The 71,090-nt window shown below is 47.8% G+C and overlaps 2 protein-coding genes across 6 annotated transcripts in view; both read right to left on the bottom strand.

Moving 5' to 3' along the window:
- The window catches only part of EIF4H (eukaryotic translation initiation factor 4H), a 23,500-nt gene extending 19,695 nt beyond the window's left edge, over nt 1-3,805 (bottom strand). For all 3 annotated transcript variants that reach the window (XM_036308431.1, XM_036308432.1, XM_036308434.1), the window contains exon 1: nt 3,649-3,805. In XM_036308431.1, the coding sequence (XP_036164324.1) occupies nt 3,649-3,707 (59 nt within the window). In that variant the 5' untranslated portion in view covers nt 3,708-3,805. The remainder of the gene's footprint in view (nt 1-3,648) is intronic.
- A 38,727-nt stretch (nt 3,806-42,532) lies between these two features.
- Nucleotides 42,533-70,775, bottom strand: LIMK1 (LIM domain kinase 1). 3 transcript variants are annotated; one of them, XM_036310191.1, is made up of 16 exons: nt 70,513-70,774; nt 68,649-68,745; nt 62,082-62,220; nt 61,627-61,736; nt 60,017-60,223; nt 53,187-53,292; nt 52,922-53,088; nt 51,624-51,807; nt 50,703-50,789; nt 50,238-50,369; nt 49,054-49,113; nt 48,764-48,829; nt 46,205-46,361; nt 44,333-44,388; nt 43,966-44,123; nt 42,533-43,869 (listed from the first exon to the last, which is right to left on the bottom strand). In XM_036310191.1, exons 1-16 carry the CDS (start codon nt 70,565-70,567, stop codon nt 43,707-43,709), a joined length of 1,944 nt encoding a protein of 647 aa, XP_036166084.1. In that variant the 5' UTR covers nt 70,568-70,774; the 3' UTR covers nt 42,533-43,706. The 3 variants fall into 3 exon arrangements, with proteins under 3 accessions (XP_036166084.1, XP_036166086.1, XP_036166085.1); XM_036310193.1 differs by lacking the exon at nt 60,017-60,223 and having other exon boundaries at nt 70,513-70,775; XM_036310192.1 differs by lacking the exons at nt 68,649-68,745; nt 70,513-70,774 and adding an exon at nt 65,319-65,464.
- Between the last annotated feature and the right edge of the window lie 315 nt (nt 70,776-71,090).

The raw sequence follows: 71,090 nt of genomic DNA, 5'->3' as shown, positions 1-71,090 counted from the left end.
CCCTCATTGATTTTTTTTAGAGAGACTGGAAGGGAGAAAGAAGGAGAAGGAGAGACGAAGTGGGGGTGGGGGTGAGAACCCCTGACTGGGAATCGGACCGAGACCCTTTGGTGCATGGGCTGACACTCCAACCACTCAGTAACACTGGCCAGGGCAGTAAACAGAATTTTAAAGTCAGCTTTTCAATACCTTTACAAGTCCTGGCATCAGAGGAAATAGCTACTATTTTTATACACTGCTTTCTTTTCAATTTTAAGTTAAAATATGCTTAGAAATTTAGAGATGCCAAGCTAAGCCTTACAAGACTCGATTGGTGGTTTTAGGTTAAACACTCAAAAGGCTTTTATTACAGTCAGAAATGTAAAATCAGTATTGCTCTCCACTTTATTGGCAACGGCAAATGAAAAACTGGAGCCTCAATGATAATTTAGCAAACTGGAAAAAAAAAAAATCCACACACAAAAACAAACAAACCCCAAAATACATTCAAGATCTGGTACAACCAACTCTCTGATAATTTGGGAAAAAATTTTTTTTCATCCTCGCCTGAGGATATTTTAACACTGATGTGAGAGAGAGAGAGATCTATTGGGTCAGGACGGGAATTGAACCTGCGACCTTTTGGTCGCAGGGCTAATGCTCTAATAACTGAGCAAACTGGCCAGGGTGATAATTTGGAATGTTTTGACTTGCTTTTTGAGCAACAATGTAGCCTCTGGTTCTCTTCTTGGCTGCTGGGGACATGCCTTTACAGGCTGGGAAAACAAAGCACTTGTTCAATACTGCTTACAAGTGCACTGGTTATTACATATGACTATAAAATAAACTTATGGGGAAGGTGTAATGATAAAAGCCAAGTTTTTAGATTGTGACTGTACATTTCAAACTTGTATTTTTTTCACCTGTGACCCAAGTGGTTTAGAGTTAGGGCATCTCATCTAGCTGACGTGTTTTAGACTAGAGCAGCGGTCACCAACCTTTCAGACCTCACAGACCACTGGTTGGCGACCACTGCCCCAAAGGTTTCCTTAAACCAGTGGTTGCCAACCTTTCAGATCTCATGGACCATCAGTGGTCCACAGACTACCGGACTAGAGGGAAGGTGATTTACAAAAGTACTAAGCAAAGCAATATAAGATTGGCTTTCTTTCCATCGATGGTATAATTTTATATAGTGCTTAAGAATTGTATTTGAACATAAGCAACAACACCAAAACATTTATTGGTGTGAACATAATTCAAATAACAATTGAAATTATCGTTAAAGAATATCTGATCAGCTAATTATCCTACCATCTTGCTAAATTTCAGAAATCCCAGTAACATAAAATTAAATCAATATTGATGAAATTAAAATAACATTTACTGGAAAAGAAAAGCTTTGGTACAGACCACAATACTACAGTCTGGTCTTCTGTGAAATTTCTGGACTCACTCCAGACATTATCTAAATGAACACACAATTCACCAGTAGGTTTTTAAGAATCTGAGCAATATTTCCTATGTACTTTTACATGAATATGAAGTCAAATGGAAAACTTCAAGCTCTTATGTAGAAGGTGCTTAACAGTAAAGGGACTTTTTAAAAAAATATATTTTATTGATTTTTTACAGAGAGGAAGGGAGAGGGATAGAGAGTTAGAAACATCCATGAGAGAGAAACATCGATCAACTGCCTCCTGGTTAGAAACATCCATGAGAGAGAAACATCGATCAGCTGCCTCCTGCACACTCCCTACTGGCTATGTGCCCACAACCAAGGTACATGCCCTTGACCGGAATCGAACCCAGGACCCTTGAGTCCGCAGGCCGACGCGCCATCCACTGAGCCAAACCAATTAGGGCTACAGGGACTTTTTATTAGGAAGCTTAGGTGATGTAGAGTGCTAGCTACTGTTCTCTCATACCAGTTTTTGGAGAACATCTGGGCAAATGGCTAACATTTTCATTTGTCTTTTGATATTTGAAATAGCATATTAAGAGAATTTTATTCCTTTTTTTTTTAAAATCCTTACCAGAGGATATTTCCCCCACTGATTCTTTTAGAGATAGTGGGAGGGAGTTGGGGCGAGAGAGAAACATCAATATGAAACATATTGAACCTGCAACCCAGGTCCATGCCCTTGACAGGGAATCTAACCAGAGAACCTGTGGTGCACCAGCCAACACTGACCACCGAACAGTACCGGCCAGGGCAAGAGAATTTTTCTTTTGTTCACTTTGCATTATTCAAGTCACTCCAACTGTCAAAACTGACAGCCACTAAAAGTCTAACTCAAACACCTCAAGTCACCAGAAGAGATGGCAAGTTTGTGAAAAGGTAGAATTAAAAAAAAAAAAAGTCCCCGGGGGCTCAGTATAATGTGACTTACTTCCAATGAAAACTCCTTGGATCTGCCTCATATTGAACTACTTACTCTGCTTAAGAGCAGTTTCCCTGGGTACTTCTAAATGAAAGTAATAATAATAATAATAATCCTAGGTATTAAATTTCTAGTACAAATCTGATGTCTAGAAACCTACCCCAAAGGCAACAATTTCACACGTCATCCAACATCTATTTCTTTTTTTATTAGCAAATAAAATATCCTTTGAAATAACAGGTGGCTCCACTTCCACGTTAGGGTGTAATGAATGGTACCGGGTCCTCTCCCAAACGCAAACAAGCCTGTTCGGAGGCATTCCCAAACCAAGGCAATAAGAGATCATTCTTCACCAAAACAAAGATACTCTGGGGACTGAAACCCGGGAGGCGGGACACCTCGGTAGGTACAATTGTGGTGTTATCCTGGGAAAGCAATCTTCCTGTGAAAGCACACAAAAGGCTAAGTGTGTCCTTGACAAACAGCAAGACGTGTATAGCCCACCTTCTAAATTCCGCATGAGGTAATTTGTATTAAAGTGAACGATTTTTTTTTCCTTTTGAACAAGGCGCCCCCGTTATATATAGTCTCTAGTTGGCCAGAATCAGAATGGGGCTAAAAGCGATTCCTCCTCTAGGTCAGAAGGAGAAACTAGGGAGAAATAAAAATTTCTGCCAGCAAGCACGTAGCAACTGTCAATAATAGGAAATGCTCTGATGTATCTGTTTTGGTTGGTCCCCCCTCTCCCGACGTGGATCGGGCCATTCCCCGGCTCCAGCGGCCACGGAAGGGGAAGGGGGTCGCTCCTCTCTCGGCCTCCCGACGTGGCCCAGGCGGCTGGCCTCCGGGCGAAGGGGGCCCGGGCGCCGGGGGCACAGGTCAACAACACGAGGGCCGCGGCGGGGCTGGAACCGAGCGGGGCGGGCTGCGGCCCCGATCCCGCGCTGCAGCAGAGCCCCCGCGCTGGCCCTGCTGTCCTGGGGGAGGGGGTTGGAAGCGGGAGCTCGTCTTCCCGGGCGCTCAGTGCCCCTATGGTTCGGCCTGGCGGCCGAGGAAGGGGGAAGACCACACGTCGCCACCGGCAGAGCCAGGGATCCGCCCTGCGAGCAAGACCCCGGTAGCCTAACCGCCCCCTCCCCGAGCGCGCCATTTCCAGGCCCCAGTCCTCCAGGCGCCTCTCCCCGGCCTCCGCCGGCCCGGCCCGGCCCCGATCTCTCGCCGCCCAGGAGTCCCCGACTCCGCCCGCCCCCCACGCCCGGCTGGGGTGCGCGCACGGCCGCCTCACCCTCTGCCGCCGCCGAAGCTGCTGTAGGCCCGATCGTCGTAGGTATCGAAGTCCGCCATTTGCCGTCTCCGCTCCGAAAGGAACCAGGGTGAACGAGGAAGGACCCCGCAATATAACTCCCCCCGCCCTGCCGCCGGGGCTGTCCGCAGCGCCGCCTGATCGCAAATCGCATGCACGCACGCACATGCGCGCGCACGTACGCCGCGCCGCGCCCGGCCTGGCGCGCTCTGCGGCCCACGTGTTGCGGGGCGGTGTGCGCCCGGCGTCCGGCCTCGGGCCCCGGCCCATTGTGTGCTAGTCCAGCGGCTGCACCTGCAGCCGCCTCCTGCCACCGCCCCGCCCCACCCGTGGCGCGAGGCCGGCCCGACCTCGGGAGTCTCCAGGGGCTCTGTCCGCGCGCCTAGACGGCCGCCCTCCCGGCTGGCCTTGCACCCTGTGCCCGGCCTGCAGTACTTTCTGCTTTCGCCTAGCTGTTCGTCACCCAGAGCTGGCGGGAACCCGGAATCCTGCTCAGCTTGGCCGCACTCCGACACCTCTTCCCAGCCAAGGAGTCGCTGGCTTACACCAAAGGGTCACCTCCTCCAGGTCGGAGACCCCAGGGCTGTGCACTCGCTGAGAATGCACAGGGTCGAAGGGCTTTGAAGGGGTGAGCTTGGCGTCAGGATCCGAGCTTGTGGGGCGGTGGGAGTGCAGTTGTGGGTTTGAGGTAGGGGTGGGGAATGAGATTAGCGTGTAGGTTGCAGCTGAATTAGCAAGAGTCGGTGCATCTCACTTTTGCATAGTCACTACGCTGGAAAAGAATTCAATCCTGACGGGAATTCCATCTAGCAGTAACAGACTGGCTATTCAGTGACAATTACATTGGTAATTGCTGAGGTTTGTGATTGAGATTGTGGTCATGTGGGGCACTCCAAACCCTAGGCACAATTTAAAAGAACCTCAGAATTCTTGCATATACCCAGTAAGTATAGAAAGAGTATACTAAGGCCCTGGCCGGTGTAGCTCAGTTGGTTGTGCGGCATCCCATGCACCGAAAGGTTGCCAGTTACGGGAGGCAATCAATCCATGTTTCTCTCTCACATTGATGTTTTTCTCTCTGTCTCCCCCTTCTTTCCTCTCTACAAAAATCAATAAAATCTTTATTTTAAAAAAGGTAATACTAAGCAGGTATAAAAGTATAAAAATGTTATAAATTTAAACATTTTCTGCTATTTTATCCCAGTACCGGGGTGACAAAGCAGCTATTAACTCACTTTTTATATTTCTGTCTCTCCACTTTACTATTAGATAGATAGACCCAACATAACCGGAGTTCTGCCTCTTACCTAGGTGTGTGACCTCAAGCAAGTTGCTGAACCTCTTTACCGTCTCATGTTTACCACCTACATAAGGGGAGGATGTCACCTACATCCTCAGGATTATAAAGATGAAATGAGAAAATTTTGATAAAATTCCTGGTCCACAATCATCTGTATTGAGCACCTACCTCCTCTGTGTCTGGCAGCATTATGGGTGTTTTTTTACATATATAATTCCCACATCTCTTATATAAGTTACAGTTGTGAAACACCTAGAGAGAGGAAGTGACTTGCCCAAAGTCACAGGGCTTTGAACTTAGCACCTGGCTCAGAGAACAATGGTTTCTTCTCTCCTTGCACAGTTTAAATTTGGACCGCCCCTCCACATCGCTTTCCCATAACTCCTTTACTTTTCAAGTGCGCTTAAATGCATTTGACTAAATGAAAACCTTAATATTTATTACTGAATGTACTTTAATTTTTTATTTCAAAGTGTCCCAGGCCAAAGTCACCTCCAGGTGAGATCCTGAAAGATAGGAACCATGTTGAGAGGGATCCCTGTGTCATCTCCCACAGAGCTCTACATGAGAAAAAGGACGTAATTTATCATTAATGAAGTAAAAGGAGGGAAGGCTTCAAGGAAGACCTGTGGCCAAGGTTGTCTAAGCACCAGACCATCCATGGATCATCCCTTCCCTCCTGGTCCATTCCCCACTTCTACCCCACCAGCACCTGAAGCCAATCTTTTGGGCCAGACTTTTAGACCATAGGCCCTTTTCCCTTTCATTGGTCTTCCCCTTCCCCTCAGGATGCAGAGGATTGAGGCCAACACTGCAAAGTTCCATAAATATGGTGACTGACTCCGTGGAAAAGTTAGACATCTAATCTCTCCTGAGCTTGTCCTCATAAGCCTTGATTCCAATTTGTTCTCTAACTCCTTTCCCAGAGTGGATATCTCAGCCTTTACCAGTTCCCTTGAGCCCTGAGGGTGGGGTAAGAACCTTCCTTGAAGGCCCCACTCAGATGCTGCTTTTGCTGAGAAGCCTTTAGTGTAGTGGTTAACTTACGGGTTGCATTTCACATTGCCTGCATTTTAAATCCTGGCCAAGCAACTTACTAGCTGTGTGACCTCAAGCAAGTTGTTTAATGTGTCACTTCTTTGTCTATAAAATAGGAATAATAGTCATTGGATACCAGTATTCAGTATTCATGCTATTGTTAAGTAGTGAAATGTTGGTGTTTTGTTGGTATAATACTGTTAACTTATCTAAAATAATCTGAAATATGAGTCATTTTTATGTTGAGATTAAAATCAATGACTTAAATATTCAATTTACGCGCAAAGAAACATTGATACTCTACAAACTATACAGATCCACTCCTGTGTGAATCATAAGCATCTGCATTGAGCTACTGCAAAGCTTCTGTTACAAGCATGAGTGTTACTATAGGTTAAAGACCTTACAAACAGGCCCTGGCCTTGTAGCTCAGTTGGTTAGAGCGTTGTCCCAATACACCAAGGTTGCAGGTTCCATCCCCAATCAGGGCACATACAAGAAGCAACCGATAGTCCTAGCCGGTTTGGCTCAGTGGATAGAGCGTAGGCCTGGGGACTGAAGGGTCTTGGGTTCAATTCTGGTCAAAGGCACGTACCTACCTCCGTTGCAGCCTCCTCCCAGGCCCTGGTTGGGGTGTGTGCAGGAGGCAACCAATCGATGTGTTTCTCTCACATCGATGTTTCTGTCTCTCCCTCTCTTTTCCACTCTCTCTAAAAATCAATGGAAAAATATCCTCACCTGAGGATAAAACAAAACAAAATAAGCAACCACTGAATGCATAAATAAAAATTTTAAAAAAAGACTTTCCAAACACGTGAATACGAGTGTGAACAAAAAATTAAATTGACACATGTAATATCCATCTATACAAGTTGAAAAGAAAGGGGTAAAAAAAGTACTGAATATGCTTTTTTCCTAACCAAAACTGTAGCTCACTAGCATTAAAAACATGCACATTTGGCCGAAACCGGTTTGGCTCAGTGGATAGAGCGTCAGCCTTCGGACTGAAGGGTCAAGGGCATGTACCTGGGTTGCAGGCACATCCCCAGTAGGAGGTGTGCAGGAGTCAGCTGATCGGTGTTTCTCTCTCATCGATGTTTCTAACTCTATCTCTCTTCCTTCCTCTCTGTAAAAAAATCAATAAAATATAAAAAAAACAAACATGCAGATTTTGCAAAATAACAACAACAAAAAAACCCTGTTCAAAAATATATCAAATAAGAAGAAATATTCGAAGAAGGATGCTTCAACTCTGCCCCTTTGGTCTATTTTCCACATAGCAGCCATAGTGTTTCTTCTTTTTTCTTTTTATTGAATTGGGGTGACACTGCTTAACAAGATTAAACAGGTTTCAGGTGCACAAACACATCATCGTACACTGTATTGTGTGTTCACCCCAAGTCGTCATGTGTCTTCTACCCAAAATCAGGGCATGTCATTGCTCTGCTCAATCCTCTCGTTTTTCTGAGTAGGAAGGAGCCAAAGCCCTCACTATGGCCTATATGTCTACTCCTGCTCCTAGCCCCTCCTCCCATCTCTCCCTCCTCCCTTCTCTCCCATCACTCAACTCCCAGTCACCTTCCCACTTTAAGCCTTTGCTTTTACTTGTGTTCTGACACCTGCACAACACCCACCTTCCAGTGGTCGGCAAACTCATTAGTCAACAGAGCCAAATATCAACAGTACGATTGAAATTTCTTTTGAGAGCCAAATTTTTTAAACTTAAACTATATAGGTAGGTACATTGTTATTAACTTAATTAGGGTATTCCTAAGGCTTAGGAAGAGCCACACTCAAGGGGCTAAAGAGCCGCATGTGGCTCGTGAGCCGCAGTTTGCTGATCACGGCTAGGCTTCTGTTCAAAAAATCCTTCCCTAGCTGCTCTATGTGAAATAGCAACAGCCCCCAATTTTCTCTTTTCTGCTGGGTGGCTCTTTTTTCAGCACTTGTCTCACCTGAACCAGTGAAATATTTGGAGTCAGATGAAAACCCTTTCTTCATCATCCCATCTCCTCCCAGTTCTCAACTGGGTAGCATTGCAAAGAGCTTCTGTAGCCACTGGAGCTCTTTGGTTAAAAAGACATCGTGACTCAATAATTCATGTGCTTTATTGGTATATTTCAGTTTTAATGAGATATAATCCGCATACCACAGAATCCAGCCATTTAAAATGTACAATTCAGCCCTGGCCGGGTAATTCAGTTGGTTAGAGCATCATCTGATACACCAAGGTTTCAGGTTCGATCACCAATCCGGGCACATACAAGAATCCACCAATGAATACATAAACAATTAAAACAATAAATTGATGTTCTCTCTCTCTCCTCACGAATCAATAAAAACTTAAAAATGTACAATTCGGGTGTTTGTAGTATATCCACAGAGTTGTACAAACATCAACGCAATCAATTTTAGAATCATTTTTGTTACCCCAAAGAAATCCTATTCCCCTTAGCCTGGATTCCCTAATCCCCACATCCTCCCCCAGAACCAAGGACTAACTAATCTACTTTCTACCTTTGTAGATTTGCCTATTTTGGACATTCCGTATGAGTAGAATCATACAGTTGTGGACTTTTGTGACTGGCTTCTTTCACTTAGCATAATATTTTCAAGGTTCATCCATGCTGAAGCATGTATCCGTACTTCATTCCTTTTTTCCTCCCTTTTTAATCCTGATGTTTACTGGTTTTAGAGAGAGAGAGGACGAGGGTGAGGGAGAGAAAAAGGATGTGAGAGAGAAGCATCCAGTGGTTTCCTCCCATACTCGCCCCAGCGGGATTAAACCTGCGACCCAGATATATGCCCTGACTGGGAAATGAGCCCACAACCTTTGTTTTTTTAAATATATTTTTATTGATTTCAGAGAGGAAGGGAGAGGGAGAGAGAGATAGAAACATCAATGATGAGAGAGAATCATTGATCAGCTGCCTCCTGCACGCCCCACACTAAGGATTGAGCCCGGCATGTGCCCTTGACTGGAATTGAACCTGGGACCCTTCAGTCGGACGCTGACGCACCATTTACTGAGCCAAACCATTTTTAAATTAGGTTGTCTTATTGTTGAGTTGAGCTGTAAGAGTTCTTTATATATTCTAGTTAGAAGACTCTTATCAGATCTATGATTTGCAATTTTTTTCTCCTATTTTTTTTTTTCACTTTATGGTGCCATTTGAAGGAAAAAATTTTAATTTTAATGATGTTTCATTTTCTCCGCCCCCCCCTTAGTTGCTTATGCTTTAAATGTCATATCTAAGAAACCTTTGCCTAATCCAGGATCACAAAGATTTATGTCTGTTTTCTCCCAAGAGTTTTATAGTTTCAGTTCTTATATTTAGGTCTCTGATCCATTTTTAAAAATCATTTTTATTGATCTTAGAGAGGAAGGGAGATGGAGAGAGAGAGCAACATCAATGTGAGAGAGAGCTCGATAGGTTGCTTCCCTCACACACCCTGACCAGGGACTGAACCCACACCTTGGGCTTTGTGCGCTGACGGGGAATCAAACTGGCAACCTTTCAGTGCACAGGACAACACTCAACCAATGAGCCACACCAGCCAAGGCGATCTTTGATCCATTTTGAATTCAGTTTTGTATATATGTGACATAGGGCTCCAACTTCATTCACATGTGGATATCCAGTTGCAGCACCATTTGTTGAAAACTTTGATTTCCCCATATAATTGTGTTGGCACCCTTGCTGAAAACCAGTTGACTGGAAATGTGCGAGTCTATTTCTGAACTCAGTTCTATTCCATTGGTCTATAAGTCTAGCCTTATGCCAGCACTAACTCTCGATTACTGTGGCTTTGCAGTAAGTTTTGCATCAGAGAGTGTGAATTCTTCAATTTTGCCCTCCCCCCCAAGATTGTTTTGGCTATTTGGGGTCCCTTGATTTTCCATATGAATTTTAGGAACAGCTTGTCAATCTCTTGAGAAAAGTCAGCTAGGATTTTAATAAGTATTGCATGAATCTGTAGATTGATTTGAGAAGTATTGCCAACTTTGCAATTTTAAGTCTTCCTATTTTGGGGTATGAGATGTCTTTCCATTTACTTACATTATCATTAATTTCTTTCACCAATGTTTTATAGTTTTCAGAGTATAAGTTTTGCATTTCTTTTGTTAAATTTATTTCTAAGGAATTTTGGGGCTGTTATTGTAAAATGGAATTGTTTTCTTAACTTCTTTTTCAGTTTGCTCATTGCTAATGTATAAAATACAATTGACTTTCCTGTATTGATCTTGTATACTGCAATCTTGCTGAACTCGTTTATTCTAATAGCTTTTAAATGGATTCCTTATGGTTTTCTGTACACAAGATCATGTCATCTGCAAATAGAGATCGTTTTACTTCTTCCTTGCAATCTAGATTCATTTTTATTTCCTTTTCTTGCCTAATTGCTCTGGGGAAAATTACAGTGTTGAACAGAAGTGGTGAGAGCAAATATCTTTGCCTTGTTTCTGATCTTCAGAGGAAAATTTCCAGTCTTTCACCATTAAGTATGATGTTAGCTGGAGGTTGTTCATAGATAACTTTTATCAGTTTATTGACTAGTTTTTTGAGTGATTTATCATGAAGGAGTGTTGAGTTTTGTCAAATGCTTTTTTTTGTTTTTTGGGTTTTTTTTTTTTGAGGTTTGTCCTTAATTCTATTGATGTGGTACATTACATTAACTAATTTTTGGATGTTAAACCAACCTTGTATTCTTGGTATAAATACCATTTGGTCATGCTGGGTTTGATTTGCTAGTCTTTTGTTGAGGATTTTTGCATCTATAATCATAAGAGATATTGATTTGCAGTTTTCTTGTAATATCTGTCTGGTTTCATCTGCTTAATATTTTTGAGATGACCCTTTTTAAAAGGGAAAAACATTTGAATTTAAATTTTTCACCATTTAATGTTCTTCATTAAATGGTAGTGTTCAGGTTACTTTAAAAAAATACATTTTTTAAAAAAATACTTTTTATTGATTTCTTACAGAGAGGGAGAGGGATAGAGAGTTAGAAACATCGATGAGAGAGAAACATCAATCAGCTCCCTCCTGCACACCCCCCTACTGGGGATGTGCCCGCAAACAAGGTACATGCCCTTGACTGGAATCGAACCTGGGACCCTTCAGTCCTCAGGCCGACGCTCTATCCACTGAGCCAAACCGGTTAGGGCTAAAAAAATACATTTTTATTGATTTCAGAGAGGAAAGGACAGGGAGAGAGAGAAACTGTCAATGATGCGAGAGAATCAGTGATCGGCTGCTTTCTGCATGCCCCACACTGGGATGGAGCCCGCAACCCGGGCATGCGCTCTGACAGGGAATTGAACCCTGACCTCCTGATCATAGGTTGATGCTCAACTACTAAGCCATGCCAGCTGGGGCAGTTATTATCTTAAAAAATGCTTCTATTCATTTCTTTTTAGAGAGAGAGGAAGGGAAAGAGAGAGAGAAACATTAATTTGCTGCCTCCTGCACACCCTCCATTGGGAGTGGGGATCAAGTCTGCAACTGGTCATGTGCCCTGACTGGGAATCGAACCAGTGACCTTTTGGTGCATGGGAAGATGCTCAATCAACTGAGCCATACCAGTCAGGGCCAGACTATGACTTTTGAATAATGCTTTATTTTTATCCTTTTACTCTACTAACCATTAATATTTTTTATAAATATGTTTTTATTTGACATTTTGTTAAAATATATTTGAAATATGATGCATATTTAGTTTATACATTCTAAACACTTTTCAGAAATAAATTTTGTGAAATAAATACAGAAATATCAATATTGCCCACATTGTCATGTTCTACCTCATGAAGTTATCAGGATTAAATGAGATCAAATCATAGAATGGTCTTAGCATAATGCCAGACATGACAATAAAGTTATAAATATTTTCACATAGCCCAGCTGGTGTGGCTCAGTGGAGAGCATGCAGAAGGCAGCCGATCTATAATTTTCTCTCATCATTGATGTTTCTATCTCTCTCACCCTCTCCTTTCCTCTTTGAAATCAATAAAAATATATTTGTTTTTAAAAGGAAAACTTAGTTGAAATGTATTTTCACATGTATTATTATTACATACTCGAGGCCCGGTGCATGAATTTGTGCACCAGTGCACAAATTGGCCTGGCCTGGGGGATCAGGCCGAAACCAGCTCTCCGACACTCCCTGAGGGGTCCTGGATTGCAAGAGGGTGCAGGCCAGGCCAAGGGACCCCACCAGTGCATGATTGGGGCCAGGGAGGGATACGGAGGGTTGGCCAGCTGGGGAGGGATCGTGGAGGGCTCCAGGGCATGTCCAGCCAGTCTCGCTCAGTCCTAATCAGCCGGACCCCAAGCTAACCTACTGGTCAGAGCATCTGCCCACCGGTGGTCAGTACACGTCATAGCAACTGGTTGACCAGTTGACTGACTGCCTCCTGCTGGTCAGTACACATCATATTGAGCGTTTGAGCAGGCTTACATGCAAATCGACCAAACGGCAGAACAGCCCGTTGCTATGACGTGCACTGACCACCAAGAGGCAGACGCTCAACGCAGGAGCGTTGCCAGAAGTGCCGCTCAGCCAGAAGTTGGGCTCATGGCTGGTGAGCACAGTGGCAGTAGTGGGAGCCTTTCCTGCCTCCGTGGCAGCACTAAGGATGCCCAACCGATGGCTTAGGCCCGCTTCCCGGGCTCCCGGACTGCAAGAGGATGCAGGCCGGGCTGAGGGACGCTCCCAAGAGCACGAATTTCATGTACTGGTCCTCTAGTATAGGATATGAAAATTTCTTTGTCTCCCCCAAGTGTGAACCCTCACCCTCTCTGCTGTAATGCCCACATTGTTATCTCACAGCCAGGCAGTATTGTGGCAGGGAGTCATTTTACATTATCTGCCTTCCCCACTGGACAGTTGTCTCCTTCAGAACAGGGAGATTTCAGCCTTTTGGGGGGTTCCCTCTGAGATCTGGCATCTCAAGGGGAACAGGATTGGGAAAAGAAGGAAGGGATGCTCAGGGCCAAAGCCAGGAGCTGCTTGGCTCAGAGGACCCTGACTGTGGAACCTGTGTGGTGGAACAGTCTGGCATTGTGAGGCCTGGAGGCAGAAGAGTGGAGTTGATCATTGGGCAGAATGTAGGCTGCTTTCAGGGTGACTGGTCCAGCCTGTCTTCCCTAGAGCTCCTGTTCAAATCTACACCTTCCTGTGGCCTGGGCAGAAGTCACAGACCGGGGTTGGGGGGCAGAGGGAGGACACAAACCGAATTTGACCCTCCTACAGAAGAGCACACCCTTTTAGTCTTTCAAAGAATTGGAAAATAATTCATATAAATGTCTTGATTTCTTGTTCATCTTCCAAAATTGGGAAGATCTGGTCACCCTAGGCCAGTGATGGCGAACCTATGACACACGTGTCAGAGGTGACACGCGAACTCATTTTTTTGGTTGATTTTTCTTTGTTAAATGGCATTTAAATATATAAAATAAATATCAAAAATATAAGTCTTTGTTTTACTGTGGTTGCAAATATCAAAAAATTTCTATGTGTGACACGGCACCAGAGTTAAGTTAGGATTTTTTAAAATGCTGACACGCCTAGCTCAAAAGGTTCACCATCACTGCCCTAGGCCTTCATTTCTTCATAGAGTCAAGCCATGCTGGCCTCGAGGGCCCTTACCACCCTCTATTGACTTACATTCAACCCCTTTCATCTCTAAAGAATAGATATTTGTTGCTCGGCTGGTGTGACTCAGTGGTTGAGCATTGACCTATGAACCAGGAGGTCACAGTTTGATTTCCCATCAGGGCACATGCCCGGCTGTGGGTTCACCACAGTGAAGGGTGTTCAGGAGGCAGCTGATCGATGTGCAGCTCTCACATCAATGATTCTCTCTCTCCCTCTCCCTTTCTCTCTCTCTAAAAATCAATAAAAATATTTTAAAAAGTCTGTGCTTATTATATTTATCCACATACATATGTACTAATGTCTTTACTGTCGACACATCTTACAACCTACCATTTCATTCTGAATTCCAGTTCTTTCTTCCCAGAGTACATACTTTACAAGTCTTTTATTTATTTTTTTTTAATTATTATTTTTTTAAAATATATTTTATTGATTTTTTACAGAGAGGAAGGGAGAGAGATAGAGAGTTAGAAACATCGATGAGAGAGAAACATCGATCAGCTGCCTCCTGCACATCTCCCACTGGGGATATGCCCGCAACCCAGGTACATGCCCTTGACCGGAATCGAACCCGGGACCTTTCAGTCCGCAGGCCGATGCTCTATCCACTGAGCCAAACCAGTTTCGGCTTTACAAGTCTTTTAGAAAGGTTTTATGAGAGATAAATTCTCTGTCTTGTATGAAAAAAAAATTTACTTTTCATTATTGAAGGATGATTAAGGTGGGTATAGATTTCACAGTTGAGAATTATTTTCCCATAGAATATGATTATGTTATTCCATTGTCTTTTTTGTCTTCTGTTATTGCTATGGTTCCTTCTATTGCCAATTTTATTGTCAAATAATCAGCATTTTACCCCCTGATAGCTTTAAACATTTTTGCCTTTTGCCTTTGTTCTGCGTTTTCCCTATGATGGTTCTAAATGTAAACTGTTTCTAAGCATGGGAGGGTTTGTGCTGCTTATGCATTTTGTCATTTCTGGAAATTTACTAATTATTACCTCTTTAAATATTGTCTTTCCCCATTCTTTCCTTCTCCTTATAGAATCCTTTTAGACATGTCAGATTTTGTTATTCTCTCTTCTATGTCTTCTAACTTCTGTATTTTTCATCATTTTAGCTTTTTGTGCTTTCTGGGCACAGATAATGTGTTCCTCAGATATGTCTTGGTTCATTAATTTTCATTTCAGGTACATTTTACCTGATATGTAACTCATTTCCTTTTTTAAAAAATATTTTTTTATTGATTTCAGAGAGGAAGGGAGAGGGAAAGGAGATAGAAACATCCATGATGAGAGAGAATAATTGATCAGCTGCCTCTGCACACCCCCTACTGAGGATTGAGCCCAAAACCCGGGCATGTGCCCTTGACTGGAATCAAACCCAAGACCCTTCAGTCCACAGGCCGATGCTCTATCCACTGAGCCAAACTGGCTAGGGCAGGAGTGGGCAAACTTTTTGACTCGAGGGCCACAGTGGGTTCTTAAACTGGACCGGAGGGCCGGAACAAAAGCATGGATGGAGTGTTTGTGTGAACTAATATAAATTCAAAGTAAACATCATTACATAAAAGGGTACGGTCTTTTTTTTTTTTAGTTTTATTCATTTCAAACGGGCCGGATCCAGCCCGTGGGCCGTAGTTTGCCCACGGCTGGGCTAGGGCCATCTTTAATTTTTAAAAGTTCTCTTTGTTTCTTCTACAAACCTGCCCCTTGTAAAGTCTTATTCTATAGAGTTCTGATCCAAATATTTTTTTCCTTCAATCATTTCTTAAATCATTCTACTGAATTACAACATACATCCTGAAAAGTGTACAAATTATTGGTGTACACCTCACCCAGCTTTCAAAAACTGAACAAACTTTTGTAACCAGCACCTGGGTCAGGACACAGAACATTCCAGTGTCCCCAGAAGCCTCCCTAATGCTCACTTCTAGTCTCTCCTTCTCTCCAAAGGCAAACAGTCTTTTAAATCATTTTAAAGACATTTTTGAGTTCTCTTTCAGATTGTTATGTATTCTGGAGCTCTTCTGTTTGTTGTGTCTTACCAGTTTCAATCCTAGTACCCCCAGGGATTTTGACATTTCTTGTGAGTTTCATCCTTAGGGTCGCTGATTCTTAATTACTACTATTATTATTTTTTAAGAATTTTAAAAGTTGATTTTTAGAGAGAGAGGAAGGGAGAGGGAAAGAAACATTAATGTGTGAGCGAAACATTGATTGGCTGCCTCCTGCATGCCCCCTACCAAGAGTCAAGCCCGCAACCCCGGCATGTGCCCTGACCAGGAATCGAACCAGCAACCTTTCAGAACACCGCACGATGCCCAGCCAGCTGAGTCACACCAGCCAGGGCTTAATAATTTTTTTTACCTCCTGTAGCATCTGTTGCAGCCTTGGGTCCTGGGAGCATGGCTTCAGGGCTTTTCCCCTCCCCTTCTGTTCATGCTCTCAGAGCATCGCTGGACTGGGTCCAGTGTATTGGCTGGGGAGTTTTCCCATAGTCTCTGTCCAGTAAATTGACATCCCAAACCATGCCATGCTGGGTTGGGAGTTTTGGATTCTCAGGCTGAAACAGACACGCTTGCTTATCACCTTATCGATGGGCATGTTTTCTCAAGTTTGCCCTTTTGCCGAGAGTGTAGCTTTTCAAGAGTCCAGCTTTATGCAGAGATCTCAAGTCCCCTCTGACCTTAGGTGCACCCCAAGGCTGTCTCCTGTCCCTCCATGAACTTTAAGAACAGCCCTTGCTGCTCACCCCATCTTTACCCCAGGGCAGATGCAGGGTGAGTTCATTAGCTGTCATCTGCAGGGGTCAGTCCCCTCTTGTTTCTGGTACCTTGCTTTTCTTTCATGGGAACTCAGCCGGGCGTTTTAAACAAGTTCTGTTCTGTTTCATTGTCCATTTTAAAGAGTATGTGATGAGAAAAATTTTAGGTTTTTAAATTTGCAAAGTCAGAATACCTGAACTATTTAATACTTGGAAGGTAGCTAAGTGGAACTGATTTTCACATTTTATTTCATTTTAATTAATTGACATTGAAATTTCAATAACTATCTGTAGCTAGTGGTTCCCATATTGGACATTGCAGCCTTAGAGAGGAAGGAGGAGCTGACTGTGGCCCCACAGCCTTGGCAGGCTCAGGTCAGACTGATTCCAGGGCATGGACAACCTGCATTCCAGCCTTGGTCCAGGCCTCTGATGACCTTGGTGGAGGTCAAGTGGGAAGCATGTGGGTTGGCCTAGATTCCATTCTATGGATTTGGACCCACGGTCCTTGATGAGGGGGCCAGTGAACCTGGAGGACAGGCCATAGGGGTGTGTGTCAGGATTGTCTATTAGGCCCCACCTGTTCATCTGCTTGGGGCGTGGCACAGAGTTGTGAAGGATCAGGGACACTAACTGAGAGTCAGGGCCGAGCCATAGCCTCTTCGCCTTTTAAACCTTGGCTTTTCACCATTTCCTTGTCCCCCACTTTGTCCTCAGCCCTTTCCTGATCCTGAGACTCTTCCTGGAGCATCCCTCCAGCAGGGGTGCTCCTAACCAAGGGGCTGAGGCTCCATGGTTTGCCTCAGTTACCTCAGTTACAGCCTCATGCATCTCATGATTCTCCACGCATCCTGCTTTCCCAAGCCTGCAGTCCTTTGCCTGTGCTGTACCCCCTTCCTAGCAAACCCTCTCTCTTGCCCCTACCCCTACCCACTTTCCTAATTGGTACATTTTAATTCTCTTTCAAAATCAATCTCAAATGTTGTCTCCCCTAGAAAGCTCAACGTCTATATTCTTAAAATACTCTAACATACATATTCTAATCCATATTTATACATATATGTATACATATACACACATATATAACTTGTTTTTAAAAGGAAGCTTTATGTGCACAATGCACAAGATTCAGAATTCATCCATGAGTATATGGTGAAAAGTTTGTCTCCCTCAGGCCACCCAGTTCTTCCCAAGGGCAACTGCTATGGAACACCCTTCCTCAGGGTCCATGTGGGTTCCTTTGACCTGCCAGACAGTGCCTGGGGGTCAGGGATAATCTTGTTCATTCTCTGCAGGCTGCAGGGCCAGCTAAGGAAGGATTTGATGCCGGGGCAAACCAAAACCGCAGCCATCTGAGGACACGGCTCTGGGATAGTAAGGGAATATCATGGTGCTGTAAGCAGGGGTCTGGCCCTAAACTCAAACTTATGAACCCCCGCCCTAGCTGGTTTGGCTCAGTGGATAGAGCGTCAGCCTGCGGACTATAGGGTCCCAGGTTCGATTCCAGTCAAGGGCACATGCCTGGGTTGCTCTCTCGGTCCCCAGTAGGGGAGGTCCAGGAGGCAGCCGATCAATGATTCTTTGTTATCATTTATGTTTTTATCTGTCTCTCCCTCTCCCTTCCTCTCTGAAATAAATAAAAATAATATTAAAAAACCCCACAAAACCCCCAAAACGTGTGAACCCACGACAGAAGGATGGATGACAGTGCAATAAGAAACTCACCTGCCACTTTCCAGAGGGCACCGAGGGTGGGAGCTGGAATTTGTTCCTGGGCAGGATCTTATGCATAAACATCAGCCACTGCTCCTGATACAGTCCCGGACAATAGGACACAGTGCTGTGGACGAAGAAGGGGTGCTGTAACAAATCTAACTGAAAGCAACCTCACAGGGCGATGTGATCATAAATTCCTACCTGGGCAGGTCATGGTAGTAGTCACTGCCTCAGGTTTGTCACTTCTTTAGTAAAAGGTTTTTAAGCCCCCGGGTTTATTGTTCTTGTGTATCTAAGTTAACACACCCTTGAAATACCAGAGTAATCCTTTTTTTTGAGACCACCCTTAAGGAGCATTTGGGGTCTCCCATGTGCTCAGACTGAGGCTTATATCTCAGTTTGACTGAAACTCATAACAATTCTCTGCAGGTTTGGGCATTTCTTATATCGTTGACAGTGCAATGTTCAGGCTGGGATGTTCCCACCTTCTCAGGCATACCAGTGGCAAGGCGCTTCCTTTGATAGGTCGTGGAGACCTACCTTCATGGGAGGGGGAGGCAAGAGACTGTGGAACAGGTGCCAGAATGATGGCTGTTCTGTAAAAGCTAGGGAGCTTGGCGGCTGTAGGGCTGCAGGTATTACCACGCTTGGTCCTGCCTATCCTACTAGCCTCACCCCCAGCCCCTCTGCCACATGCATCCTCCTCTGGTGCTGGACTCCCAGTGGTTCAAGACACTCCGGGTCCTTGCCCACATCTGTGCACTTGCACACATTTTTCCTCGAATGTTCTTTCCTTCTCTGTCCTCACTGCTCCCTCATGTCCAACAGGCAAACACCTACTCCTTCCTCTGCTTATTGCAAGTGCCACCTCCTCCAGAGCGTTGCTCACAGCATTGATTTTGCAACACTGTCTGTTGGCATGTCTGCCTCCCCACTGTGCTATGGGTCCTCTAGTCCAAGGGCAACGTGGTGTTTATTTCTGTCCCACCCATCTACTGAAGCCTGGCAAACGGGGGTGCAACATGTTTGCTGAATAAATGGAGTTTGAAAAAGCTAGTAGCACTATTTCAGGATAAGTGAGACCTGGCTTTAACTTGTGCTGTAGTGGAATTTGTAGTCGCCTGTAAAGTCATCTCACTCTGAGATGCAGTGAACTCTGGTTTCCAAAAAGCAAATGCCATTCTTCTTTCAGGTAACGTGATAGACACCCACTGATTTTCATCTTGCCAGCATTGCTGTTTCTCATGCATTCACCCATCTCTCACGCCAGGACATAGGATCCAGGCTTGGGCAATCATAGTACCTTCCTGGGGACGGTGATTGGTCCAAGGAGTGCGCACATAACCCAGCAGGCCAATCAGTAGCCTTCCCTGGACGGATGCACATTTGCAGGGAGGCAAACCCTGGCTTGCTGGGGTTGCTGAGCTGGACTGCTTTGGGAGCCACTGGATTTGATTTTGGTTTTGCTTTGTTTTTCTTACGCCAGTTTGAATTGGTTTCTATCACAAGTGGCCACAAGAGTTCAAATCATAAAGACTAAATAAAGTAAAAGGAATGCTCCTGGACTGGCGAGGTGGCATTATCAGCTCTGAGCACGACAGCTGTAGAATTAGGTAAATAAAATGATGCTCCTTCCCAGTATGTTGAAAGGTCTGGAAACCATGTCCTATATGTAAAATGAGGAAAACCTGGGGATTTTTAGCCAGAAGAGAAAGCTGAAGCTGAAGAGGGGTTAGGTTTACAATCCACATGTTGAGAGAATTGAACTTGTATAATAGCTGAAAGATGTAGGAGGAGAACCGACTGGACAGTGATCAAAGCTGCCTGAAATTGGCGGGGCTGCCTCCTGAGGCAGTGAGATCTCTCCCTCATTGGAGATATTTCAAGAGAGGTGTCATATGACTCAAGAATTCTGATGAGGCAATTCTTGAGTTGGTTATAACAGTAGCCCCCAATAGGGGAAGTAATACTCTTCCCAATGGGAAATGTGTGGGGACTTTTATTTCTTTTTTAATTCTCTCAACCACTAGGGAGTGAAATTGACATGTAATGAATCTGATTCTTTGGGCCAATTCACAGAGTAAAGATTGCCTAAAATGCTGAGTGCCTGTACTGAGAAACACTGGGAGAAAGGTTAGTTTGAAGAATAGTTTTAGATTTTATTTTAGTAATGGAACAAATCTTATACAGAACCCTAAAACACAGCAATTCCACTTTCAACATATTCATACTCATGAGAAATGATATATGTACAAGATTATTTCAGCAAAAAAGGTGGAAGTGATTTAAATATCTATAAATTATGGTTCATCCATACAGCAGTTTACTGTGTACCCCCAAAAATGAATGAGGCATCTACTCACAAGTACCTATTTATCAGAAATACCTAACAGAATTCTGTTCATCAAAAGACATGTACTAGAATGTTCACAGAAGTACTATTGGTTACAACTAAACCTCAGAACCCGTCCAGATGCTCATCAGCAGTAGAATGGATAAATAAATTGTCATGTATTCCTTCGCTGGAGTAGCTCACAGAAGTGAGAATGAATCAGGGCGACTATACATAGTGTGGATGAATTTCACAGACACAATGTTGAGTAAAAGAAGCCAAACGCAAAAGAGAACATACTCTGAGTCTATTTATAAAATAAATATACAAAAGCAGGCAAAACTAAACTCAAATGTTAGAAGTCAGGATAGTGGTTTCTTTGAGGTAGCATGATGCTGGAGTTGGAGGGCTGGATTCTCCTGTATCTTAATCTGGGTGCTGGCCACATGAATGCGTTCACTTTGTGTGAATTCCTTGTTTTCCTTATACATTAATTTTAATGCATCTGTAGTACACGTTAAAAAAGGATTGCAAAGCCTGGCCAGCATTGCTCAGTGACTGAGCGTTGACCTATGAACCAGGAGCTCATGGTTTAATTCCCGGTCAGGGCACATGCCTGGGGTTGCCGTCCTGATCCCCAGTGTGGGGTGTGCATATCAATGAGTATCTCTCATCATTGATGTTTCTCTCTCTCCCTCTCCCTTCCTCTCTGAAATCAATAAACATATTTTAAAAAACTACAAAAAAAAAAAAAAAGGAATGAGGGGGCTGGGTGGAGGTGGGCAAAGGAGGGAAATGGGGACATTTGTAATGGTGTCAGCAATAAGGAATGAGAAACTTTTCATGTACCGGAATGAAGTGATCTCTGTGGTTATGAGGTGGAAAGAACAAGGAACAGGAGTATGTACCCATTAAAAAGAAGTGCGCCCTAACCGGTTTGGCTCAGTGGACAGAGCGTCGGCCGGCGGACTCAAGGGTCCCAGGTTCGATTCCGGCCAAGGGCATGCACCTTGGTTGCGGGCACATCCCCAGTAGGGGGTGTGCAGGAGGCAGCTGATCGATGTTTCTCTCTCATTGATGTTTCTAACTCTCTCTCTATCCCTCTCCCTTCCTCTCTTTAAAAAAATCAATAAAATATATATTTTTTAAAAAGTGTGTGCCCTAGCCGGTTTGGCTCAGTGGATAGAGCACCAGCCTGCCGACCAAAGGGTCCTGGGTTTGTTCGATTCCGGTCAAGGGCAGGGCACGTACCTTCATTGCAGGCTCCTCGGGCCCTGGCCCTGGTCAGGGCTCGTGCAGGAGGCAACCAATCAATGTTCTCTCTGTCTTTCCCTCTCTCTTCCACTCTCCCTAAAAATCAATGGAAAAATATCCTTGGGTGAAGATTAACAAAAACACACACAATAAAACAAGTGTGCACAGGACCTGGGAAAGAATATACCTCCAACTGCTGGGGGCAGCTGCAAAAATCATTTGCACCTTTTGAATTTTCTACCATGTGGATGTATTTCTAATTTAAGAGAATAAATGAAATTTGGATTTGGCTTTAACGAACATGGAGCCCCTGCCATAAGCCAGGCACTGGCTGGGCCATGCTTCCTGCAGTTCTTGTAAGAGCAGGTCGGCACTGCTGTCCCTGAGCCTGAGCCTGAGAAGTCAGCGTTTGCCTGCGGGAACCCAGAGCCTGAGTGATGGTGGCTGTGGGGACTGGCATGGCTGTCCCACTCCTGTGACAGAGACAGAGAATTTTAGAAGCATCTGGATCCCAGGCCACCGAACTCGGTGGTTTTCACAGGTGTTCTTTGGTGCCTTGGGGTTCTGGAGAGGGGCCATGGTGGGAGCCACCTGTCTTTAAACACTGATTCTAGTCTGTATTCTGGGTCTGTGAAGCTGTTGTTTGAAAAATATTTTCATTGATGAAAGCCATTTTCTAACCAAGCCTCTCACCCAGAAGTTCTCCGTTCTTCTCATGGGACTGTCCCACATGCTGCAGGGCCGTGTCCACCGTCTATTAACGTTTGCAGTCATTGTGACAACCAAAAACACTCAAAGTATCCAGCTGGGTGAGGGGAGTGTGACGCTCTAACCGACGCAAAGGACTCCTCGTGAGTTTACTTGATGGTCCCCCAGCCACTGTTGGGACATCCCCAGCGACGAGGAGCTCACCGTCTCACAAGGAAGCCCAGGCCGCATTCCGCAGCTCTGATCTCTGTACACAGCTTTTGCTTTTCCCCCGTATTGTCCACCAGTCAGTTCCAGATAATCCGTCTAAACATGGAGACTAATTCAAACTCCTTCCCCCTATGTACAATGCACCGCCCTTGAGCTATTGTCAAAATGTTTAACCTGAGTCAAGCCTTTAACTTCTCTTCTTGTTGAAGGCCATGGGAACACTACCAGGTGTTAGGCCAGTGGGGTCACACTGGACCTGGGTTCAGCAACCTTGGTACTTGGGTTCTGGCTAAGAAAGAATTCAGAGCCAGGACCCAAATTTATAAGAGAGCATCTACACCAGTGATGGCGAACCTATGACACGCGTGTCAGAGGTGACACGCGAACTCATTTTTTGGTTGATTTTTCTTTGTTAAATGGCATTTAAATATATAAAATAAATATCAAAAATATAAGTCTTTGTTTTACTATGGTTGCAAATATCAAAAAATTTCTATATGTGACACGGCACCAGAGTTAAGTTAGGGTTTTTCAAAATGCTGACACGCCGAGATCAAAAGGTTCGCCATCACTGATCTACACTAATAAAAGGGTAATATGCTAATTAGACTGGGAGACCTTCCGGACATCCTTCTGGACAAAGCCGTGGTGGTGGGGCTGAGGCAGAGGTGGTTAGGGGCAATCAGGCCAGGAGGGGAGGGCAGTTGGGGGTGATCAGGCCAGCAGGGGGGCGCAATTGGGGGCAAGCAGGCCCTTGGGGGGGGCAGTTGGGGGTGAGCAGACCAGCAGGGTGGGGGCAGTTGGGGGCGATCAGGCCAGCGGGGGGGCGGGGAGGATCAGTTGGGGGCGAGTAGGCCAGTAGGCAGAGTGGTTATGGGCGATCAGGCAGGCAGGCAGGTGAGTGATTAGGAGCCAGTGGTCCCGGATTGCAAGAGGGATGTCCGACTGCCTGTGGGATTGGGCCTAAATGGGCAGTTGGACATCCCCTGAAGGGTCCCAGATTGGAGAGGGTGCAGGCCGGGCTGAGGGAGCCCCCCAAACCCCCGTGCACGAATTTCATGGACTGGGCCACTAGTTTATTTATAAAATCACAGAGGCAGCCTGGCAGTGTGGCTCAGTGGTTGAGCATCGACCCATGAACCAAGAGGTTGTTGTTTTGATTCATGGTCAGGGCACATGTCCATGTATCCCTCTCCCTTCCTCTCTCCCCCCTCCCACGCCCCCCAAAATCAATAAAATCACAGAGGTAGAAAATGTAATTACTAGAAAAAATGGGTTTAGGAAACAAGTTATAGAAGTAAAGGAAGGGCCCTTGGAGCTTGGGAGTAGGAAGGTAATAACATGCCTGCGGGCTGGGGGAGGGAGAGGCTCTGGGTCCTCCGTACCAAGGGTTTTATAGGTGGAGGTTTTAGGGGAGGTCCCAGGGGATGATCTTATTAGAATATTCAGCAGCTTTCCAGGTGTGTCCTTTCAGGTCTAGGTCTCCACTGATTGATTGGTGGTGCCAGGGAAGGGAGTCATTAGTCAAGGCAGTTGTTCTTGAGGTCAGCCATGGGGTTGCTTGTCTGGTTTTGCTGCTTTTCTGGCCCTGGAGCTGAAATATAACTGAGGCCTAGATGTTATCTCTTGGGAAGGAAAGGTCAGGGGTCCAAACCACATGACCAGTGATATGCTAGGGGAGGAAAGGTCACCCTGGGAGGTGAGGTCCTACCCTACAGTTGTCCTTTGCTAGGCACCCAGGACTTTCTGCTCTGGTCACCTTCTGTATCTGGCCCATTGTCCTTGTTCTGCTCATGTCTCTCTAACTGCCTACCACATTCCCAGTTATAGGAAATATAGGGGATAGAGCAAGCACGTCAAACTCAAAGGCTAATGGGCCAAATAAACAAGGTTTAAGTTTATGTGGGCCGCAAAAAAACAAAAGCTTCAATTTTCATAGAAATGTAGGTTTATTTCGATAGAGACATGCTCAACACAAAGGACTGAAATAAGTGAGTAATCGTTAACATAAAATAATAGAACATTTTAATAAAGATTAATATTTTTTCTTGAACATGTACTTACCAGACACTGAATAACTGCACAAATTAATAAGCGTAATGCAAATAAACCTATTTTTCTTGTTCTCCGAAAGCAAAATATTTCCTGTTGCGCACACCAAACACGTCAGTACAAGACTAATGATGTGGCAATAGGCTGCTAAAATATTCGCTGCTAGTATTAGTTGAGAGAAATAGTGTGCCTGCGCGTAAGGCACATAAGGGAAATGAATGCAACATGATTATAGCAATGTCATTAGCGAACGTTGTAGTTCATTATTAATAACTAGAGGCTAGGTTCACGAATTCATGCACAGGTGGGGTTCCTTGGCCTCGCCAGTGATCAGGGCCAATCGGAGCTGTGTCGCCCAGTCCCGATTGGGGCTATCGGGGCCAGCTGGCTGGGGGAGGGACTGTGGGAAGTTGGCTGTGGGAGTGCACTGACCACCAGGGGGCAGCTCCTGCATTGAGCATCTGCCCCCTGGTGGTCAGTGTGCATCATAGCGACCAGTTGACCGGTCGTTCGATCGTTCAGTCACTTAGGCGTGCATGGGTAGGGTCCCTAGTGGTTGCCGGTTGCTGGCCAGAGCCTCCCTTCCCTGGCTGCTGGCCTGGGCCTTTCTACGGTCTGCGCTGCCCCCTAGTGGTCAGTGCATGTCATAGTGAGTGATCGAACTCTCCGTCAGTCGAACTTCCGAGGGGACACTTTGCATATTAGCCTTTTATATATATAGATATTATGTATAACAGGATAGTGTAAAAATTAAGTTATGAAATTTTTATTAAAATGTTTCTTACATACCGTTATATTGACTGGGCCACAAAAATATTCATTGTGGCTGCATGTGGCGAGTTTGACATGCTTGGGATAGAGGAACAAGTTAAACAACTCAAAGAAATGTGATAAATCCAGAAGGTGGGACTTTATATAAGACAATTGGCCTGGTTGCATAAAAAAGTAAGGGGCAAAGGATTGGTGGGGGCAGTGACACAGCAGGCAAGGTTGCTCTCAAGCCTTGATTGGATCCTGATGTGACCAATAAAACAACAAAACAGCTATAAAATACTTTTCTGAGACAATTGGGGAAACTATGGATTAGATATTGGGTAATACTGGGAATTACTGTTGTTAATTTTCTTTTTTTAAAGCTCTATGGCCTTTTAAGACCCAAATTCAAGTCATTTTAAAAATATATATTTTTATTAATTTCAGAGAGGAAGGGAGAAGGGGAGAAACATCAATGATGAGAGAGAATCATTGATTGGCTGCCTCCTGCATGCCCCCTATTGGGATCAAGCCTGGAACCCGGGCTGTGCCCTTGACTGGAGTCGAACCCAGGACCCTTCACTCCCCAGGCCAACACTCTAACCACTGAGCCAAACTGGCTAGGGCTGTTACTAATTTTCTTTAATCTGATCAGTTTTGAAGAGAATGTACTTTTAGGATATGCATGTTGAAATCTTCACTGTATTCAGGAAGTGAAATATTATGATATTTATGAATTAATTTAAAATGGTTCAGCAAGACCAACCACCCAACCAACTAACAAACCCTATACACATATAGGCAAATGATAATAATTGTTGAATGTAGGTGGTGGGCATAGGGATTTGTTAACCTATTATTTCAACTTTTTTTAATGTTTGAAATTTATCATAATAAAATTTGTGGAAAATCTCTCCTCAAAGACAGCCCATTGGATAGTGTTCTATACTTCATGTGGCTGAAAAATAGTTGTTCTGTGGAAAGTGGCCTCACAGGGTGATCTGATCATAAATTCCTAACTGGTCCTAACTGGTTTGGCTCAGTAAATAAAGCATCAGGCCCCAGGTTCAATTCTGGTCAAGGGCATGTACCTTGATTGCAGGCTCAATCCCTGGCCCCGGTCAGGGTGTATGCAGGAGGCAACCAATCCATGTGTCTCTCTCACATCGATGTTTCTCTCTGTCTCTCCCTCTCACATCCACTCTCTCTAAAAATCATTGGAAAAATATCCTTGGGTAAGGATTCACAACAACAAGTTCCTAACTGGGCAGGTCATAGTCGGTAGTCATGCTCCAGGCGCGTAACTTCTTTGGGAAAGGCTCTTTGCCTTGAGCAAGGCCTGGCCATTGTTCCTGTGTGTTTGGGTTAACACACCTTTGAAACACCCCTCCTTCCAAAGAGTGACCCCTCAAAAGAGCACAGAATCTCATTACTTTCCTATAATCCATTCTCAACCGTGCTTTCTCCCACCTTCATGTTATCTTCCTTACTTCCCTCCTTAATTTCAAATGCATAAAAGAAACTGCAACACCGTCATTCTCGCCCTGTTTGTTGCTCAGTTGGCTGGAGCTCCATCCTGTTCACCAACAGGTGACAGGTTTGACTCCTGGTCAGGTTGTGGGTTCCATTCCCCTTACGGGCACATACAGAAAACAAACAATCCATATTTCTCTCTCACACTGATCTTTCTCTCTCTTTCTCTCTTTTCTCTCTTCCTTCCTCTCTTTAAAATCAATTAAAAGAGACAAAACACCCCAAAACAAAAAAAAATGTCATTCTATGGAGCATTTGAAATCTTGCCTGGCATATGTTGTTTGGCTCAAATAAACTCCTTTAAAAATTCTCTACAGGCTGCCAGGGCAGTATGGCTCAGTGGTTGGTTGTGTCGATCAATGAACCAGGAGGTCATGGTATGTTTCCCAGTCAGGGCATATGCCCAGATTTTGGGCTCGATCCCCAGGAGGGGGCGTTCAGGGGGCAGCTGAGCAATGATTCTCTCATCAATGTTTCTCCCTCCTCTCCCTCTCTCTGAAATCAATTAAAAAAAACATTTAAAAAAATTCTCTACAGGTTTGGATGATGCTTACATGGACATCAGTGTACACACTTTTGTGCATATAACTGCAACTATTCTTATGTAAACGAAGGAGGATCAAAAGCCCAATTTATATGTAAGAAAGGTTTGGGAAAACAGAATGCATGTGGGAAATGTGAGGCCTGTGAGGCAGTAAGCTGTGGTGCTCCAGGGGAGCAAAAGGACGGGGTGAGGCTAGGGAGGGCCTTGAATGCCAGGCTGAAGAGCCTGATTTCTTCTGTGGGACTTAGACAAGCTGCTAAATGGCAGGATCAACTTTGGTATTTTAAAAAATATACATTTTTATTATTTCTGAAATGAAAAGAGAGAGAGAGAGAGAGAGAGAGAGAGAGAGAGAAAGAAAAGAAAGTCATAGATTGGCTGCCTCCTGCATGCCCACACTGGGTATTGAGCCTGCAACGCGGGCATGTGCCCTGACCTGGAATTGAACTGTGACTTCTTAGTTCATGGGTCAACGCACAACCACTGAGCCACGCCAGCCAGGCAACTGTGGTATTTCAGTTGGGAGTGGTGAGGATGATGAACTGGAGCCTTGATCTCAAGAGCCTTTAGAGGCAAGGCAGGCTGGGAGTCCCCTCTAAAGGGACCAGCTGTCACTTGGGGACAGCTCATATCCCCTCCAAAGGGGTGAACTGTATGTGAGCCCAGCAAATTTCTCAAACACAGCCACAGTTCTTTTTTTAAAATGTGAAATTTTCTAGTTTATAGTGTTGGCCCATTTAAAAACAAAAGCAAAGCAAACCGCTGTGGGAGGCAGACAAAGCAGATCTGAGGCCCTGATCAGGCCTGGGGACCACCATTCCCAGGCTGGAGGCTGGAGGCAAGTTAGGGGCTGTGATAATCCAGATGGCAGTGCTGGTGGCTGACCTGAGGTGACGGTGAAGAGATTGATTGGTAGAGGCCTGATTGCAGAGATACCCAGAGGTGGACTCCATCCAGGAGACTTGGTGACTAAGCTGAAGAGGGGAGGGCGGAGTCCAGGGTGACATTCTGGCGATGGAGTCACAGAGGGCAGAGTGTGGGGGAAAGGAGTGTGTCTGTCTGGGGACGTGGCCTTTGAAGGGCCTTTGGGCCCTCCTGCGACAGGCTGGAGGCCTGGAGAAAGGATGAGCTGGAGTCCCTGGGTAGGCATCTGTGCTGGAGGAGGAGCTCTCTGGAGAGAGTCAGAGGCAGGAAAGGGCTCAGGACAGAATGGAAGAGTGGGGAGGGGATGGAGAAGGAAAGGTAAGACTTTATGGGGCAAAAGAGGCCATCCTTGGTGCTGACTCAGTGTACTCCTGATCCTTTACAGCTCTGTGCCATGCCCTAAACCAGCGGTTCTCAACCTGTGGGTCACGACCCCTTTGGGGGTCAAATGACCCTTTCACAGGGGTCGCCTAAATACATCCTGCATATCAGATATTTACATTATGATTCATAACAGTAGCAAAATTACAGTTAAGAAGTAGCAACGAAAATAATTTTATGGTCGGGGGTCACCACAACATGAGGAACTGTATTAAAGGGTAGCAGCATTAGGAAGGTTGAGAACCACTGCCCTAAACAGATGAATAAGTGGGGCCATACAAAATCCTGACACACCCTCTAGGGCCTGTCCTCCAAGTTGACTGGCCCCCTCATCAAGGACCGTGGGTCCAAATCCACAGAATGGAATCTAGGCCAACCCACAGGCTTCCCACTTGATCTCCATCAAGGTCATCAGAGGCCTGGACCAAGGCTGGAATGCAGGTTGTCCATGCCCTGGAATCAGTCTGACCTGAGCCTGCCAAGGCTGTGGAGTGGTGGTGAGCGCCTCTTCCTCACCACCTTTGTTTGTTTGTTTGTTCTTTAATATTTATTGTTGAAAGTATTACAGATGCCCGCCTTGACCCCCTTCTAGCCTGCCCCTGCCCCTGCCCCTGCCCCTGCCCATTCTTCCTCATTTCAGGGTAAGGAAAAAGGGACCTTTGTTGGGCAGTTACTATGTGTTGGATTGTGTCAGGTACTGTCTAGTTTGATCATATATCAGACCTGCACAATAGATATTCTTGTTATTTTACATTGATCACAATAATCATTCATTCATTCATTCATTCATTCAGTATACATTTACCCAGTATCTTTTATGGGCCATGGAATTGCATTAGGCACTGGAGATACAAAAGTCGAAAACACTAGAAATGGAATCAGAACACTAGGGAAGTGGGTTCCTATGTTGTTTTTCATATTACATAGGAATGATCCCCACCTCCATCCCATGTCTGGCCCAGCTCCATCCAGATTTTGCGTACTCCTTAGGGGACTGTATCAGAATGTTGGCAGGGGAAGAGGGGCTTTGAAACATACTCTGAAAAATCTTCCCATATGTTTCTGATTTGGCAGGCTACAATAACCAGAACATTCTCCTATTAAAACTCTTTGAAATGTGTGATAAAATTTAAAAATTTTATTTTAAATGCATAGCCGAGCTCCCATGAAACAAAGGGAAATCACAGGAGTCCAGAAAGAAATAGGGGAGAAAACATTGTAGATGACAGCCAGTGAGCTGATAATGTGTCTTCCCTTAGGTGTCAATGAGAGTCAGTAACCAGGAGTGACAGGAGATGAGGCTCTGCACTAGGTTTGCCAGGAAAAAAAATAGGATAATACAGGGTGTGTGTGTGTGTGTGTGTGTGTGTGTGTGTGTGTGTGTGAGTGAAGTACACAGACAGCCCTGCCAGATAGCTCAGTTGGAGCATCATCCAGATATCCAAGTTTGCAGGTTCAATCCCCTGGTCAGGCACATACAAGAAGTAACCAATGAATGCATAAATAAGTGGAACAACAAATCGATGTCTCCCCCCGCCCATCAATTTCTTTTCCATTTTTTTTAAGCCACACTCTCAGTGAAAGGATAAACTAGAGATAATGTGTGTACCCAGGAAAGTCCTAAGCTTGCCTGCCTCAGCCTGGAAGGGTAGGGAGGTTAATTTTATACTTTGCTAAGTCAAATATGCGGTTAAAGGTTGAATGGTCACTACCAAAAGGTAAGAAATAGAGTGTATAATAATTATGGGAGTAAGCAGTTTTAGCCCCCACAGTTTGAACTCTGGGGGAGATAGGAACTGGAGATTGAGTTAATCACCAGTGGCCCCCAATTTTTTTAAAAATATGTTTTTATTGATTTCAGAGAGGAAGGGAGGGAGAAACATCAATGATGAGAGAGATTCATTGGCCAGTTGCCTCCTGCACGCCCCCTACTGGGGATCAAACCTGCAACCCGGGCATGTGCCCTGACCAGGAATCATAGGTCGATGCGCAACCACTGAGCTACACTGGCTGGGCTGAAAGCACCCCTTTAAAAATAGGGAAAAAGGCACAGAAACAATGGACAGGGATTGCTTAAGGCAAAGATAAACCTTTCACTACAGGAAAATTTTATGCCTGGGTGTGACCACCCACCATGACCTGCCCAGTTAGGAATTTAGGATCAGATCACACTCAGAGGTGACTTTCCACAGAACCCTTCTTTCATCCAAAAATCTACACAAAATGATCCTGATAATGCAGAATAAGATGAAACTCTCTCAAATGTTTGTGTACAGCTTTTAGTGAATGGGGAAAATGCTACATAAAAATGCTGTTGTACAAGGCAATATACAAATATACTGGTGGTCATTTCTGGGTAGTGGGTGGGGGTGATATTTATCTTCTTATGAATGTATGCATATGTTCTGATTTCTCAACATTTATATACTCAGCATCTTGAGATTCATTTAATGAATAGAACAAGAAAGTAAATGTAAACCCTTCAGGAGATTTGGCACAATGGCCAATAAAATAAAAATATATAAATAATAAAATGAGGAAAAAAGAAAAGCTTACCCCATATCACCACTTCTGTTCAACATTGTATGGGTGGTACTAGCCAGTACAGCAAAACAGGAAAAATAAACTGATGGTGTATTTGAATTGGAATAGGCCATTTTGGTTCACCAAAAAGAACTATATATCTGTTTATCTATATATCTGTTAATAGAGGGTTTCTCTATTTATGGAAGACTCACCAATATTTGAAAAAAATTAATTTGTTATTGGCATGTTTGAGCTTCTCAAACTAGAATTTTACAGCTTTCCATGAGTGGTTTGGGGCCACCACAGAAGGAAGCAGCATATTTTCTATATACACAATTGCCCTGCTGTGTCAACGCCTCGGTTTGGAAGAAGGATGCACTTTAAAAGAAGGACATTATATAATTTTAAAGCGCCTATTAATTTGTAAAAACAACTGGCTCTGCTATAAACTCCGGCAAAAAGGCAGTAATTTGATTTGCACTTAAATGGTATTTTTGCTGTGAAATTATCATTAAAGTGATATATGATTCCAACAAATTCAACATAGTTTTATTGTGTTACAAGGTACTGTATTAATTTTCCAAAATTTTGTCATTTGGCAAAGGAATTAACTTCTTTAGATTTGTATTTCCAAGTCTTTATGACTTAGAATGCTGTGTTATAGTCTGATAATTTTAACTGAAAACTATTACCTGCATTTTGCTGCACTCTAAACTTAAACAGAGGAACAATTGTTCACATCTTTTAGTTTTCTCCCCCCCACCCCCCACATCTTTTAGCATTTTACATTTGTGTAACATAAAATTGCCATGTAACTTATAAAAAAGCTGGGGGCAGGGGCGGGCTGCAGGGGGCCATGTGTCAAAAATCACACTTGTATAATTGCTAAATCATGACATGTCAGTTTATTGGAATGTAATTATATCTTGAAGTAATTGTGACCATAAAGCATTTTTTCTAAAAGGAAACTTGTGCCAGGCTGGTGTGGCTTCATGGCTGAGCGTTGACCTATGAATCAGGAGATCGAGGTTTGATTCCCAGTGGGGGCACATGCCTGGGTGGCAGGCTCGATCCCCAATGGGGAGTGTGTAGGAGGCAGCCGATCAACGATTCTCTCTCAGCATTGACATTTCTATCTTTCTCTCCCTCTTCCTTCCTGTTTCTGAAATCAATTAAAAAATATTTAAAAGAAAACTTGTGATTTGACTTATAAATCAACTTCAGCATAAATTCCATGTACTTAATGCTTCTAATAATATGGTGCCACAAGGGGAAAAACAGTTGACTTACATTAACCACTAAATGCAGTGCAGTGGTTTTCATTCCTGGAAAACCCTTATTTCCAATTAATGGAGGCCAGGTGTCATCTAAAAAACAATACACAAAGTTTCTATTTCAGGGCATGTAATTACAAACACTACATAGTTTTGCTAATACTGGCAGTTGTTGTATACAGAGTATTTTGCCTTTATTTTATAACTAGAGGCCTGGTGCACAGATTCATGCACTTTGAAAGGAAATTGATTAGAAGGTGGCTGGTGAGGTGGGACCGGGCGAGACAGGCAGGACACGCCCTGGAGCCAACTTCCTGTGGTCCCTCCCCGGCCAGCAGCACCTGGGGCGGGGCCAGGGCTCGAAGGGCATCTGTGGAGTGAGCAGGGTCCTTCCAGCAGGTGGGGTCCCTCGGCCTGGCCTTCGGGGATTGGGCTGAAACCAACAGTCCAACATCCCCTGAGGGGTCCCGGAGTGCGCGAGAGGGCACTCTGCAAAGTTGCTGTCGCTCCGCAGCTCCTGTATTGAGCCTCTGCCCCCTGGTGGTCAGTGTGAGTCAGTGTGCCAATCAGCCGGTCAGCCAGCTGTTTAGCCTTTTATATATAGAGATGCTTAATGTGAGTGACTGACTTGTCAAGTTTCTTATAAAAGAGAAAGTTAATATATGCATGTAAATCACAGAAATAGTATATGAAATGATTTGAAAATTATTGTTTTTTCCTAATTAAAATATTACGTATAAAACTCACATGGTTATCTCAATAGATGTAGTAAAAGCATTTGAATATGGAGCTACCATTTGACTCAATGATCCCACTCCTAGTAATATATCCTGAGAAACCCGAAACACCAGTCAGAAAGAATGTATGCACCCCTATGTTCATAGCAGCACAATTTACGATAGCTAAGATCTGGAAACAGCCCAAGTGCCCATCAGCAGATGAATGGATAAAAAAGCTGTAGATAAGAGATGAACCGAAGGACTTGTATGCATGCATATAAGCATAACCAGTGGACATAAGTCACTGGGGGGTAGGGGAGTCCAGGGGACTGTCAAGGGCGGGAAAAAAAAGGAGACATATGTAATACTCTTTGTAATACTTTAAGCAATAAAACAATTTAAAAAAAAAAGAAAAAAAGCTGTAGAACATTTATACCATGGAATACTATACAGCAGTAAGAAAGAAGAATCTCTTACCCTTTGAGACAGCATGGAGGGACCTGGAGAGTATCATGCTAAGTGAAATAAGTGAGTCAGAGAAAGACAAGTACCACATGATCCCACTCATATGGGAAATCTAATTAACAAAATAAACTGATGACTAGAGAGGATCCAGAGACATGGATGCATGGAACAGAGTGCGGAATCTCAGAGGGAAGGTGGGGGAGGGTGGGTGGGTGGGAGGTAATCAATCACAGACCTTGTATGCCTATATGCATAACCCATGGACAGGGACTATTAGGTAGTGAATGCCTGGGGCGGGGTGGGAGCGGGTGGGAACGGGTTAATGGGAGAAAAAAGTATATGTAATACTTTCAACAATAAAGGTTTTTTAAAAAAAGCATTTGACAAAATTCTACATCCTTTCATGATAAAAACACTCAACAAACTAGGAATAGAAGGAAACTCCCTCCAAAATATCCATATTGCCCTGGTGAGGTAGCTCAGTGGGTTGATGCATCCTCCCCATACACCAGGGTTGTGAGTTTGATCCTTGGTCAGGGCACATACAGGAACCAACCAATGAATGTATAAATAAGTGGAACAATAAATGGATGGGTTCTCTCTCTCTCTCTCTCTAAAATCAATCAATAAATTTTAAAAAGTTTAAAAGAAAAACCCATAGCAAACATCATACTAAAATTAAAGACGACCTAAATAGATGGAAAGACATGATCATGGATTGGGAAGACTTACAGTACTTCAGTACTCCTCAATTGACTTACAGTCCCTTTCCTTTTAAAATATGTTTTAATTAACTTTTTAGAGAGAGGAAGGGAAAGGGAGAGAAGAACATAGATGTGAAAAACATCAATTGACTGCCTCCTGCACGTCTCCTACTGGAGGTAGAGCCCTGACTGGGAATTGAACTTGTGACCTTTTGGTGCATGGGATGAAGCTCAATCAACTGAGCCACACCGGCCAGGGCGACCTGTAGTCCCTATTAAAAGCCCCAGCTTGGGGCAGGTACCGTGTGGAGGGGGTCAAAGAGGGGGAAAGGGGGACATATGTAATACTTTGAACAATACAGATAAATTTAAATAATAATAGCCAGCTGACTCCCCACCCAGAAATGGACAGGCTGTTCCTAAAATTCACGGAAATTCATAATGAAAGTTAAAACCAGTAATAAAACAAGATGTCTACTCTCCCCGCCTCTATTCAACATTGAGGGTTCAATTAGGGAAGAAAAGCAAATAAGGTATCCAGACTGGAACAGAAAAAGTAAAACTCATTTGCAGATGTCATAATCTTGTATATAGAAAATTCTAAGAAATCCAGAAAATTACTAGAGCTAATAAGAGTTCAGCCAGGGACCAAGATTAATATACAGAAATCAGTGATATTTGTATTCACTTAACAAACAATCCAAAAGGAAATTAAGAATTTCATTAAAAGAACAAAATTCTTAGGAATAAATTTAACAAAAGAAGTACAAGATTTAATTTCTTTCAGTGACATTTTGTAGTTCTCCCTCTAAAAAAAAAATCAATCAAAATATATATTTTTAAAAGGACGCACTTCACTGTATATAAATTTATCTAAAAATTATCTTGGTGATTCATTTATCCATATTTTATGTTTTAGGCTCATTAGATCTCTCCTTTTTTCTTTTAAAAATATGTTTTTTACTGATTTTAGAGAGAGGAAGGGAGAGGGAGACAGAAATAGAAACATCAATGATGACAGAGAATCATTGATCTGCTGCCTCCTGCATGCCCCCTGTTGGGGATCGAGCCCACAACCCAGGCATGTGCCCTGTCTGGCAATAGAACTGTGACATCCCGGTTCATAGGTCAACACTCAACCACTGAGCAACACCGGCTGGGCAGGTCTCTCCTTTTTTCAGTGCTAACGGAATTCTACTGAGTAGGCTTGAAAATGCTAATAAGAGGCTTAGAAAGAGAAGTATAAAATGCATGCTCTTGTCCTACAGCTGCAGAAATGCAGACATTATTGAGTACCAGAAAGCTATTTCTGACAAAGTAGTAAATTGAGAGGATTCACAAAATGTCGCTGAAAGAAATTAAATCTTGTACTTCTTTTGTTAAATTTATTCCTAAGTATTTTGTTCTTTTAATGAAATTCGTAATTTCCTTTTGGATTGTTTGGATGTGAGAGTGTGCAAATGTATACTCCTCTTCTAGAAGCAGTGTTTGTTCAAATGAGTCTTCTAAGACACCCAGACTTCAGGGTTTTTCACTATATTCTGTGAACTGTAACCAATAATCCCTAAAAGTCTGCATTCCAGTTATCTTAAACAATTTGTTGCCCTTGTAATGATGTTTAATCTGATGTATATGCTCTCTGAAAGATACAGATAATTAAAGTTCATTTTGTTAAGCCAGGAAAAGGATCATTGGCACTTTTTCCCTTTTCCTACCTGCAAAAATTTAATAAAGCTCAAAATCTTTTGGATTTATTGTTCAGAGGGCTGTAGAGACTGAATTTAAATTTATAGGGCTCAAAATAAATTTATAGGGCTAAGAAGTGAAAGCAGAACATTAAGAGTAAATGTTGAATCATTTAATTAGTGACTGAATAATTTAGCTGTTTATTCGGAGATTAAGATGGCAGCTGGGCCTCCTAGACCTTATAAGTCAGTTCAATTATAAATTCATTATTCATTTTATTCATTAATTTACCCAGCAAATTCTTCAGCCCCACTCCTGGTACCAAGTACTAGTATCAATCAGGGAGCAGTCAGGAGAGTAGAAACTAAAATTGATAATTTACCAGAACCGAGGAGCTCTAAGTTGTATCTCCATGCAGCTGGTGCTCAGAACCGGAAGGAACCCTGAGGCCAGGGTACCCTTGGGTGGTGCCAGACGGCTGAGGAAGCAGGAGGAGGGGTGTTGTGACTGGTACTCACTTCTGAAGAGAGAGCTATGGGCCATGTGTGCTGCAAGTAGTCGGGGGCAGAAGCCAAATGCTTGCTGCTGCTGAAGACAATCCCCGGGAAGGTGGAAGGAAGTCTTTTTCCCCCTTTGTCCATCTTCCGATGTCCCTTTTAGTGCTTCCTATTGTCAGAAGAAACATAGCTGGCAAGATAAATCGACCTTCATAGATGGGAGAGATTGTGAAATTTATTTGGTCATGTCTTTGACCTTGAACTCAGCGCTGAGCACCTTGCCAGTGTAGATGGGTTTCTGGTATCCCCTGGCATAAAGAGACATCTCAGGTAATCTAATTGCCACTGGAGGTTTGAGATGCAGTGCCTATTGAATCCAATGCCAGGGGGAAACAAGCGGCTAAGGAAAACTGTAGGAGTGGTGGGTTGGGCTGGCTATTTCTGAGGGCACTAGAGAGTTACAGAGAGAAGAGGATTAGACTGGGCCTTGAAATTCTCAGCGCAGGTCATGGTCAAAGAACCAGAGAGGTTCTGTGGTGGCCGTATCAGCTAACTATTGCTGCGCAACAACGTCTACTAGAATTTAGTGGCTTGTCTGTCCGTTTCTGAGGGTCTGGAATTCAGGAGTGGCTTATCTGGATAGTTCTGGCTCAGGGTCTCTAGTATTGGCTTGGGCTGCTGTCAGCTGAAAGCTGAAGGATCCACTTCGAAGGTACGACTTCACGTGGCTGTAAAGTTGGTGTCTACTTCTCTTTTCAGTTCTAGCAGTTTTTACTTCATGTGTTTCAAAACAATGTTTTTATAGATGCATACATATTTCAGAGAGTTATGTCTTTTTGGTGAGTGGACTCTTTTTTCATTATGTGATTCCATCTTTATTCCTAATAATTTCCCCAGCTCTGAAGTTTACTTGATATTAAGCTAATCTAATCCAAATGTTGCCAGTCCAGTTAAAAAAAAATAGTGTTTGTGTGCTTTATCATTTTCCACCCTTTTAATTTAAAAAGAACATGTTTTTATTGATTTTTTTTAAGAGAGGAGGGGAGAGGGGTAGATAGAATTGATGAGAGAGAAACATCACTGATCTGCTGCCTCCTGCATGCCCCCTACTGGGGATGGAGGCTGAAACCCGGGCATGTGCCCTGACTGGGAATGGAACCGTGACCAGAACCGTGACCTCCGGGTTCACTGAGCCACACTGGCCGGGCCATCCTTTTACTTTTAACCTATCTATATCATTATGTTCCAAGTTGGTTTCTTGTAAACAGAATAGATGCCTTTTAAGTCCAATCTGATTATCTCTTTTCCTTTTTGGTAGAAGTACTTTATATATTACAAATTATTTGACTTGTCTGCTTTGGCTAGGTTTTTTTTTTCATTGAAAAGAAGAGTTTGGTGTATAATATCATTTGGTCACTTGATGTATAATACACATTAAAATATAGTTTTGTGCTAGCTTTATCCATTCGTGTCTTTTAAAAAAATTAATTTTATTTTGCCCTAGCCGGTTTCTCAGTGGTTAGAGCCTTGGCCGGCAGGCTGAAGGGTCCCAGATTTGATTCCGGACAAAGGTACGCATCTCTGTTGCAGGCTTGATCCCTGATCCCAGTCAGGGTGTGTGGGAGAGGCAACCAATCCATGTGTCTCTCATATCGATGCTTCTCTCTGTCTCTGCCCCTCCCTTTCACTTTCTCTAAAAATCAATGGAAAAAATATCTTCAGGTGAGGATTAACAAAAAAATAATTTTATTTTTCCACCACCACTTAATCCATCTATGGCCTCTGTCACCTCCATAATCGCCAAACTGTTGTCCATGTCCATGAGTTCTTTTTTCCTTTAAAAAAAAAATGTTTTTTCCTCATCACCTTTTATCCCCTCTATGCCCTCTACCACCTTCACCCATCCCCCTCCACCCCTGCAATCACACTCTGTTGTCTGTGTCCATTAATTCTTTTTTTTTTTTGCTCAGTCTCTCCACTCCCCTAACCCTCCCCTCCTTCCCCCTTCCCCCCTTCCCCCCCAACCCCTAGAGCTGTCTGCCTGCTCTCTATCTAAGAGTTTGTCTCTATTTTGCTTGGTAGTTCAGTTTGTTCATTAGATTCCACATATGAGTAAAACCATGTGGTACTGGTCTTTCTCTGACTGGCTTATTTCACTTAGCATAAAATTCTCCAGATCCATCCATGCTGTCGCAAAGGGTAAAAATTTCTTCCTTTTTATGGTAGAGTAGTATTTCATTGTGTAAATGTGCCAGAGCCTTTTTATCCACTCATCTACTGATGGACACTTGGGCTGCTTCCAAATCTTGGCTATTGTAAATAACTCTGCAATGAACATAGAGGTGCATATATTCTTTCAAATTACTAGTAGTGTATGGGGTTTCTTTAGATAAATTCCCAGAAGTGGAATTGCTGGGTCATAAGGCAGTTCCATTTTTAACTTTTTGAGGTAACTTCCTACTGTTTTCCACAGTGGCTGCACCAATCTGCATTCCCACCAGCAGTGCATGAGGGTTCCCTTTTCTCCACATCCTCACCAACATTTGTTGTTTGTTGATTTATTGATGATAGCCATTCTGACAGGTGTGAGGTACTTTGGTTAGATTTTTAAAATATATTTAAAAATTTACAAAGAGTAAAATAGATTTCTTTTTCTGCTTACAATTCTATGTGTTTTAGCACATTTATAGACTCATTTAATAACTACCATAATTAGGATACAGAACAGTTCTATCACCCTAAAAAACTCCCTCATGTTGCCCCATTGTAGTCAAATCCTTCCCCAACCCCTAATTCCTGGCCATATTGATCTGTTCTCCAGCTCTATAGTCTTGCCTTTTCTAGAATGTCATATAAAGGAAATCACCGTATGTAACATGTTTTTCTGCTTTTCTTTCTTTTCTTTGTATGTAACATTTTGATATTGACTTTTTTCACTCAGCAGAGCGCTTTTGAGATTTATCCACATTATTGCATGTATCAATGGTTCACTCCTTTTTATTATTATTTAATCAAATTTTTTGTTAATCCTCACCTGAGGATATTTTTTCCATTTATTTTTTGAGACAGTGGCAGGGAGGGAGAGAGACAGAGAGAAACATCCATACATCGATGTGAGAGAGAGACATCGATTGATTGATTGCTTCCCACATGTGCCCTTGACCAGAATTGAACCCAAGACCCTTCAGTCCTCGGGCCGACACTCTCATGACTGAGCCAAACAGGCTAGGACCCTTTTTATTATTTAATAGTTTCCGTATGGATTTACTGCAGTTTATTTTTTTCACTTGTTGAAGGACATTTGGGTTGTTTCCAGATTTTGGCAATTATACCCTTTAGGAACATCCATCTACTTACAGGGTTTAAGAGAATTTTTTTTGTGTGTGTATGTAAACATAAGTTTTAATTTCCCCAGGGAAAATACCTAGGAGTGGGATAGCAAGGTTACATGGTAAATTATAGGGTAAATGTATGGTAAGTGTGTTTGACTTTGTAGGAATTACTGATTACTCAGTGACTGTATCACCTGGCATTCCTCGATACCGTACCGAGAGCTCCAGTTGCTTCATTACTCACGGACACTTGGTATTACAGTTTAAAATGTTAGCTATTCTAATAGGTGTGAGTTGAATGTCAATGGTTTTAATTTGCATGTCCCTAACGACTAGTGATGTGAAGCATCTTTTCACGTGCTTATTCGGCATCTGTTTATCTTTCTAGGTGGCGTGTAGGAGGCAGCTGACCAATGTTTCTACTTCTCTATCCCTCTCCCTTCCTCTCTCTAAAAATCAGTAAGAACATATTTTTAAAAAATTGTGATGTTTATGCAACTCTGAATACATTAGAAACTATTGAATTTTACATTTTAAGTAGGTGACTTGTATATGTGAATTATATCTTTTACATGTTACAAAATCAGTTATGACATCATAATCAGTTGCAGCAGTGAAGACTATAGCAGCTCTGTATATTTCCTTCTTTGCTTGTTATGTGTCTATCAACTAATTTTTCCTTCCCTCTACTGTTTTATGTAAAAGTACTGATGATGAGCCTTACTATTTAAGTCTTTCAGTTACGGAATATTCAAGTGGAATGTTGACTGGAATGAACAGTGATGACTATAGAACTTTGTTGTCCCTCAGGAAGAGAATGATGCATCTGTGTACGAAGGACACTTCAGTGTTAGGGGGCAGCATGAACTTGTTAGAGGTGGATGGAAATTGAATACGGTAGAAAGGTGGGTATCGGTGATGAGTAGCACACGGGGTGGGCCGTGCTGGTTACTTACTGTGTCTCAGCCCCAAACCCACTCCATTTTGTGTTCTGTGATGCTGGACTCCTGAAAACTACATTTCCCAGACTCCCTTGCCAGCTGGCTTCCTGTGAAGGTCAGCCTGCTAGTAGGGGCCAGCTGAGGGAGACTAGAGTGAAAGGGAAGGGACCTGCTTCTGCTCTCCACACTAGTCATCAGCAACAGGCATTAAGCTCCAGCACTGACCATTTGGGCACCTACCTTCTTGTAAGTCCCAGCACCAGCTCCTTAGAATCCAACCCTTCCCCAGCGCACATCAACATCTGAGCACTGGCCTCCTGGGGCCCCTCCCTGCAGGTTTCTGGCCAGCTTCCGAGATGACCCCCAGTGATCCCTTCTGGTCTTGGTATTAGTGACCCTGTGTGGGCCCCTCCCACGTTGAATTGGGGTTGGCCAGTGTGACCAATGGAATATGGTGACAATGATGCTGTGTGAGTTCTGAGCCCAGGTCATAAAAGGCAGTGGAACTTCCACCTTGCTCTCTTGGGATGTTCACCCTAGAGCAGTGATGGCGAATCTTTTGAGCTCGGCGTGTCAGCATTTTGAAAAACCCTAACTTAACTCTGGTGCCGTGTCACCTATAGAAATTTTTTGATATTTGCAACCATAGTAAAACAAAGATTTATATTTTTGATATTTTATATATTTAAATGCCATTTAACAAAGAAAAATCAACCAAAAAATGAGTTCGCGTGTCACCTCTGACACGCGTGTCATAGGTTCGCCATCACTGCCCTAGAGGGTGCCATGAGGACACCCAGGGAGCCCTGGGGACAAGAGCCCAAGGCCTCCACAGCCAGAGCCAACTCTCAGCCATGTGAGTGAACCACATAAAAGGGTCCTTGGGAGTGGATCCTCCAGTTCCAGCCACTTCCTCAAAAGATTGAAGCCCCAGGCAGTATCTCACGGCAACCTCAGGGCAGACCCCAGACCAGAACCACCCACCCAACCTCAGGAGAAACCCCGAACTAGAACCACTCACCCACACCACTCCCAAATCCTTTACTTAAATCATTGTTGTTAAAAATATTACAGATGCCCCCCGCGCCCCCAATTGCTGCTGCCAAATTCTTGACAAAAATTGTGAGCCATGAATGATCAGTTATTTTAAGCCACCACGTTTAAGGGGTGATTTTGTTGTACAACACTGGATAACTAAAGTCACTTCCTCTTTCCTTAAAATGCCACTGTTTCAACAGCTGTGTGAACAATTCTCTAGATTAAAGGCCCTATATTTGAAATAACTGGTGTGGTTTCTGTTTTCCTGATTGAACCCTTTAAATTTTAGGAAGAAATGAGAGCAGTACCTTCCCTAGTATCTGCTCTTCCCCCTCCCAAACCCAGCTTTGGGAAGTCTTCACTTGTCCGGCTGGCCACCACCTCTGCTTCAGCCCTCTGCACCCTCCACCCCGCTTCCATCCTTGTCTTCCCACCAGACTTCTAATCACAAAGCCCCATTCTCGTCCTATTTCCTCAGGCCCAGACAAACACTGCGACGCAGGACCTGGGGGTGGGGGGAGCACAGAATTGAGTTTATTGTTCTGAGCCTGGGTTTTGTTCCTTGGACATGGTTTTCCTGGATGGAGGCGACTGTCCCACCTCCCCGAGTCGCAGTCCCGTGGGCCGGTTTAGATCGTTTCCCAGGTTCAAAGTGCACTGAGAAGGCTTCACAGTTTTAATACTTCCGAGATGCTCAACTGAGGCAAAGTGATCAAATGGCCCCCCCCACCAGCCCATAAAATAAAACCCCAAGCCCCCAGCAGCTGCTGCTGCAGCCGTATGAAAAAATAATACAAACTCTTCTTAAAAAATAGATTACACAGAAAGAACCCAGAGGACAGAGGGGCACAGGGAGAGGCGGGGGCTGCTCCAGCTACTGTAGGGAGCCTCAGGGAGAGGTCCAGGAGGGCGCTGAGATGAACTCCAGGGGGCTGGGATGCTGGTGGACACCTGCCTCGTCCGCTCTGCCCAACGTTCCTCTGCTGCTCCTCCCAGCAACTCTGCCAGGGCCCTCCCTTTACCCTGAGGCCTAGTACCTGCTTCTCACTAAAGTGGCTTTAATAAAGAAACAAAAAGACCCAAAGCAAGAAGGGCTGCTGCCCCACCAACAGGGATGCCCTCTACCGGAGCAGACGTCTCTTTGCTTTGGGGGTTTGGATAGTTCTCAATACCTGCTACTACCTAGACACCCCTGGGCGGTGGTGGTGATAGGCCCCAGACTCCCTATGGCTCCTGGGAACACCGCTCCCTTGACACACCCCCTCCTATGTATTCAGCCGTGACAGGGCATGGTCTGAAGTTGGCCTCCAGCAAGGCCTTGGAGGAGCTGCAGACAGGTGGAGCGTGTGCAGGATGGGTGGGGCGGTGGGGTGTGGGATGGGGCACAATTCACATGGACCCTCAAGCTCATGCAGGAGAAGCAAGAGGGGGCAACCCCACCGAGACAGAGGTAAGGCAGGGTGAGGTGATGGTGTGTATGCAGCCAGGCCAGCTCTGCGGCTGGGGGGCAGAGACAGCGCAGGGGCCACAGTCCACAGGGTTGGAGGCAAGTCAGGGCCTAGTGATGGGGAGGGGTCTGGGTGCCCACTTTTGCTGAGGGCTCCACACCCGGCTGCCTCCTGCAGAGGAATCTGGTGCAGGGTGGATTTTCCGGAGTGGGGACAGGGACTGCTGGGTGGGCTGGGCTCAGTCAGGGACCTCGGGGTGGGCAGGCAGTCCACTTTCGCCACGCCGGTAGGTCTCCCAGAAGCCCCTGTCCAGCTGCTCCAGCTGTGAGCCTAGTGGCAGGTGGCCGGCCAAGTGCATGCGGAGGGTCTCCAACCATTGCTCCAGCTTCACGAAGGAGGGCCTGGGATGACAGGTCAGGGGAGAGGGATGGTGGGTTCTGGCTCTGCTGGGGACCGGCCGACCCAAGGCTGCCCAGGCCGAGCCCTACCCCACTCACCTCTTCTCAGGGTCCAGATCACAGCAGCGCACGGTAATGGGGAAGAAGCTCGGGGGGCAGTTTGGGGGACAATAGCGGTCCAGGAAGCCTCGCACATTGAGGCCAAAGTCCATGGTGCGAGGCAGGTAGTCTGGGTCAGCGTTCACCCGCCCGATGATCTGTCCAACACAGGGCCAGCAGTTACCCAGGGGCCCTTGGGGCTGGGCACCACCCAGGAGGCGTTTGAGGGAGGTTACACTAGGCCTGGATGCAAATTGCTGTGGGCAGCCCAGTTCCCAGGAGCCTCCCTAACCTGCAGCCTAGGATGGTAGGGAGTGGAGAGGAGCCACCGGGCCTGATGCCAACTGCTGCCCACCCCTGGACCTACCTCGCACAGGACGATTCCAAAGGAAAACACATCCACCTTCTCATCATAGCTTCGGCCTAGGCAAAGAAACTGACTATTAGCAGGCGAGGCAGGGATCCAAGTGGCAGGGAGGCTGGGCCAGGGACTGGCAAGCCACGTGGATGCCCTGGCCAGCAGGTCAGGACCAGAAGGAAGATGCTCTGCCCCTGACCCTACTAGGGCTGAGAAAACTTTGGGGGGTGAGGACAAGAGCCCTGGCTGGGGAAGGGGTATCAGGCCCAGCTTGGTCACTGACAAGCTGTATGATTCCAGACAAGTCATGGACCTCATTGTGGCCCTGAAAGACAACCACGCCAAACCCCTGGGACCTGTGAATGCTACTTGGTTGAAAACAGGGTCTTTGAAGATATGATTAAGATTCTTGAGAGGAGATAATCCTGGATTATCCAGGCAAGCCCTAAATACCATCAAGTCCTAAATACCATCTTATACCTTATAAGAGAGAAGACTCACAGAAGAGGAGGCAGTGGCCATGGGAAGGTGGGAGCAGAGATTGGAATGATGTGGCCTAAAGCCTGGAAACACCAAGACAGTTGCCTGAAGCAGCAAGGAACGAACTCTCCCCTATAGTCTCTGAAGGGAGCACAGCTCCACTGATTTCAGACTTCCAGCTTCCAGAACCTTATATAAGAGAATAAACTTCTTTCGTTTTAAGTCACCCAGTTTGTGGTAATTTGTTACAGCACCTTCGGAACTCTCAAAGCTTCAGTTTCCTCATCTGTAAAATGGGAAGAATGCCATCTACCTCATGATGCTAAAAACAATCAATATAGCCACTCATTTACTGAATGCTACCTAGTTTATAACCTTATCTAATCCTCACACCACCCCTTAAAGATAGGGACTGTTAGCCTACTTTACAGGTGAAGTTATGTGGGGGGCTATGTTAACTTCAGTCAGAGCCGGCGCTGAGATGACTCCTAGTCTGCCTGTCCTGATCCTGTGTTTGCATGCCACCTGCCTGTGGAGGGGCTTTATAATCCATGGTCCAGGCCAGTGATGGCGAACCTTTTGAGCTCGGCGTGTCAGCATTTTGAAAAACCCTAACTTAACTCTGTGCTGTGTCACATATAGAAATTTTTTGATATTTGCAACCATAGTAAAACAAAGATTTATATTTTTGATATTTATTTTATATATTTAAATGCCATTTAACAAAGAAAAAGCAACCAAAAAAATGAGTTCGCGTGTCACCTCTGACACGCGTGTCAGGTTCACCATCACTGGCCTAGGCATACACAGGACCACAGTGTGACAGGCCTGATTAAAAAAGGAAGGGAGTGGGAGAGAGGGCCTGTCCTAGGCGGAATGACGGCCCTCAAAGATGTCCGTGGCCTGAGCCCTGGAACTTGTGAATTCACTGCCTTATATGGGACTGTGCAGAAGTGATTAAGGATCTTGAGGCGGGGGGTGGGGGTGGGGGGTCGGAGATCTTGGATTATTGGGATGAACTCTATGTAGTCACAAAGGTCCTTATGAGAGGGAGGAGAGTCAGAGTCAGGGAAAGAGAAGATGCCAGGCTACTGGCCTTGATGGAAGAAGGGGCCACCACCTGAGGAATGAGTGGCCTCCAGGAGGTGGAAGAGGAAGGAACAGGTTCTCCCCTAGAGCCTTTAAGAAACCAGCCCTACTGACAGCAACTTAAGCCCAGTGAGACTTAAGTTATTGGACTCCTGACCTCCAGAACTACACAAAAACTTGTATTTTTTTAAGTGTGTGGTAATTTGTTACACCAGCAATGGGAAAAGGACCCAGAGAGGAAGCGGAGGGGCCGAGGAGGCCAGGGCTTGGGTGGCTGCAGCTCTGCCTGAGTGGGTGGGGCCGCCCACTCACCATTGATCATCTCGGGCGCCATCCAGTAGGGGTTGCCTACCACCGTGTAGCGCTTTTTCCGGTCTGGCTTCTTGAGGCTTCGCAGGTCTTCAGGCTGAGTCTTCTCATCCACCATGAGCCGCGCCAACCCAAAGTCAGCCACCACCACGTTCTTGTTCTGGGGTGACGAGAGAGCAGGCCCACACTGAGCATGGTCCCGCCACCACCAGCTACCTGCTCCTAGCCGGGACCCCACACCAATCCGCAGCCAGCCAGAGAACATAGCTCTGACGCCGGGGGCTGCTGGTGGGCTGTAGCCCCATTGCTCAGAGGGGCTCAGGTAAAGGGTAGGGACTGCCTTCCTTCCCCGAACCTCTCTACTCTTTGCAAATGGGGCTGCCCAAAGCTTCAGAAAATACCAGGGTGGCCCCACTCCCCTAGTTATTTATCTCTTAATTCTCCAACAATCTGATACATGTTACCTTGCAGATGAGGTGACTGAGGCCCAGAGAGGTTAAGAAAATTGCTTAAGGCCACCCAGCGGGTCAATGTTAGGACTGGATTCAAACCCAGGGCTCCAGAGCCCCTGACTCGACTGTTTTAGGGTTTGTAGGCGCCCCTCCCAGGGCCCAGCCTGGACCCTGGCAGAGCTGAGATGCTGACTGCTGTGTTCACCCAAGATGGTAAAATCAGGGCTGGAATCTCCTGAGCGATGAGGGACGGGCAGGGAACCCTAGGGCACAGGGCCAAGTCAGGGCTGGGAAGATCCTCTGAGCGCCCCAAGGCCCAGCCTCAGGCTTGGTGTCTGGGGCCCTGGAATTCTAGAACCTATGTGCCAGGTCCAGGATTGGCCACTGCTGGGTGGTCACTGAGGAATGGGCACAGAGAGGCTGAGGGGCAGGGCCCCAGGCAGGTGAGTTAGAGCGAGGCTTACTCTGAAGGGGAGGACTCTGTGCTGCCTTTGGGGGCAACACAAATGTGAACAGTCGCCTGGAGAAAACTCGACGGAGATGGCGTATGGGCGAGGGGATGAAGTGCATCCTGGGCCCACCTCAGTGAGGCCTCAGGGGACACAGTCCCCTTTCAGAAGGCCTGAAAGGGGGGGGGGGGGCGTCAGGACTGTGCACTTTTGGGAAGTTTCGCAGGATCAAATGGTACAGGGTTCTGCAGATCCTGCTATGGGAACAGCTCTAGGGAAACCAGTGAGGGCCACCACCAAATTCTCAGAGGCCCCAAATTGTAGACAGAGTTTGGTTGTGCATAGATGGATTCTGGGGACAGGAGGCTCACAGCTCTCATCAGGTTCTCAAAGGACGGGCTGTGCTGTGGGACTGAGGCGGAGACAGGTCACCCTGTTCTCACTGTGCCCAGAAACACTGGCCGGACCTGCAGTGACACCCGCTGCCAGCAGGGGCAGCCTAAGCCGGCTCCCTGGAAGGTCCATGAGTGGATCTAGCCTCACCAACCTCCCTGGGCTCACTGCCCACTGTTCCCCACAGCCTAGAAAATCCCTGTTGCCTGGACATTCCCAGGGGCTGAGACCCCCACTCGACAGTGAGCAACTCATGGCTTTCTGGATGTCATACTGTGGGGTCTTTGCATGTCCCGCGGCCACCATCAGACACTCTTCCTGTCCTGAATTCACTGGACAGACACCTGTCTGCAGAACTTCCTCCTCGGGGACGGGCTCTCATCCTGCCTGTAGTGTGATGACTCATGGCCCCAGCAAGTTCATGTCCACCCGAAACCTCAACGTGAACCAACGTGGAAGTAGGGTCTTTGCAGCCACACTTAGTTAGCGTGAGGTTACACTGGATTAGGGTGGGCCAAAATCCAATGACTGGTCCTTATAAGAAGACACAGATAACAGAGGGAAGAAGAACATGTGAAGATGGAGGCAGAGAATGGAGTGAGGTAGCTACAAGCCAAGGAACGCCAAGGAGGGCCAGCAGCCACCAGAAGCTAGGAGAGAGGAGGAGCTAGATCTTCCCTTAGCACTAACCATGCCGACACCTTTTCTTTGGACTTTTGTCTTCCTGAACCCTGAGGACACACTGCTGTCACTGTGAGCCATCCAGCCTGTGGCACCTGGTTATGGCAGCCCCAGGAGGCCTCTCCAGCTGGGCAGTCACTCCCTCCTGTTCTCTGCACACAGCCTTAATCACTACCCCCTTAGGAATGGCCCCTCAAAGCCTCTTTCGGAAGCCTGCCCTGACGACCCAGCCCACATGCCCAGGCCCCCCTCTAGACCCACAGCCGTGAGAGCTGCCTGGTGTAGGCCTGGCCACTCTGCTGTAGGCTGTTCTCCGTGAATGCCACTCTCCTGGACCTTTACAGTTTACACATCAATTTCTCCTTCGTTGACTTGTCAGACCCTCTTACAACCTGCAATGTCAGTGGCTCCGAGAGCTGGAGCCACACTGCAGGTAAATGGCACGGTGAGGTCTGTTTGCCTCCTGGCCTTGAGCTGCTTCCCCCTGGGCTAAACTGGAGTCGGGGCACCTACCCAGGGCCTCCTGAGGCTGAGATTGGTGGGCAGGGCTCCTGCTGTCCCCTCCCTCCCAGGCCCAGGCCGCTCACCTCACGGACCAGGCAGTTGTGGGAGTTGAGGTCCCGGTGGATGATGTTCATGGAATGGAGGTAGGCCTGGGGGAGGGGCACAGAGGTCAGGAGGCGGCGGCGCTGAAGGACCCCAGCCCTGGCCCCGGAGGCTCCCACCTCCCATCCCGCCCCATCAGGCTCTCCATTCGGTCCTCTCTGTTCACTCTCAAAGCTTCCTTGTGGAATTTCACATCAGCAGAGAGAATGCTTTTATAAGTGGGGTTGGATCACCAGCCCACGCCCCATAGTCAGAACCAAAGCCTACTCACCATCCCTGAAGCAATGTCCTTGGCAAAGCTCACCCTCTGACTCCACGGATACTGGCTGTCCTGGGGGCGGGGAGACCATGGCCAGGAAGGGCCAACAGGGCCGCAGTGGGGGACAGAGAGGTGAGAGAGAGGCAGGGGGGGCAAGTGTCCGAGAGGGGCTGATGACCCCACTCTCTTCTGCACCCACACTGTTCCTTCTAATGGCTGTGGGAGTATAATTCAAAACAATGTTCTAGCAGAACTGATTTCGAACACTAAGTGGGGGTGGGGAAGAGAGAGATTCCTCTGCAGTTCCTGATGCGCCACCTCTCAGAAAAAAACCTCTTTTTACCTCCTACAAATCCCATCCTTTCAAGTTTTTAAAAAATCTGAACTGACTTTCATGGACCATCAAAGATGGGCCTGGTGAGGTCACCTGCCGCGGGCCAGCCATATCGCTCAGGAGAGCAGGGCTTTGGGCTCGTCATTTGGGGAAATAACTTCTTCTCTCACCTCATCCCCTGGAGGCCTCCAGAGGGAGGGCGAGGACATCAGAGCATGTTAAAGACTCAGAGTGCAGTTAGGAAGCCTCAGTGGTACGTCCCCACAGAATCCCCTCTGAGAAGTCATATCTGTCAGGAGTCCACAAAGTGACACTCCGGCAACACCAGGTAATTCGGCCGAGGGGGGGCGGAATCAGCAGTGGGCGCGGGAGGGGACAGGAACTTGAGGTCTCAGGGTGACGCTGTAGCCCTCACACTGGACCCCAGGGGCGCTGCCAGCAGCGCAAAGCGATGAAGTACCCCTCCAAGCACTTTGCTTCCAAAGGTGGCTTTGCAATTTTTTCCAAGCCCTTAGTTCTGAATGTTATGGAACATGGCAAACAGTACAAATGATCTGCTTTCACCAGAAGCAAAACAAAGGTCCCCATGAAGAGGTAACGGGAGGGGCCTCTCAGGTGTTTGACCTGTGGCAGGCGGGCTGGGGCTGGCCTGCGGCCCTGCAGGATGACCAATTCAAAGCCCTCAGCATAGCTGCCACCCTTCTCTGAGCCTCAGCTTTTCCCCGGCTTCAGATGGAGTCAGAGCAACCCTATTGGATTCCGAATTGGGGTTTGGAGGGTCTTTTGAGACCAGAGGCCCGCCCCACCGAAGGGGGGTCAGGCCCGGGGGGAGGTGCCTTGCGTGGGGCAGCCCAGCACTCACCATGCTCTTGATGATGCCCCGCAGTGTGCCCCCCTTGATGTACTCGGTGATGAAGTTGAGCCTCTTGTCCTTGTAGAGCACCCCGATGAACTTGAGCACATTGGGATGCTCCAGGCATCGCATGACCTTCACCTGGCGGGGAACAAACGGGCTGTGCACACATCTCCTTCTCCCTCCTGTCCCACCAGAGGCCACAGACAATGTCAAAGACAGGGGACCCTCCCCGCCCCATGGGGCGCTTACCACACCCACTGCCACTACTGTGCTCCTTGTTGGAGCTGCTCCCCCACCCCCAGGGTCCCCTGCCTTTCTAGCCCTCCTGGCAGATACTGTTTCTACTTTCGTCGTTTGACTTGAGTGTCATCCTCTTGGGACCCTCTGCCACCCCTCCCAGTGGTGGGAAGGTGGGGGCCACAGCATGTACCAGAAGTCTGGTGAAGAGAAAGTGCAGCTCCATTCACTCACCTCCTTGAGAAATGTCCTCTGCGTCTCCTCGTCGAACCGGATCAGCTCCTTCATCACCATCACCTCACCTGTCTCCCGGTGTGTCACCTGTGTGGGGACACCAAGGCATGGAGACAAGACAGACAGAAGCTCTGCTCTAAGCCCAACTTGCCGAGGCCCCCTCCCTACCCTAGGACTGTCAGGGAGATAAATAGTCGGCATCAAGATCTTCACAGACATTTCATGTGATGTCCTGGCCCTCGAGGGCGGCAGAACTTAATACCGTTACAGATGAGGAAACTGAGGCGCAGGGAGGTTTCCCAGCAAGGCTCAAGGTCACCCAGTTGGCAGGGAAGGGGTGGCTGGGCTTGGGTCCAGGACCACCTGACCCAGAGGCCAGCTGTCTGCTCTGCTGGGCTGTCTCCCGGAGGTGGAATGATGGCTTTGCCAGGGACTCCTCCCCTGGCAATGGGACCAGGGATAAGGGCTGGGGGCCAGGGCCTGTCTGGACAAGGGCATGTGGGCAACCTGACCAGCACCTTTTGTATAATCCTGAATCCTCTAGCCTCGTCACAGCCCGTGACATGAGAGCCAGGGAAGGACTCACGTCTCTGCTGGGGAGAGTGTGAAGGGGAAAGCAGTCCCGAGCCCGAGTGGGTTGGCATCAAGCTCAGTATGAGGCCTTCAGGGTGTGGCTGGGCTGCCCTCCCAGCTGCCACCTCCCAACAACTGCCTCCTAAAGTTCTGGGTCTATCTGGAGTAGGCACCCTTCCTCTCACTAGCTCAAGGAGGCCCAGGTGGAGGAGGCTGGCTCGGGAGTCTGGAAGCCCCTTCCATGTGGCTTCCTGGAGACACTGGGGGGAGGAGGGAGGACTGATAGGTTGCACCCGCCTGCCGCCCTGCTCCCACTCTTGGCCTGTCCGTGCCCGGCATGCCCTGTACCTTGATGGCTTGGCCGAAGCAGCCTTTGCCCAACACCTCCCCGTGGATGAGGTCCGACGGCCGGAAGATGCGGTGTGGCCGGCAAACCACGCGCAGGGACTCGGAGCGCCCCAGGTCCCTGCACTGGGAGGCAGGGGAGCCCAGTGAGCCGGCACCCGGAGATCGGTCGATGCTGTAGCTCCTCCTGGGGGCACACACACATGGCCAGTGCCACCAGGGGGCAGGTGGACACCTGGCTGAGGCCCCCTGGGGGAGGCTAGGCCTCGGCCTGCCCCCTTCCTCTTGCCTGTCATGCTCCCATCTAAGTCAGTCTATGCATCATCATCCGTAGCACAGGGTAGCTCTCCTGAGGCGGTCACAAGACTCTCCCCTCATCCTGATGCCAGCACTGGTGTCCCATCCTGTTTGGCCTTCCTGTTTGAGGCCCACTATTGTTCAGGTGCCCTTGGTAGGAACGTTTGTCCTGGGGCTGCTCTGCTTGGTGGCGCTGGGTCAGACACTTTGTCTTCTAGCATTTGGGTCCTGGGGCCAGAAGCAGGCGACCTTCCCAAGTAGCCCATAGCCCTGCCACATTGGTGGCCCTAGAGGGCGGCATGAGCTCCAGACAAACACAGGTGGCGAGGAAATACATAACCTCAGCATCACTATTTCTCAAGAGTAAGGCTGTCCCCCCACCCCCTCCCCAAGTCTTTATCAGGAGTCCTGAGCAGGCCCACAGGAAGTGCAGTGAGGATCAGGCTGCTTCTGGTTTCTTCCTCATGTCTCCCAACCCCCTGCAGGAGGGTACAGGGCACCCCGACCTGGATCAGTACAACAGCCTTCTAGCTACCGCTGGTCTTGGTTGCCTTTCCACACGGGGGACCAGAGTGGTCTCTGTGAAACACATCCCTTTGTTGCCACACCCTTCAGTGAGGCCCTGTGGCGGGTGGACAAGGTCGAAGGACCCCTGCCACATCTGCAGTCCTGCAATTAGCTTCTGCCTGGAACCCGCCCCCCCACCAAACCATCCCCAAAGATCCCATCATCCTGAGTTACGTGTGGACTGTTCCTTGCAACCAAGGCACTGGTCCACCCTGGAAAGCTCGGTAATCCCAGCTGGGGGAGAAGCTTCCACCTACTTTCCTACTTCTCACTACCCGTCCTTCCTCTCATAGTCCCCAGCGCCTTTTGCTGGCCTGCTTTTCTATAGGGCTGACTCCCTCACAGACTGGGCGACTGGAGAGTGGGAATCAAGTCGCATCTGGAGGCCCAGCATCAGTGAAAGTACCCAGATAACACAAGGTACAGGGCTGACTTACAGGACAGGTTTCTGCCGGGCAGAGCTGCCAGCCTCTCCACTGGGAGTGTGAGCTGGGGAGCCCAGGGGGCTGGGCTCAGGGCCCGGCACATGGCCCAGCGTGTCGTGGGGGTCGTGCTCAAGAGTCAGCTGGAGCAGGCGGCTGGTTTCCTGGATCAGCAGATCAATCTGCGGAGAGCAGGTGTGTGGACAGGTGAGTCCCAGGTGGTGGGGGCGGGCATGAAGGCACCACCTCCAATCCTGCTTACCAGACTCAGGACCCCTACCTCATCCAGGGGCACGTTCCGAATGGGTGTGCCATTGATCTCCAGGATCCGGTCTCCAACATGGATGGAGTTCTTCACATCTGGGCTCATGCAGCCTGGGTCCACGCTGTGGGCACAGAGCAAGAGTAGCGGTCAGACTCCTGCCCGCCCGCCTGTCCTCTAGAGCCCTGAGAGGAAACCAAGGTGGCTTGGTTCTAACTTGTGTGATCAGTAGATGGCAATGGTCCAGAACTCTGAGTTCTGGTTTGGTGAGAATTCTGTAATTAATTACTGATGTCCCCTGCTGTGTGAAACTGGAGAAAGGTGGCACTCCCCTAGCTATTTGCTGCCCCACACCAGATGCTCAGGGGCTGCTGTTCAACAGTGTGTTGTCTCTGCCATAGAGGACAGACCAATCCTCCAAACTTCCTGGCACGCTTGGGGCAGACGAATGCCATGAGGGTTAAAAGGGTCTGGATTCACTGGCTTCCTACCTGACTCCCGAACTTGCCCTGCAAGATGAGGTGAAGGCTCCCATTCCTCCGGAATCAGCGGGAAGGAGCTCGAGGCCTGCCCTGAGCCATGATTGCAGAGTGGAGATGGGATGACACCCTCGATTAGTTGGCCATAAGCTAACTCATGGAATGGCCAATTTGCCAAATTTAATCGCTTCTTTTAACTCTTTAGTATTATCTGGTTTTCTTTTTGTCTTCATAAAAGCTTTTTAAGGAATGCTCACTTTACCACTGCCCTGAGATGGGGAAGGGCAGGGGTTAGGATAGAGAAGAGACTGAAGACTTTAAGGCAGTTCTTCTTAACCTTGGCTGCACATTAGAATCACCTGAGAATCTTTTTATTTAAATACATTTTTTATTGATTAAGATATTACATCTGTGTCCTTATCCCCACGTTATCCCCTACTCCCCCACCCCCGCTCATGCCCTCCATGCCCTCACCGCCCCAGCCCCCCCATGTTGTCCATGTCCCTTGGTTAGGCCTATATGCTTGCATATAAGTCCTTTGGTTGATCTCTCCCCTTTACCCCCACCCTCTCCTACCTTCCCTCCAGGGCCCGAAAGTCCAATCAATGCTTCGCCGTCTCTGGATCAGTCCTTGTTCATCAGTTTATGTTGTTCATTATATTCCACAAATGAGTGAGATCATGTGGTATTTATCCCTTAAAGAATATCCTTCAGCATTTCATATAATCCTGGTTTGGTGGTAATGAACTCCTTTAGCTTTTCCTTATCTGTGAAGCTCTTTGTCTGACCTTTAATTCTGAATGATAGCTTTGCTGGATAAAGTAATCTTGGTTGTAGGTTCTTGGCATTCATCACTTTGAATATTTCTTGCCACTCCCTTCTGGCCTGCATGGTTTCTGTTGAGAAATCAGCTGAGAGTCGTACGGGTACTCCCTTGTAGGTAACTGACTGTTTTTCTCTTGCTGCTTTTAGGATTCTCTCTTTGTCTTTAGCCCTTGGCATTTTAATTATGATGTGTCTTGGTGTGGTCCTCTTTGGATTCCTTTTGTTTGGGGTTCTCTGCGCTTCCTGGACTTGTGAGTCTATTTCTTTCATCAGGTAGGGGAAGTTTTCTGTCATTATTTCTTCAAATAGGCTTTCCGTATCTTGCTCTCTCTCTTCTTCTGGCACCCCGATAATTCGGATGTTGGTACGTTTGAAGCTGTCCCAGAGACTCCTTACACTATCATATTTTTGGATTCTTTTTTCGTTTTGCTTTTCCAGATAGGTGTTTTTTGCTTCTTCGTATTTCAGATCTTTGACTTGATTCTTGGGATCCTCTCGTCTGCTGTTGGATCTCTGTATGTTATTCTTTATTTCAGTCAGTGTATGTTTAATTTCTGACTGGTCCTTTTCCATTTTTTTGGCATTCTCATTAAGATCCTTGAAGGTTTGAAGGTCTCACTAAGTTCCTCGGAGGTTTGTAGAAGATTCTTGAATAACCTTATAACTGTGGTTCTGAACTCTATGTCCTCCATTAGTTTGCTTTCCTCCATTTCTTTCATTTGTGACATGTTTGTTTGTCTTCGCAGTTTTGGCTGACTGCAAGGAGCCACTGTCTGTGCTGGAGACACCCTTATGTGTGTGGGTCCACCCAGCAGGGGCTACAGCAATATCAACAGACTTCTCCTCTTTGTTTGGAGTTTGGAAGTTTTGGAGCTCTCTGATTCACTGCAGTTTGTTAGGCTGCAAAAGCGCAGGTGCTGAGGAGAGAAGAAAATGGCGGAGGTATAGACGGACGTGTCCCGTGCCTTGTCCAGGAGCAGATAAGGGTGAGCAGCTCTGTTCTTGGCGCCTCTCCCCTCCTACTCGGTCTCAATGTGCTTTTTTCTTTCCTTCTAGTTGTAGAGCTTCCACTCGATCAGCTTTCCCGTGGTTCTGGATGATAGCTGTTTTGTCTTATAGTTGTGGTTTTAATGTTGTTGTGGGGGGCAGCACGTACAGGTTTGTACCTTATGCCGCCATCTTGGTTCCGATCTGGGAATCTTTTTAAAATCCTGATTTCTGGGCCTCGTCCTCCTGAAATTCTGTTTCTTTGTTACTAATGTTGTGGCCCCACCCCATAACAAAGAAACAGACTTTCCAGAGGATGAGGCCCAGAAATCAGGATTTTAAAGATTCCCAGGTGATTCTAATGTGCAGCCAAGGTTGAGAACTACTGCTTTAAGGAAAAGAGATTCATAAAAAAATTTCATTATCAAGAGCATATTTACACCTGGAGCTTTTCTTTATATTGGAAATCCAGGCAATAAATACAGAAGGGAGAACAGTTAGGGAATCACCATTTTGTAGCCATCATGGTAGTAAGTAATACAGATAAGAATCACCTACGGATGCCAGCACCATTCGGTGAAAGGTTCTTGGGAACAGGATATTTACAGAGTCAAACCTCATAAATGACTTATTGATTACATTACAAAGGGGGAAAAATCCTTTACAGCAGAGAGGATTATCAAAGCTGACATCCCCAATAAAGGGCATCCTGTGTACGATGCACAGAGAAGGACACAGCAGCACTTATCAGGCCAAAATGCATAACCGAAATCTAATAAAGAGGAGACATCAGTCAGGCCCAATGGAGGGACATCCCACTTAACAACTGACCTGCACTCTTCATAAACGTCATGGAGGACAATGAAAAGCTGAGGAACTGTCACAAATTAAGAGACTGAAGAGACATGAGGACTCAGTGAAATGCATGATCACGGACTAGGTCCTGCATCGGGGAAACTGTTACAAAGAACGGTACTGAGACACCCGGCAACATCTGAACATGGATTGCGTCCTGGATAAAAGTACCGTATCAATATTAAACTTCCTAAATGGCATGATTACATACAAGATACAGTTGATAATTATGTAAGAGAATAGCCTTATTTTTAGGAGAATGTCGGAGTTTTTTGGCAGGGAGGAAGGGTCAACGATCTCTGTAACTTACTCTCAAATGATTTAGTAAATAACAATATGTACATATATGTGTATATATAAACATAAATCAGTATATATGTCTACACATACATAAATGTAGAGGGAGATGCACACATACACCCCAAATGTGGCAAAAAATTAAAATGGATGAATCTAGGTCACGCAAACCTATGACACGCGTGTCAGAAGTGAAACGGACTCATTTTTTTGGTTGATTTTTCTTTGTTAAATGGCATTTAAATATATAAAATAAATATCAAAAATATAAATCTTTTTTATACTATGGTTGCAAATATCAAAAAATTTCTATATGTGACACGGCACCAGAGTTAAGTTAGGGTTTTTCAAAATGCTGACACGCCGAGCTCAAAAGGTTCGCCATCACTGATCTAGGTGAAGGTTGTATAGGTGTCCAATATACTTATTATTTTAGCAATTTTATGTAAATTTGTAAATGTCAAGATAAAAAGTTGAAAAAAAACCCCAATGAATACATTTTCATTAACATAAGCTTCTCATGGATAGAGCCTGAAAAATATATTCCTTAGACTTCTCTTCTCCCTTCCTTCAGTCTCCTGTTAAGGCAGCAGGGGGCTGGGTCAGAGATAAACTTTCCTTAAAATGCTGCTATAAACAAAATGAAAAGTGGTCAACTAAGACTCGCTTAAAACAAGTAAATCCGGTCAGCAGCCTTTGGGCAAACTGGGAGCTTCTGAGAAGGGGTGGCTCTGCAGAAATTGGAAAGCAGATGTTGTCTGGAAAGAATGCTCAGCCAGTAAGGGAGACAGGGGGGAGGTGCCATTGGCTCTCCATTTCTAAAATTCTGCCTGGTTGTCAGGGACCAGCTGGTCTGGGAGTTTCCCCATCTCTCTCACCAGTCTGTCTGCTTACTTGTGTATGTAAGGCAGCTGCTGGCCTGGCTGATGCTCAAGGTGGGGGTGGAGATGGAAAGGCAAGCCTGCCAGCATCCTCCTTCCCCAGTACTACCTTCAGTTCTTAGGCATGGTGCCTGGTACCCAGCAGGTGTGTGAGAAAGTTCACTGAATCCAACGGAAGCTGGCACTTGGTTCTCATGTCTAGATGTGGGGACATGGGAGACATTTAAAACTACTTCTCAAGGAGTCAATGAACTCTTCCGAGAAATCTTAGAAGGCTCCCAAGTGTCCCACTGCCTCATTGTTCAAAGACCCCCAAAGCCCATAGAGGACAGGGAGCTGCTCAACGTCACAGTGAGTTGTCAGTGAGCTGGCTCCCTAATCTTCATTCCTTCTGGCATCTCAGACCTTGTCTACATCCTTTAGATTTTTCTTTAGGGATGATCTGCTAGTACCAAATCTTGGTTTTGCCTGCCCTACCATGTCTATTTCACCCTCATTCTTAAGGATATTTCAAATATAGAATTCTAGGTTGATGGTTATTTTTGGCTCAGGGCATTAAGCATATTATTTCACTGATTTCTGGCTTACATGTTTTCTATTGAGAAATCAGCTGTCAGTCCGACTGAACTTTTTCGAAGGTAATTTCTCTATTTTCCATGGCCACTTTGAAAGTCTTTTCTTTTGCCTTTCGGGTATTAATTTCACTAGATGGGGTGATCCATGGGTGGATTTATTTTTATTTTGCTGTTTGGGATTTACTGGACATGAGTCTGTGGATAGGTGTCTTTTATCAGTTCTACGAAGTTCTCAGCCATTACATCTTCAAATAGTGCCTCTCTCCAATCAGTTCTCCCTTCTTCTGGGATGCCAAATGGATGATCTGATCCCCTCACTGTCCTCCATATGTCTTAACCTCTCTTTCCCAGTTTTCATCTTTTTGTGTTCTCTCTTCTGTTTTAAACTGTACTCTATTGTTAAATGCTGGAATTAATATTTTTGTTTTAATAATTATATATTTCATTTCTAGAGGTAATATTTGTTTCCTTTACAAATTTATTACTCTTTACTCATTTTTCAGGCATCTCTTTTTTATGGAAACATATTGAGCGTAATTATTTTATACTGTTTCTGATCATTCCAATATCAGAAGGTTTTATAGGTCTGGTTCTGCTTCCTGTTGTTTCTGCTGACTCTCGCTCACAATGCCTTGCTTTCTTATATACTAGTATATGTTCAGTGAATTTTGACTGAATTGCTGATCATCCTTGAGACACTTATCTAAGTAAATTCAATGAAGCCTGGAAGTGGGTTTCTTCAGAAAGAATCTGCATCTGATTCTGTAAAAGGCTTGGGAACACCATCAGCTGGGAAGAAGCATTTTAAACTTTTACAATTTTGTCTTAAGGCTTTCTGAACCACCCAGACATATGAATTTGGTTTGCAATCCCAAGTGTATGAATTCTTAGATTTCCTCTCCCCTTCCATTCAGGTTCAAATCAGTTTATTTTACAGTTCTTGGAGTGGGGGGTGGGGGTGGGGGTTGAGCTGATGGAAAGTGTGGTTTATTTTTCATTCATCCTCACCTTGAGACCCCTCTTGGGATTCAGAGTTTAAGGGGGAGGGAGCAGTTTTATTATTAGATTAGCTTCCTTAGCAGGTCAAGGCTTTGAGAGACCCAGCCATGAAAGGACTTCAAAATTAAAGCTTAAGGCCCAGTTGGTGCTGCTCAGTGGTTGAGCATCAACCCATGAACCAAGAGGTCCCTGGTTCAATTCCTGATCAGGGCACATACCTGATCAGGTTGCAGGCTCGATCCCTAGTTTGGGGTGTGCAGAAGGCAGCCGATCAATGTATCTCTCTCATAGATGTTTCTATCTTTCTATCTCTCTCCTCCTCTCTCTCTAAAATCAATAACAACATATTTTTTTAAAAAAAGAATAAAGAAAATTGAAGCTTAAGTTCACCCAGTTTAGATTTTTCCCTCAAGGCATGGCTACCTTTAGTATTCTGCTGATATCCCTGGGCTCCCTCCTTCACTTATTCTTGACCTGGTTACTTTTCTTTCTTATTAGATCAGATGTAGATCCAATAAGAAATTATTACTTACTTATTTTTTAAAATATACATATATATTTTTAAAATATATTTTTATTGATTGCAGAGAGAAAGGGAGACGGAGAGATAGAAACATCAATGATGACAGCGTATCATTGATCGGCTGCATCCTGCACGCCCCTCACTGGGGATCGAGCCCACAAACCCGGGCATGTGCCCTTGACCAGAATTGAACCTGGGACCCTTCAGTCCACAGGCCGACATTCTAGCCACTGAGCCAAACCAGCTAGGGCTGTGTGGTGGTTTTTAGAGGAACTAGGCATCTGGTATACCAGGCTGTCAGAGCTGGGCTCTATATCGGCCTATGTGCTACTGTTTTCAGAGCCCCCAGTCCCAGAGTTGGCTCCCCATCTAAAGCATCCATGGCTATAGCCACACCACCTGCAGCCTCAGCAGGCCAGCAACTCACCCTTGGACGCGGACGGTGTGGGAGTGCTCCGTGCCACAACCTGGCGGGCCATGAGGTGGGTCGATGGAGACTGAGAGGCCACGTTTGCCATGAGCTGTGGCTGGGATGGAGACTAGGGTGACGGTGTGGGGCAGGTGAGAGCCGGGGGAGTCGGGCAGGATCTGCTCGATGACGGGGGTCACCACAGTCTGGTAGTAGCAGTGCCCGCTGCAAGAGTCACAGGCAGTGGGGACCCAAAGAGTGGGAAGGAAAGAGCATCAGTGATCACCAGCATCTCTTCACCCCCAAGTCCCAGTTCCACCACCCTGACTGCTTCCCATGGGAGGAGGAGGATCTTAGCTGCCTGATGGGACTGAGAGCAGAAACTGAGCATGTGCAGCCCTGCCTGTGCTCCTCTCTGATGCTCATTCTGGCTTTGCCTACTCGCTTGTCACGGTATAAGCTGACCAGAAAGAGGCCTGGGGTTAAGTCCAGGTCAGGAGTAAGTCATTAAATGTCCATTGGGATCAAGCCATGCTGCCCTTGAATCCAGTTTTATCAGTGTTACGTAATAAAAAATTTCTCTGGTTTTTGTCCCTGGTTTCTGGGAAAGAGACTCTAAAGCAGTGGTTCTCAACCTTCCTAATGCCACGACCTTTTAATACAGTTCCTCATGTTGTGGTGACCCCCAATTTCATTGTTACAAATTGAACATAATTAAAGCATAGTGATTAATCACAAAAACAATATGTAATTATAGATGTGTTTTCCGTTAGTCTTAGGCAACCTGACCCCTGTGAAAGGGTCGTTCGACCCCCAAAGGGGTCGCGACCCACAGGTTGAGAACCGCTGCTCTAAAGCCTTGGAATAAGAGTCTTTGTTTTTCCTGAGTCCCTCAGACCACACCCGAGTTTATGTTAACAAGATGATTCAGGATGGGGGCTAGTCGCCAAAAAGACCAGCCTTGTGATTAAAAAGTTGGTGCTTTGACCCAGTTCAACCTCCGAGAAGGGGAGGGAGTCTGGAGACTGAGTTCAAGCATGTGTCAAATGATTCTATCCAGTCTGCCTACATAATGAAACCTCAGTAAAAACTCTGGTGATGCTGCGGTGGGGAGTGGGGGTCGCACATCCTGCTCCCATTGGGGAGAATGCATAGAACCTTTGCTTTCTGGACCCTCTTGGGCCTTCCCCTTTGTGTTACTTCATCTGGCTGGGTTCTGATTCATTTGTATCCTTTATAAAAAACTGAATCCTAACTATAGAACTTTCCTGAGTTCTGTGAGTCATTTAGTAAATTATCAAACCTGAGGGGGTTGTGGGAATTCCTGATCTGTAACCAGCTGGTTTGAAGTGGGAGTGGCCTAGGGACCCCTCAACTTGTCTGAAGTGAAGGTGGTCTTGTTGTGTGAGGACTGGGCCCTAAACTTGGAGGGTCAGTGGTCGGTGCCAGTAATACAACAATAAGAAATCTGAGGCTTTCTCAGTGTGACTCTCATGTCATATTTCCCAGTCACTCCTACGAAGCACATTTATTAATACTGCCCCACATGGGTAGGGAAAGGGCCCTGGTATGGGAGACCTGTGCTACAGGTGGGCACGGCAGACTTGGACAGGGGCCAGGGCACTCACCAGTACAGCTTGGAGTGTTCCACCAGCGTGTAGGTGTCCCCGTCACCAATGAAGGTCCCACACGTGAGGCAGATGAAGCACTCGGGGTGGTACTTCAGCTCCCCCGCCACCTGAAAGGGAGGTGGGGGGACAACCCAACTTAGTAACCCCTTCAGCTGCCCTATCTCCTCCCCTCGACCTTCTCTTAGAAGGGCAACCCCAAACAAACCTTGAGGGTCTGGTTGGCCAGCTGCCGAGCTCCTGGACAGAGCTGGCTCTACAAGTAAAGGTAGGGGGCTGAGGGATACAGACAGACAAACAGGCTAAGAAGGCATGGGGGGAATTAGAGAACGAGTGAAAAGAAGAACGAGAGAGATGATGGGAGAGAGATCTCAAGCAGGGAAACCTGTGCGGACACGGACGGACACACACATACAGAGCAGGTGAGACATGCGAGTGGGGCAGGGGGTGCTCACCATGACCAGCCCCTTGGTGATGTGTTCCGAGCATCCGTGGCAAGATTCGCCATAGCGGGCCCAATAGTCTTTCTTGCAGAAGAGCTGCCCATCCTTCTCATAGTACTGGTGTGAGAGGGGCGCGCTGCATTCACAACACCTGGATGGAAGAGGAGCCGGGCTTAGCCTGGCCAAGCCAACCCTCTCCCACAGCTGGGTCTGGTCACAGTGTATAGGCACCTTTGTGAGAACTGCAAAAAGGTGTGCCCTCTGGGCAGCGACAGCCTGAACTGGAGCACAGGGCTTACCAAGTGGAGTCAGGGATGGATTCAGCCCCCTTGGCCAGAAGTCTCTGTGCAGTGCACAGCCTGCACAGCCACCCAGAGCAGTTCTGCACCCCAAGTATCTGGCTACAGTGCTGCTCATCGGAGCACCTTCCCTTGTCATGTAAGAACGATGGCCCAGAGAGGGCAAGCGACTAGCTCTTGGTCATGGAGAGCGTAATGGAACCAGGGAGCCCAGGACTGAGTTGGGGATCCTAACAAACCATGAGCCCACTCCTCTAGACGCTTCCTCTCCCTCTCCTCTGCCCCCACCCAAGCAATTCGGAGGCAGCTCGAGCCAACTGACATACATAAAAGTGACCTGGTGGAGCTGTGAAGATCTACTAAGCTAGCACCTTCCCACTGTCTTGGTTAAATTTACTTAATCCCCACAGGCCACCATGAGGCAGGCACGGGCATTCTCATTTTAGAGAAGGCAGATGAGCTTCAGAGCATCGGAACTGCTCGTCACACACAGCTACCCCGGGTTCCACTAAGGTATGAGGCAGGAGTTCAGCTCAGCAGAGGCCAGGCAGGATCAGTTTAGACAGAGGATCTGCTGGTTTCCTAGACCCGTCAGGCCTATAGGTGCTGCCAGTCACAAGGGGAATTAAAGGGCAGCGCAGCATCGTCCCTCCCTCCACTTCAACCAGAGCCCTAGGCCCCCCACCTCCCTTCAGAAGAGCAGTCCTGGTGTATGGAGGATCATCAGGGCCACAACCCCCCTGCCCCATCACCAGGGGCTCCTAGGGAAGCCAGGCTGGTGGGGCTCCTGAAGAGCAGATGGGGAGGAATGAAGTTCTAGCTTCTTGGTGTCATCCCACAGGCCTGGAGCTAAACCTCTTGCCACCCAAGTGTCTGTCCCAGTGGAGTAGGCACCCACAGCCCAGCTAAATCAGGAGGAGCAAATGCAGAAATGTGGATCCCAGTGAGCCCTCAGGGGCATGTTTTCAAAAGACTGACCCGGGTCCTAGGGGCCAGGGGACACACATGCAGAGAATCCATCCAGTCCGGCTGTTTGCCTCTCTGGGTGATGGGCCAAGGTCACACAGGTACTGAAGGACCAGGCTCTGAGCTTATGGCTCAGCAGGGAAACAATTCAGGAGAGAGGGGGCAGGAAAGACTGGGTCCTGAGTGAGACAGCCCGGTCCCTAGGGAACCCTCCTCTCTACATAGTCTACTTTCATCGACTGCTCCTTAACTAGGGAACTGGGGGTGAAGAGGGAGAGGGCAGCAGCCAAGAGTGCTGGTGGGACACTGTCCCTTTAAGGATCCAGCCAGTTCTCCATTGTCCGGGAGCCCGAGGGAGGGGTGATTGGTGGGGAGAGGTCAGGGCAGGGAAGGCACAAAATGCCTGGATTCAGAAACAGGGTGGGGAGTGAGATGCGCCCAGAATGGGGGTCTGAAGCCATTTCCCTAAGAGAGAGGAGTGGGGAGGGAGGGACTCGGGAGACCTCCCTGGGACATGAGAGGAGGCAGCGGAAGCAGCATCTGGACTAGAGCCATGACGTCACCCGCACCCCCCACCCCTTCCTGCCCTGGGCCCCGCAGGGGGCGGGCATCTCACTGCGGAAGGGGTAGCGGGGGAGGCGGAAGGGGTGGGGGGGAGGTGCTGGAGAAGCGGGTTCTGCAAAGAGGTGGTGCAGACACTGCACCATGACCGTGGGGAGGCCCCCCACGCTCTGCGCTGATCACTGATTCACTTCACCCTGCTGCGGAGCAGGCACATCACGAAGTAACACGAGTGTCACCACAGGCGTCTCCCCCTCACTGCCAGGCTGCCAGGATTCAGGAAGTGGGGCTGCCTGACTTCGGGTGGGTGGGTTGGCCAGGAGCTCTTCTCCCTCCTGCAAACTCCTACTCCTTCACAAACTCCTATGTAGCAGCCCTGGAAGACCCGACCACGCAACTACGGCCTCGCTGACATCCAAGGGCTCTGTAAGGGTAATCGCAACCTGGTCACCACTTCCGTGAAACCTGCTCAGAGGCCTGGTTAGGTGCCCCCTACCCCAGCCTGCACAGCCAGCCTTTGTTGGACCACCGGGCACTGAGGTCCCCGGCCAGACATCCACAAACACTGAGCCCCAAAGAGAACGTAAGTGGCTCCCACCAGAGAGAGACCTGCTCTATGCACTCCATCTGGAGCAGTTTCCACCCCCAGCATCCTCAGAACTGCTCCAGGGCACCCCAGCTGGCCTCTTATCTCAGACAGGGGGCAGGGGCCCTCCATCTCAGATAAGGATGTAGTCCAGGCTCAAGCAGCAGCTGGGTGGCTGGCATTGTGGCCTCAGTGGACCTTTGCTCAAGGAAGGTACTCAGGAGCCCCTAACCCTGTCCATCTCTTCACCCTCAGGTCCACATCCAGCCAGGAGCCAGAGGAGGCAGGTGGGGCAGGCAGGCCTGGCTCTTAGGGGTGCCCTACATATGCCCCTGCTCCCACAAAGGATGTCAAGAGAGGAGCGCCAGGTACTAAGGGTGTACAGAGATGGCCCAGGGCCAGACAGAGAGGAAGTCCTAGAGGACAGCTGTCTGTCTGCCCCGAACAGGGTACCCCTCCCTGAGAGCAGAAGACAAAGCTAGGCTCAGCCACGGGGGAGGGCATGAGCAGGCTGGGCTGAAAGGCAGTGGCAACCTCTGCAATGACAGGTCCATCCCTCCCCTGAGTACACTCTACCCAGGCCACATCTCCAGACATCAGAGGTGAAGGAAGGGCAGCTGGAGGACCAGCCTCATGGAGAGACTATACCAGAAAGGCCAGAAACTCCAGCAGCGGCCTGCTTCCCCTCCATAGGCGGCCAACAGTGACCAGAAGTTTCAGTTCTCCTGTCCCACAGCCTGGACCCAAGTTGGGTTGTCCCACAGTTGCCTCCAGCCCTAGACCTTACACCAGGGACCTGCCTGAGATATGGGGCAGGCGGGAGGGGCTTCCACTTACTTGGCCCCTCTAAAGAAGTGCCTTCTTCTCGGGGCTGAGGTCAGCATCCTTTGCAGCTCCCCACAGCTCCAGGGGCTCTGGAGGCCTACGGGAGTGCACAGGCAGGGTGGGCCGATCAGCCGCTTCCCCATCCTACTCCAGGCACTCAGGATTGGAGGCTGCAGAGGGTGGGGCTAGCGTGGCCACCAGCATGGGAGGAGAATGCAGCAATGTGGGTGCCGGAGGACTTGGTCTGAGCCCACAACAGGAAGCAGTGGAAGGGCCTTCTGCCGGCATTCTAGTGCAGGCAGGTTGGCTGTGGCAGTCCCTCTGCCCACAGCCCAACACACCAAGAAAGGCATCCTCCATGCTCTTTGGCCTCCACTTAAAGGCAGTGAGGGCTTGGGGCTCTCTGGGGACAGGGACAAGCTCAAAGTAGCTGCTTCTTCCGGTGCTGCCCCCAAGAGAACAGAGGTCGACTTTCACGGACAATCTGTGTTCCTTGCCTGAAAGGTCCCCCAAAGAGGGGGAGGCTGCATTCTGGCTCTGGCTCCGACCACAGTGCCAGCTGCATGCTCACCCTCCTCACCCAGCCTCCGGGAGGATGTTACCAGAGCTACAGCAGCCCCACGGCTCATGAGCGCAGGCTGCTGGGAAGGGACCTCCCAAAGGCAGCAGTTGGGCCAAAGGGAAGCCTGGACCACTCCAGGCTTGGCTATAACCTTCCAGAGGTGGGGCTCACAAGGGGTGGGGTGCCTGGAACAGAGAAAGGGGGGGGCCTGGGGTGACAATGACCTCCCAGTATTAATGCCAGAGGGCACCCTGTGTGCCCACAGGAACTCTCCCACGGCAAGGCCTCAGAGCTCATGGCACTGAGAAGCTTCCAGAGAGAAACCAAATAGAATCAGAGCCTTGGGCATCCCACTGAGAGCCAGATTGGCTGCCTATTAGCCATGGGGACCAGGCAAGCAGTGACTCCTGTCTGAACTGCTTTCCAACTGTCATGGGATGTGGGCACTGTTGGCATCACCAGTTTTAGGGGCTGTTGGGAGAACCACACCACAGGGTCAGAACACTCATGCAAGCCACACTATGAAACCTTTGGCTCTTACTACGTATGGGCTCCCCCCACTATGGGAGCCTTCTCTGTGCCTGTCATGCCAGGGATAGCCCAAACATGCCTCCTTCCTACTGCCCCCACCAGGGGCTTCACCCCTCTCCTGCTTATGCAGGGCCGGGGCCCTTTAAAGCTAGGTGCCATGCATTCTGTGCCAGTCCTCTACTCCTGTGGCTTCCACAGCTGTACTCATGGCCCTTCCCCATGTCTCCCAGAGCTCCATCTCCCTCCCCACCAGAGGTACAGAGGCCCCTAAAGTTCTTCCCCTGATTTCTCTTGGCCCCATCTTAACCACCCCCACGCCCCGTCCCCGACCATCTCAGTGCCAGCCCTAAGCAGCTGTTCTCTCTGGCCCTCTCACCTTTGACTGGCCTCAGACCACCTCAGCCAGCTCTGGGCAGGGCACTGCCAACCTGGATAGTCCACCACGCCTCTAATTCAACAGGGACAGGGCACAACTCATCACTAACCCAGCCCCTGACTCCACCAGAGCCAAGAGACCACCACCCTCCCCAGCACCAGGGTAAAAACCAGACCATTTTAAATTCAGCGCCTGCCATTCACCAGCCCCCAGCCCCAACCCAAGGCCCCTCACCTCTTCAACTCTGCAGTGATTTGGAATGAGACAGACATAGATTCAAGTCCCAGCTCTAGCTGTTGCAACTTTCAGTGAGTTACTTGATTTTTCTGAGCCTCCATTCCTCACATACAGGCTGGGCAAATAATGGTACTTCATTCAAACCTTATGTCGAAGGTTTAATGAAGTGACATTAAAAGAGTGCTCAGTAAGTGGTGACTAATATGACTAAAACTTGCCATACATTGGCCCTTCTATATCTCCAATTCTCTCCACTCCTAGTCACTGTCTTAAATCAGGCCTCAAGACCTCTGAACTACTGTGACGGTCCATTCTCTGCCAAGTTACCATCTGCACTGGGACGGCACTTTTCAGTAGCATTCTGCCCACGTCCCTCCCTTGCTGTCTGCGTTCTGAATCCCCCTGCTGGCTCCCTATGACCCTCAGAAGGTGCTTATCATGGTGTTCAGGGCCCTTCACAAATCAATCACAAGTCTGCCTCCTCACTGCATCCCTCCACTCAGTCTGTGCCAACCAAATGAGCTGTTCCCGTCCCCTCAACTGCCCACGCCGTCCCACCTCCCTGTCTCCGTGCCTGTGGTTTCCTCTGCCTACTGAGAATCCCTTGCTGCCCTGAATACCTCCTTCTGAACACCTGCCTGGGAACAGGCTTGGTGCCTGCCTCTCTTCTGGCCTCACTAGCCAGTGGTGTGGGTGGTGGGTATTCATTTCACTCATTGGCTGCATGACTTGGGTCAAAAGAATTAACCTCTCTGTGTCTCAATTAATGGAGGACAATGCAATATCTAACTGTCCTTACACCAGTGCCTGGCCCTTACTAAACTGTAGAAAATGTTATACATTATTCTTAAAAAGGAAAAAAAAAACTTTGTCAGAGGTTCCCACTGACTAAAATAAACTCCATCAGCTGGTGGTCGATACGCTGACCCTAGTGGGGCTTCCCAACTTCCCTTTCCCTCCTTCGCAATGCATTTCCACCTGATTGGCTGTTCACTGACTGAGCCAGGCCCTGTCACCATTCCACCCTTTGCACCTGTTGGGTCCTCTGCCTGGAATTCCTTCCTGCCTGGAATTCCTCCCCATTTGGGAAACCTCACATCCTTTGAGACCCCAACTCTGGCTCTAGAGCCAACTCTAAGGCTATGCCCGATCCCGCTTCTAATTATGGTCCTATTGGGTTGCCCATGTGCCCAGCCACAGTGCTGGCCCCTGTCTCCAACACATGGGGGTTAGTGTCTGGGCTATGCATCTTCACAACCAGCCTTTGGCCCGGTGAAGGAGGCCCAACTTTCCCCACGGCTGGGTTTGTCTCCCTTCCTCCCCTGGAGCATGCACACCCAGAAGGCACGGGTGCACTGCTTTCCCCCTCCTTCTGACTAGGTTGTTGCAGGGCTTGGTGATACCGGTGGAAAGACAGGTTTCTCCTCTCCTCTCCTAAGAAGTCTAGAATGACAAAACAGAGAGGCCTTCAGGGATCTCTAGACTATTTAACAGATGGGGAAACTGAGGCCAAAGACTTGCTGGAAGTCAAGAGACAGCACCAGGGGGAGTAGACAGCTCTCCCAGAATGCTTGCTAGCCACTTGTCTTTGGCAGGTCTTGCTTAGGGCACCCCACCCCTGCCCAGCCCACCTTACCTGAAGCAATCTGCGTGCCAGTCAGTGTTCAGGGCCTGGAGGTACTGGCCATCATAGATCCTCTGGCCGCAGCTTGCACACACGGGCAACTCGCTTCCTGCAGGGGTGGTAAGGGAGCCAGGAACCATTCTTAGCGGAGGCCCCCGTTTGGTGCAGGACAAGCCTGCCCTGTCAACCCCACATGCACCTGCACAAATACAAATACACAAATACACAAATACACACACACACACACACACACACACACACACACACACACACGGCACCCAGGCTGGGCAATCGCTGTGCCAAAGGAGAAAGGAGGCAAGTTTGAGAGTCCTGCTGAGACCTTGGCAAAATTATCAAGACTCTCTAGATCTCAATGTCCCTGTCTATAAACTGACTGTAAACTGAAGAGGATCAGATGTCCACTCGCCGGCAACAGCATTCTTCAACTCAAGGTAAATGGGGAGTAAGAAAGCTGCAGGGTTTAGAAATAAGGCAGCGGGTGACATTTTTGTCACAACTCCTTTTCTCCCCTGCCTGCCCAGAAAAAGGAATTAAGAAGACCCTTCAAGCCCAGGTAGGGATTAGCTATGACTAGACTGGCGCATTCTGGATTGAAACCCCTGGGAGGGGAAGGGCAGGAAGCCCCAAATGAGCTTTGGCTACATTCTGGCCTGACCAGAGGCTGGGACTGCAGGGCTGGGCACTCCCAGACACCTGCTCCAGGGAGCCTGGCACCTCCACTAGGCATGCTTAGTCATCCTTGGAGCCTGGCATGTTTAGAACTGGGGTGGGTCCTGGAAGGTCCCCCAGGCCTGACCTTCCTCGTTGTATGGATGGGGAGACTAAGGCCTGGAGAGGTGAAGACTTGCTGGGTCACCCAGCAGGCTCCCCGGCCACAGCCTGTGCCTCCACGAGGACCCAGGGACCCATGGCAGGGGCAGAAGGGCGACGGTGAGGTGGGCCCTTGCTCCAAGCAGGCCTTCAGGGGCCTGGCGGGCAGCCAGGTGGACGGCAGGGCTGGAAGGTCTGCCTAGTCAGGACCAGGTGGGCCTATATGATGGTGCAGCTGAGGAAACCCTGGGAAGGAGACCGGACCCTGCTCTGGGCTGGGGGAGTTTGGGGGAACCTGGTCTTCCTACCCTAACTGCGGTGGAGTTCCAGGTCTTGAGCCCCAGTAAGGGGAAGGGGCTGGAGAGGAGGCTGGGATTAGTCATCCTCCCGGCCAATACGAGGGAGTGCGGGCGCTCAACAAACTGCCAAGGACTCCAGAGGGTTCATCGGGGCTCTGCCCATTGGGCCCCCAACCCCCGGTAAGTGGGGGGGGGGAGGCAACTATGCGGCCCCCACCTGTACAGGCGGGGAAACTGAGGCCCAACGGCGAGCGCCTGGCTCAAGGTCACGGAGCCAAGCAGGCGCCAGACGGCAACTCGGACCCAGGGCTGCGGCTTCCCCAGAACCGCGTTCTTCCCAGCCCGGGTTAGGGACGGGGTGCGGGGGCCGGGGACAGGCCCCGGGTGGGCAGAGCACGCGGCTGGCGGCCGGCGGCCGTGCTGGGGTCGGGGGGCAGTGCCTGAGCCTCCTGCCGGGTGGTCGTCGGTCGGGGGCCAGGGGAAGGCGGGAAGAAAGGCAGGAGGGGCTCCCCCCACGCGAGGGCAGCCCACCCCGGGCGGGAGAGGGGAGACTGGGGGGGGGAGGGGGGGAACGTGTCAGGGAGGGGCCTGCGGGCTTCGGAAGGTCGAGCTCATCCCCAAGGAGGCAGGGGCGCGGCCTCGCGGCAGACCCGGCCTCCGCAGCGGCCCGGCCCGGCCCCCTCCCGAGCCCCCGGCTCCCCGCAGAAGGCGCCTCCACCCGCCCGGCCGGCTCGCACCCCGCGCACCTTCCTCTCCCATACGTTCTTCCCTCCAGGTGCAACAAAGTAGCGTCAACCTCATGCACTCGGCGGGAGGCGGGGCCCGGCGGCGCTGGGGCTGGGGGCGACCCGGGCCCCGCGAGCTGGCCCGCAGCCGCCGCCGGCCCGGGAGGCGGAGGCGGAGAGAGCGGGCCCGGCCGGGGTGGGCTCCGGCTGGCGGCGCCGCGGCCGCCTCTCGGACACCGGCTCCGGCACCGGCTCCGCGCCACGGCCGCCAGGGGATGGAGCGGAGGGGCGGGCCGGGGCGGGGCCTCCGAGCTGCGGCAGGAGGCGGGGCGGGGCGGGGCGGGGCGGGGAGGCGGCCGAATTGCCCTGCGCGGCCCCGCCCCGCGCCCTCGCGGCGCCCCGCCCCCGCCGACTCCTCCGCCCCTTCATTCATCTTTCCCGAGCGACCTCTCCCCGCCCAGCGCCCTGGGGCGGAGAGGCGTAAACCGAGAACCGAGGCTTATACCGGGCAGCCTGGGCGAGTTTAGAAGCCCCGAGAAGGGGCCTCAGTTTCCCGGCAGGAACCCCCTTCTGACCCAAGGCAGCTGGATGGAGGCCAA

This window comes from Myotis myotis, unplaced genomic scaffold, assembly GCF_014108235.1.
Source record: "Myotis myotis isolate mMyoMyo1 unplaced genomic scaffold, mMyoMyo1.p scaffold_m19_p_5, whole genome shotgun sequence".
Classification (NCBI taxonomy): domain Eukaryota; kingdom Metazoa; phylum Chordata; class Mammalia; order Chiroptera; family Vespertilionidae; genus Myotis; species Myotis myotis.
Note: the sequence above shows the minus strand (reverse complement) of the source record. Positions and strands in the feature narration are given on the sequence as shown.

Coding starts and splice junctions, on each gene's coding strand:
- LIMK1 (XM_036310191.1), bottom strand. CDS start 70,567: ATGAGGTTGACGCTACTTTGTTGCACCTGGAGGGAAGAACGTATGGGA. Junction 53,089..53,186: donor GGAACGTGCCCCTGGATGAG/GTAGGGGTCCTG, acceptor TGCTCTCCGCAG/ATTGATCTGCTGATCCAGGA. Junction 48,830..49,053: donor AGGACATTGCTTCAGGGATG/GTGAGTAGGCTT, acceptor CCCCTCCCCCAG/GCCTACCTCCATTCCATGAA.